The 72,089-nt window shown below is 45.4% G+C and overlaps 1 protein-coding gene across 4 annotated transcripts; it reads right to left on the bottom strand.

Annotated features, from left to right (window-relative positions):
• Positions 1 to 20,047: 20,047 nt before the first annotated feature.
• On the bottom strand, positions 20,048 to 51,984 carry cdc42 (cell division cycle 42). Of its 4 annotated transcripts, none has more exons than XM_038773679.1 (6): positions 51,870 to 51,984; positions 32,759 to 32,918; positions 29,524 to 29,596; positions 28,147 to 28,256; positions 27,017 to 27,214; positions 20,048 to 24,148 (listed from the first exon to the last, which is right to left on the bottom strand). In XM_038773679.1, exons 2-6 carry the CDS (start codon positions 32,861 to 32,863, stop codon positions 24,059 to 24,061), a joined length of 576 nt encoding a protein of 191 aa, XP_038629607.1. In that variant the 5' UTR covers positions 32,864 to 32,918; positions 51,870 to 51,984; the 3' UTR covers positions 20,048 to 24,058. The 4 variants fall into 4 exon arrangements, with proteins under 4 accessions (XP_038629607.1, XP_038629604.1, XP_038629606.1 ...); XM_038773676.1 differs by having other exon boundaries at positions 20,048 to 22,356; XM_038773678.1 differs by lacking the exon at positions 51,870 to 51,984 and adding an exon at positions 51,751 to 51,772 and having other exon boundaries at positions 20,048 to 22,356.
• Between the last annotated feature and the right edge of the window lie 20,105 nt (positions 51,985 to 72,089).

Below are 72,089 nucleotides of genomic sequence, written 5' to 3'. Positions count from 1 at the left end.
AACTCACCCAGGCTCCTTCGGCAGCACCTTCCAAACCCACAACCTCTACCCGCTAGAAGGACAAGGGCAGCAGACACATAGGAACACCACCAAGTCACTCACCACCTTGACTTGGAAGCATATCGCCATTCCTTCACTGTCGCTGGGTCAGAATCCTGGAACTCCCTCCCTAACAGCACAATGGGTGTACCTGCACCACAGGGATTCCAGCGGTTCGATAACCCAGATCACCACCACCTTCTCAATGGCGTCACATCCAGGAAATGATTTTTTTTTAAATAGTTTCAAATATGCTGCAGTCTGCTGGTAGCTGGCAAGGCTGAAGCAATTGTCCCAGTTCTGAGGACTGAAAACTCAATCGTTCTTCAGAAGTAGCCTGACTGGTGTCTGATTGAAGAGCAGCATTGTGCACAGTAATGAAAAAAAGATTCATTTCCGACGCTGCTGAGTATAAGTATTCTCTCAAGCTCAAGAAAACCACAAACACGCAATGAGGCTCATTTCCTTTACTTACGTTCAGTCTTAAACTAGCAAGCAGTCAGTTCAGTATTTTCAACCCAAATATACAGGTTAACACTGGCCCTTAATTTCACAATATTGTATTTCAATAGCCCGGTCCATTTATTTTACCTTCTAAGCTATGTTTGTAGACCATCAAGGAGACTAGATGAACAATCAAAGCATGAACACAGAAGACTGTATAAGTCAACAAGAAGACTATGCATTCATATAGCACTTTTCAATATGACAACCAGACATCTCAACCCACCTTATAGCGAGGACACACTTCTGCGGTAGAAATTGTTATATATTGTATTTTATATTTGTGGCAGTAATGTTATTAAAAATCCCTGGTTTAAAATACACAGAGGCAGTGTGTCGACTAAAGCGGTAATTAAGGTGTCGCAAACATGAGGTCACCATTGCTTCTAACCATTTACTTGTTTACGTATAGAAAATAGAAGCAGGAGGAGGCCGTTTGGCCCTTCAGCTGCTACACTATTCATAATGATAATGGCTGATCATCCAACTCAATAGCCCAATACAGCTTTCCCCCCATATCCTTTGATCCCCTTCACCCTAAGTGCTACAGAAACATAAAAAATATAGGTGGCTAATGGAACGTTGTTTTGATTGCAGGAGATTCCCTTGGGTATAGATTATTTGAGGGGGTCTGTTTAGTCCTAGCTAAGCAGGCCATTGGGATACTGTGTGGGATGCAGGTGATGTAATTAATGGGAGGAGCCAGGTCTGTAGTTTTGCAATCTGTTATAGGATTTTAGGTTGAAAAGCAATTTGCCATAGGATTTGAGTCTGATTTGAGGCTGTTCCTGGAAAGATCTCTCTCTCTCTAAAGGTCTGCACAGATACGCAAGGAGTCCTGATTGCTAACCATATTTATGAGTGGATTTTGAACTGTGTTGGGTTGCTTTGTTGGGATATATATAGTGGTCGGTGTAGATAGTGGGTTAAGGTTTTTTCCTTTGATTTAAGAGCTGTTTAACTATTAATTGTAAACTATTTATTTGATAATGTGGTCAATTCTATGTTCAAATTAAAGGTTGTTTAAACATAAAATATACCTATCGGTCAGAGTCCTGGGGTGAAGTATCCTTTCTTCACAGTTTTACAAATTGCAAATTGTTTGAGGTTTCTCGTCCGGCATCCTAATAAAAGTTGGGGTCTGGTCCATTATCCTAACAAAAATTGTGGGCTTTGTACTGGGATTAAAAAGTATAATTATGATTTTGGCTCAGGATTATTGAATTCAAAGACAGCCAGTGTGAGGGTCTGGTACTTTCTTTCAGTTGTTGAATTCTTTCATTTTAAATAGAGAGTGTAAGGAACCTCCTTTAAATCCTTGTCCAATCCCGGTTTTGCTTTTCAATTCCTACCTTACTGGCTGCTGTTAAACTATAGACTTTGAATGCACTCCCCCCCCCCCCCCCCCCGCTCCCCCCCCCCCCCCCTCCCCCGCTGCAAGGGATTCCCTGACATGCAATGTGCTGTGTGGCAGGGTCCCGTGAATTCATTTTGATGGACTTGGCTAGCAGCCAATCAGCTCCTCTGAAATTCCAGGATTTATCCCAATCCTGATTGTGGTTGGTGGAGCCCTTCAAGCTTCTGGAATGATTCTGGAAAATAAAGCAGTTTCCTTTTTGGCTTTCAGTTTCTGATTGGACCTGGACAGCAGCAGGAGTGGATTTAAACACTCTCTCCATCAGCCAGACCTGTGAATGTAACTTCTGATTGAAAGAGTGCAAGCAGTTAGCAGGCCTCTGAAAGTTTAATCCCCTGTTTGAAAGGTTGGGAACAGCCCAGTCTGATATCTGAGGGGACACGAGAAGTCTTTGGCAGGTAGGATCAAGGAAAACCCAAAAGCTTTCTATAGGTATGTCAGGAATAAAAGAATGACTAGGGTAAGAGTAGGGCCAGTCAAGGACAGTGGTGGGAAGTTGTGTGTGGAGGCTGAGGAGATAAGCGAGATACTAAATGAATACTTTTCGTCAGTATTCACTCAAGAAAAAGATAATATTGTGGAGGAGAATGCTGAGACCCAGGCTATTAGAATAGATGGCATTGAGGTGCGTAGGGAAGAAGTGTTGGCAATTCTGGACAAGGTGAAAATAGATAAGTCCCCGGGGCCGGATGGATTTATCCTAGGATTCTCTGGAAAGCCAGGGAAGAGATTGCTGAGCCTTTGGCTTTGATTTTTAGGTCATCATTGGCTACAGGAATAGTGCCAGAGGACTGGAGGATAGCAAATGTGGTCCCTTTGTTCAAGAAGGGGAGTAGAGATAACCCCGGTAACTATAGGCCGGTGAGCCTAACGTCTGTGGTGGGTAAAGTCTTGGAGAGGATTATAAAAGATACGATTTATAATCATCTAGATAGGAATAATATGATTAGGGACAGTCAGCATGGTTTTGTGAAGGGTAGGTCATGCCTCACAAACCTTATCGAGTTCTTTGAGAAGGTGACTGAACAGGTAGACGAGGGTAGAGCAGTTGATGTGGTGTATATGGATTTCAGTAAAGCGTTTGATAAGGTTCCCCACGGTCGGCTATTGCAGAAAATACGGAGGCTGGGGATTGAGGGTGATTTAGAGATGTGGATCAGAAATTGGCTAGTTGAAAGAAGACAGAGAGTGGTAGTTGATGGGAAATGTTCAGAATGGAGTTCAGTTACGAGTGGCGTACCACAAGGATCTGTTCTGGGGCCGTTGCTGTTTGTCATTTTTATAAATGACCTAGAGGAGGGCGCAGAAGGATGGGTGAGTAAATTTGCAGACAACACTAAAGTCGGTGGAGTTGTAGACAGTGCGGAAGGATGTTGCAGGTTACAGAGGGACATAGATAAGCTGCAGAGCTGGGCTGAGAGGTGGCAAATGGAGTTTCATGTGGAGAAGTGTGAGGTGATTCACTTTGGAAAGAATAACAGAAATGCAGAATATTTGGCTAATGGTAAAATTCTTGGTAGTGTGGATGAGCAGAGGGATCTCGGTGTCCATGTACATAGATCCCTGAAAGTTGCCACCCAGGTTGATAGGGTTGTGAAGAAGGCCTATGATGTGTTGGCCTTTATTGGTAGAGGGATTGAGTTCCGGAGCCATGAGGTCATGTTGCAGTTGTACAAAACTCTAGTACGGCCGCATTTGGAGTATTGCGTACAGTTCTGGTCGCCTCATTATAGGAAGGACGTGGAAGCTTTGGAACGGGTGCAGAGGAGATTTACCAGGATGTTGCCTGGTATGGAGGGAAAATCTTATGAGGAAAGCCTGATGGACTTGAGGTTGTTTTCGTTAGAGAGAAGAAGGTTAAGAGGTGACTTAATAGAGGCATACAAAATGATCAGAGGGTTAGATAGGGTGGACAGCGAGAGCCTTCTCCCGCGGATGGAGGTGGCTAGCACGAGGGGACATAGCCTTAAATTGAGGGGTAATAGATATAGGACAGAGGTCAGAGGTGGGTTTTTTACGCAAAGAGTGGTGAGGCCTTGGAATGCCCTACCTGCAACAGTAGTGAACACGCCAACATTGAGGGCATTTAAAAATTTATTGGATAAGCATATGGATGATAAGGGCATAGTGTAGGTTAGATGGCCTTTAGATTTTTTCCATGTCGGTGCAACATCGAGGGCCGAAGGGCTTGTACTGCGCTGTATCGTTCTATGTTCTATGTTCTATCTCCCCTGAGAATCCTAAAGGGTCCTGAAGACCCAGGTTCTTCTTTCTCTCTCTATACCACATCCAGAAACCCTGCACAAAGACCAGACAAGCTGAAAGGCAGGGTAAATGATGAACCTGTTGAGAATTCTAATCCTATCTCAGTGAGACTGAGAGTCAATCTGGTGGAGGCCTGTACCGGTGAAGGTTACTCTCTGGAGGAATTCCTGCAGCCTGTAGGGTCTAAGTGAAGGCAGACACGAAAATATCAAACCAAACAATGGTTTCAACACCTTGCATTCTGGGAAGATCACCGCCTACAAAGACCGCTACCTCAGCAGCCAAGATTCTCATCTCTCATCCCCTTTGATCCTTCCCCACCGTGTGTCTGACATGTGTGTATGTGGGTGGAGGGTGGGACGATATTAGGGGAGTAATTATATTAGCAGACTGTTGGCCTATTATCGCCGTTATATGTTTCACTCTTCCCTTGTTGTAAATAAACAATTATTTTGTGTTTTACTTACAAATCTGGTGTTTGTAAGTCATTGAAGCAGTCAAGGGTCACATATCTCAGGAAAATATATGAATTGTTGGTTAATTCACTTATTTTGGGACTCTGGGATCTGTGGGACTGGAATTGACCACGTACTCATCCAGGGTGTCATAGGGCTGGCTTGTAATGCCGAATAAGCAGCGCGGGCTCAATTCCTGTACTGGCCTCCCTGAACAGGCGCCGGAATGTGGCGACTAGGGGCTTTTCACAGTAACTTCATTGAAGCCGACTTGTGACAATAAGCGATTATTATTATTATTATTATTTATGAAATTACTATTTCAGTGGCTGAGGTGTGGAAGAGGTCACTCTGGGTGGCTTACAAAGGGTGGTTAAAACAAATCTTTTGGACTGGGCGAAGAAGCTGCAGTTGACTTTACCTGAAGGAATGAGGGAGGTGGAGCTGATTAAAGTAATAGGTCAGTGTTTAAATTTGCCAGAGACACTGTCTAAATCATTGGAATGACCTCAAATTCAATTACAAATGAAACAATTCGAAACGCAGTAAAAAGAAAAAGGGAAAGAAATAGAACTGTAGAAATTAGAACTGTAGAAATTACAATAGCAAGAAAAAGATTAAGAAAGAAAGGCAAAGGAAAAAAGCAAGGATAGAGGAAAAGGAGTGGCAATGGAAGTGGCAAAGGAAAAAGGAAGAGCTCCTCAAAAGGCAATTGAAATGAAGAACCATGAGATGGAAATGGAAAGATTATCAAAGGGAAAAAAAGGATAAGGAGAGAAAGAGAACAGCAACAGAAAATGTTGCCAGCCAAGGCAGAAGTTGAGGAAAGTTTTGAGGGAGGGGCAAAAGCCTAGTGGGGCTATAATTAAATATATTCAAGCACTGCCACAGTTTGATGCAAAACATGTGGAAGCCTTTTTTTAAAAATCTCATTTGAGAAAGTAGCTAAACAATTGAAGTGGCAAAAACCACGTGAGAATTGTTTGTTCAAACAAATTTGGTAGGTAGAGCTAGTGAAGTGTTCGTATCGTTATCAGAGGAGGTATCTCGGGATTATGATGAGTTGAGAAAAGCCATCTTAAGTGCATCTGAACTAGTTCCAGAAGCCTACAGGCGGAAGTTTAGAAATCTAAGGCAAGAACCAGGTCAGATGCATATAGAATTTGAAAGAAACAAGCAAAATAATTTTGATAGGTGGATAAGACCATTAAAAATAGACCTAACGTATGAAGCTCTTTGGGAAACGGTTATTTTGGAGGAATTTAAAGATTCACTTCCCACAGTAGTCAATTTATATCTCTGAAGGATAGAAACTGGGAAAATTAGAAATTCACAGGTGGTCATGGTAAAGGGCGTCTATCTGGAGATATTTAAGAGATTTTGCCTCAGGTTAAAAGGGCAATTTCTGAGGGTGGCAGAGAAATAAGAAATCTAATATGTTTTCATTGTAATAAGGTTGGACGTACAAAGTCGCAGTGTTGGTTGCTTAAGAAAATTGCTGGGAAGATATACACATTAAATCAAGAGGCGGCACGGTGGCACAGTGGTTAGCACTGCTGCCTTACAGCTCCAGGGTCCCAGGTGCAATTCCGGCCTCGGATGACTGTCTGTGTGGAGTTTGCACTTTCTCCCCGTGCCTGCGTGGGTTTCCTCCAGGTGCTCCGGAATCCTCCCATTGACCAAGGATGTGCAGGTTAGGTGGATTGGCCTTGATAAATTGCCCTTAGTGTCCAAAAGGTTAGGTGGTGTTACTGGGTTAAGATGATAGGGTGGTGGCATGGGCTTGGGTAGGGTGCTCTTTCCAAGTGCCGGTGCAGACTCAATGGGCCGAATGGCCTCCTTATGCACTGCACATTCTATAATTCTATGAAGGTAAGCCAGTGGGGTTTATTAAAGTGGGATAACAATGGTTACAACTGGAAGAGGTGCAAAAGTGTGTACAGCTGGTTCAGATGCTGGTTGATAAGAACATGTCAGATCTTTTTAAAGATTTTGGGTGTGATTCTCCGTTTGCGAGACTATGGTCGGGATTCTCCGTTGCCGGACGCCGATTCATACTCGGCGATCAGGCAGAGAATCCCTTTTGACACGGGGTGGCGGCTGGTTTTTGATGCTCCGCCCCGTCCAAAACAGCATCATCGGGGAGTGCGGCACACGCCTCACTACATCACTTGAAGACCCGCTCCCGATGCTCCGCCCCCGATGGGCCGACTTCCCGACGATGCTGGATAGGTGTACTCTGCGTTTTCGGCAATCTTGCATGGCAGCTGCAGACTGTGTCCAGCGCTGCCACAGTCGGGGGAAGGGGGGGGGGGAGCCGTTCTACTGCCCGGGGGTGGGGGGGGCGCCTTCGGCAGGAGCTGGTAGGACTGGCGCGGGGTAAGCGAGGAGGTTACAGGGCCGTACTATCTGGCAGGTCGGGTCCGCACGCGACTGGCGCCATGTTGTATGGCACGACTGTTGCCGTGGGCATACGCGCCCATGGACCCGGCCATTCTCTGGGAGCCGGCAGTTTTACCCAGCACCGCTGCTAACCCCTCACCGGTCCCAGAATGAATGAGGGTTCAGCGCCAGTTTTGGCGTCATAAAAAGCCACTGTTTCCATGCCGGCGTCGGCACTTAGCTGCAAAATCGGAGAATCCAGCCCTTGTTCTCCCACCGGAGCTGAATTGCACAAGTTTTGCGATCCCCTTGCAGTCATAAAGCGGGATACAATTCAGTTCCATGCCATGCAAATTTATGCACGAGGTGGAATACAAGGGATTCCTGGGTGAATCCCCATATCGGGGCCACCATCTTGAGTGATTTTGCCGATCCTGATTTTGCCCCAACACCCAATTCTCTGTTCCATTGGGGAAAGCATTCTGGAGTCTTGGGGATGGATAATCACACCCTTTACTTGTGAGGGCAATGTTTGCTTGTGTACAAGGCGGGGTGGATTCAGAGGTTAAGATCTTACGGGGTACAGGAGCAAGTCAATTTTTAGTGGTAAGAGATAAGATTTGTAATTCAGAAGTAGTATAGCCAGGAAAGGTGGTAATATGTGGGATTACTGGTGAAGTGAGTAATATTCCATTATGTAAGGTAAAATTTGAGAGTCCAGTGAAAAGTGGTGAAGTAGTGGCAGGAGTAATGGAGAAAATACCTTCTTTAGGGGTATTGTTTATCCTGGACAACGATATAGCTGGATCACAGGTGTGAGTGATGTGGTTGAAACACCACTGGAAAATCAAATAATTGAGGTGTTGCAACAAGCATATCCTGGGGGGTTTCCAGATTGTGTGGTAACAGGATCATAAAGCCACAGGTTTAGACAGGAGGAAGAGAAATCGGAGGGTAAAGATAGGGAGGTCGAGATTCAGTTATCAGAAACCATCTTTGACCAGATGGTTAATAAAGAACAAGGCAGTGAAGTATGAAGCGGATATCTTTAGTTCAGGAAAATTGTTAGAATTACAACAGAGGGATTCAGATATAAAGCAGCTGTATCAGAAAGCACACACAGAAATAGAATCTGAGGGTATACCAGAATGTTATTGCATTAGAAATAATGTATAAATGAGCAAGTGGAGACCTTTACATGTTCGGTCAGGTGAGAAGTTCATCAAGTTGTATTGCCAGTGGGCTATAGAAATGAGGGGCGCAATTCTCCGCACTCACGTGCGGAGAATAGCGGGGGTCGTAAATTTTTACGGCCATGCTAGTCTGACGCCCTCCCGCTATTCTCCCCCCCCCCCCACGCCCGACTCCCGACACGAATCGCTGCCGCCGTTTTTTTACGGCGAGCAGCGATTCTCAGCTGGCCGATGGGCCGAAGTCCAAGCCCTTTACGGCCGTTTTTACGAACGGCAAACACACCTGGTCTGGCCGTTCGTAAAAACGGCCGTAAAGTTCGGATCTTGGCAACCATGGCACCGATTGGCGCGGCAGTACCACGGCCGTGCCAAGGGTGCCATGGGCCCGCGATCGGTGGGCACCAATCGCGGGCAGCGGGTCCGATTCCCGCGCACTCTTTGTCCTTCCGCCGCCCCGCTGTATCAATTCGCGGGGCGGCTGAGGGGCATCACGGCCCGCGCATGCGCGGGTTTCGCGCAAATGCGCGATGACGTCATCCGCGCATGCGCGGGTTGGAGTCTTCCAATCCGCGCTTGCGCGGCTGACGTCATGTGACGCGTCGGCCGTCGCAAACTCTGGCAAGCGGGCTTAACGAAATTCGTTAAGCCCGCGATGCCGGAGTTCACGGCCGCGGCATGCTAGCCCCGACCGGGGACCAGAATCGGTTCCCGGTCGGGGAGGGGGAGGCTGGCGTCAAACCCGCCCGTTTTTGACGCCAGCCTTACGATTTCTCCCTGTTTGGGAGAATCGCGCCCGAGGTTTTGCTGGTCAAACACAAGGTTAATTTAAGAGTAAGGAAAACTCAAGCAAAAATACAAAAACATTTTTATTGACCTGGACTGCATTAGGATGTAGTTGAATTTTGTCGTACATGTCACACATGTCAGGCAACAGGAAAACCTCAAGCGGTAATCAATCCAGCACTCCAATACCCATTCTGCCATTTCCAGAACCCTTTACTATGGTCCTAATTACTTGCATAGGACCCCTTCCACAGACAAAAAGTGGGAATCAGAATTTGTTGGCCATAATGGATGTGTCTACTAGATTTACAGAGGTCTTTCCATGACGAAATATTACAGCTAAGAGGGTTGTAGAGGAGTTAACTGATTTTTTTATTACCAGATAAGGACTACCAAAATAAATCCAGTTAGATCAAGAATCCAATTTTATGTCAAAATTGTTTCGGGAAGTTATGCATAACTTAGTCATAAAGCAATTTAAATCAACTCTGTATCATCCAAGTTGAGTGCCTATGGTCAGTATTAACCAGAGAATTGGCATAAAGGAATCCCATTTGTACTCTTTTCAATTAAGGATGCATCTCATGACTCAACTAAATTCAGTCCGTTTAAATTGATTTTTGGTTATGAGGTAAGAGGATCGCCCACATTGATTAAGGAAAAATTGGTGAGTCAGTGTACTGAGACTACCTTGTTGGACCGTGTCAAATTTATGGGAGAGATTAAATAAGGCTGGTGAGTTGGCTAGAAAGCATTTAAATTGTCACAGCATGTGCTAAAACAAGAGGCAGATTAGAAATTTTAAAAATCACAGTTTTGTTATGGGGAAAAGTATTCGTATTATTACCAGTTGCAGGTGAAGCATTAAAAGCAATATTTAGAAGGCCTTAACAAATCAAATGGAAATTGAGTGGGCTGAATAATTTGATATGAATGGCAGATAGAAGGAAAACTCACAGGGCGGGATTCTCCGACCCCCCCCCCCTCCCCGGGTTGGAGAATCACTGAGGGGGGGGGGGGGCGGCCCCCACTCCGCCGCTGGCTGCAGAATTCTCTGGTGCTGGTTTTTGGGTGGGGGCGGTGATCGCATCGTGCCAGTCGGGGGCCGTAGGCAGTGGGACCCCCCCCGGCGAGTCCCGCAGGCATGGATTAGACAAGGTCCGTACTGGCGGGACCTGACTTTGAGGGCGGCTTGCGGAGTCTTCGGGAGGGGAGGGGGGCAGGGGCACGGGGGGATCCGGCCCTGGGGGGAACCCCCACGGTGGCCTGGCCAGCGATTGGGGCCCATCGATCTGTGGGTGGGCCTGTGCAGTGGGGGCACTCTTTCCCTCTGCGCCAGCCTATGTAAGGCACCGCGGTGGCCGGCGCGGGGAAGAAAGCCCCTGCACATGTGCAGGAATCATTGCAGTGGTTCTGCGCATGCGCCAGAACACGCTGGCGCTCCTGCGCATGCCCCAACTCGTGCCAGCCGGCGGAAGTGTGGAGGATTCCGCGCCTTCCGGGCAGGCCAACGCCGGAGTGGTTCACGTCACTCTTTGGCACCGGTACGGCCCGCCCCGCCAATTGCGGGAGAATCCCGTCCAGTGTCTTGTGTTAATATACTCAAAACATATTTTGATAGGGAAGGAAAAAGGAGGATGTGTTAGTAGTTATAACTCAGAGAAGTGATAAATCCGGATCTGAATTTGACATTCCTCCAATTGGATTGAACGGTGAGGAAGTAATAGGAAATTTGGACAAATTACTGAGTTACTTAGCAGAGGAAAATCAGAGTGACATGAAAGATTTATTAGTCACATAGAGCAATACGTGGGGACAAACTAGGAAGTACAAAAATGATTATACTTTTTTTTAAAAGTCTTTTTATTGACTTTTATCATATTTATAAACAGTTGTTATTTATATGCATTACATATTTCTTGCCCGCGCTAATTAGCCTTGCGCAGGAGGAGGGGGAGCTCACCCTGCTCAGTGCTTCGCTCCAGAGTTCCCATCCTACCTCTGCCCCAGTTCATCCTCCCATTTTTGTCTGGTCCCATCCAGTGGTGTTCCGGCTCGGTCCAGTAGCTGTCTGTATATTTCCCCCCCTTTCTTGGTACTTGTGCCTATCAGGTCCTCTAGTAGTGTGCTTCAAAGATGATTATACATGATGCGGATGTAGGAAATTTTATTCTAATTAAGCAACATCCATATAGACTGAATGCACTCAAAGGAGATTGAAAGCATGCTTAAGAATGATATCGTGAAAATGATTTGCAGCGATTGGAGCTCACCTATTGTGATGGTAGCAAAACCAGATGGAACACGAAAATGGTGTGTGGGCTGTAGGAATATCAATGTCGTTACAAAGTCAGATTTGTGTCCTATTCCTCATTGGAAGACTGCATTGAAAAGTTTGAACAAGCAAATTTTATTATCATAACTGATGTACTTAAGGATACTGGCATATACCTTTATCAGAAAGGACAAAGGCAGTTTTGGCTTTTGTAACACCAAATGGACTGTATCAGTTTAAAGTTATGCATTTGGAATGTAGAATGCACCAGTAACATTCCAACAAGGTCATTTCTGGATGAAAGAATCTTGCCGTGTACATAGACGATCTGGTGGTGTTCATTCAAACATGGAAGGAGCATTTGGAACATTTAAAGGAATTGTTTGATCGACTAGAGGAGGCTAGCCTGGTGGTAAACTTGACTAAAAGTGAATTTGCGAAACCCAAGTCACATTCTTAGGCCGTGCTCACTTCCCAATATCATTAATAAGCAGTTCTGAGATTTCTGGGCATGAGTGGATTCTACAGAAAATTTGTGCCAAATTTCAACAGTATGGTTGCTCCCTTGACTGAAATTTTGAAAAGAGAACCATAAATTCAATTGGATGTTAGCATGTCAGGAGGCATTTCACAAACTGAAAACTGTGCTAGCCACCACAACAGTTTTGGCAACACCAAATTATGACAAGCAATTTAGGGTGACCATTGATGCGAGTGATGTGGACATTGGTGCTGTACTGTTACAAGAAGATGACTAAGGTAGAGAAAGATCTGTTGGTTATTTTTCCAGAAAACAAAATACTCATCAAAAGAAATACATGACCACTGAGGAGACATTGTGCTCGGTATTGGCATTGCACCATTTTGATATTGCTAATAATTCATCAGAAACAATTGTTTATATAGGCCATAATCCATTGAAGTTTTTGCATAAGTTTAAATATCAAAATGCAAGACTGTTTAGATGATGTTCATTGCTGCAATCATTTAACTTGAAAATTCTAAATGTAACAGGAAGAGAAAAGGTGATTGCAGATGCTTTATCACAACTTTGAGATGTAAGAAGAATGGAACACCCAAAGTTGGGAAAGAAAGACTGATATGAACTATACTGATGTTTAAATTTGCATGCATACATATGCTGAGATATATATCTTATAGAGTAATATTAGTGCTTAGTACTGAGTAGTGTTTAAAGTTGAAAAGACTTTGGAAAATTAAGCCATATTTTCGTACTGTTGGCTCATTTGTTTAAGAGGTGTGTGTGTGTGGTAAATGTAGAAATTGTTATGTATTTCATCAGTCCATGTATTTTAATGTTGATTGTTGCAGGAGCAGGCAAACTCTGACAGCAATTCCCAGATGTGCACATCTAAATGCAAACGTGCAGTGGTTGAAAGTTGTTGTTTGCTTTACAATTCGGTAACGGTGAATGATATAGTGGAGCTTAAGGAAATTTCAGAGACAATTTTCTAATTGACGGGTATGTCCCAACTGACATTAGGCAGTTAATCAAGCGAGAGGCAGCATGGTTTTGTGAAGGGGAGGTCGTCTCTCACTAACCTGAGTTTTTCCAAAGAGGTCCCAATGATGATTGATGCAGGTAGGGCAGTGGATGTTGTCTATAGGGACTTCAGTAAGGCCTTTGACAAGGTCCTTCATGGTAGACTGGTACAAAAGGTGAAGTCACATGGGATCAGGGGTGAGCTGGCAAGATGGATACAGAACTGGCTACATCATACAAGGCAGAGAATAGCAATGGAAGGGTGCTTTTCTAATGAAATGAAAATGAAAATCGCTTATTGTCACGAGTAGACTTCAACAAAGTTACTGTGAAAAGCCCCTAGTCGCCACATTCCGGCACCTGTCCGGGGAGGCTGGTACGGGAATCGAAACGTGCTGCTGACCTGCTTGGTCTGCTTTAAAAGCCAGCGATTTAGCCGAGTGAGCTAAACCAGCCCCTTGGAGCTGATTGGAGCTAATTGGAGGGCTGTGACAAGTGGTGTTTCGCAGGGATCAGTGCTGGGACCTTTGCTGGTCGTAGTATATATAAATGATTTGGAGGAAAATGTAACTGGTCTGATTAGTAAGTTTGCAGATGACAAAGGTTGGTGGAATTGCAGATAGCGGTGAGGACTGTCAGAGGATACAGCAGGATTTAGATTGTTTGGAAACTTGGGCAGAGAGATGGCAGATGTAGTTTAATCCGGACAAATGTGAGGTAATGCATTTTGGAACGTCTAATGCAGGTAGGGAATATACAGTGAATGATAGAACCCTCAAGAGTATTGAAAGTCAGAGAGATCTAGGTGTACAGGTCCACAGGTCACTGAAAGGGGCAACACAGGTGGAGAAGGTGGTCAAGAAGGCATATGGCATGCTTGCCTTCATTGGCTGGGGCATTAAGTGTAAGAATTGGCAAGTCATGTTGCAGCTGTATAGAACCTGAGTTAAACCACACTTGGAGTAGTGTTCAATTCTGGTCACCACACTACCAGAAGGATGTGGAGGCTTTAGAGAGGGTGCAGAAGAGATTTACCAAGACATTGCCTGGTATGGAGGGTGTTAGCTATGAAGAGCAGTTGAATAAACTCGGTTTGTTCTCACTGGAACTACACAGGTTGAGGGGCGACCAGATAGAGGTCTACAAAATTATGAGGGGCATAGACAGAGTGGATAGTCAGAGGTTTTTTCCCCAGGGTAGAGGGGTCAATTACTAGGGGGCATAGGTTTAAGGTGCGAGGGGCAAGGTGCAGAGATGTACGAGGCAAGTTGTTTTTTTTTTTTGTTTTTTTTTTTACACAGAGGGTAGTGGGTGCCTGGAACTCGCTGCCGGAGGAAGTGGTGGAAGCAGGGACAATAGTGACATTTAAGGGGCATCTTGACAAATACATGAATACGATGGGAATAGAGGGGTACGGACCCAGGAACTGTAGATTTTAGTTTAGATGGGCAGCATAGGCTTGGAGGGCCAAAGGGCCTGTTCCTGTGCTGTACTTTTTTGTTCCATGCTGGTTCCATTCAAGACCAGGATTTATAGACTGAAGTGGAGATCCATAGATAAACTATTCATTTACGGGATGTGGGCATCGCTGGTTGGGCCAACATTTATTGCCCATCCCTAGTTGCCCTTCAGAAGGTGATGGCGAGTTGCCTTCTTAAACCACTGCAGTCCTGGAGGTGTAGGTACACCTACTGTGCTGTAAGGGAGGGAGTTAAAAGATGCTGCCCCAGCGACAATGAAGGAATGGCGATATAATTCAGTGGTGACTGACTTGGAGGAGAACCTCCAAGTGGTGGGGTTCCCAGGTATCTGTTGCTCTGGTCCTCCTAGATGGGAGTGGTTGTGGGTTTGGAAGGTGCTGTGAGGAACCTTGGTGAATTACTGCAATGCATCTTGTTAATAGTAACACGGCTGCCACTGTTCGTCGGTGGTGGAGGGTTTGAATGTTTGTGGAAGGGGTTGCAATCATGCAGGCTGTTTAGTCCTAGATGGTGTTGAGTTTCTTGGGTGTTGTTGGAGCTGCACTCATCCAGGTATTGGAGAGTATTCCATTACACTCCTGACTTATACCTTATAGATAGCGGACAGGCTTTTGCGGTTAAGGAAATGAGTTACTGGCCTTAGGATTCCTAGCCTTTGATCTGTAATGTTTGTAATGCAGATAAACATTCCAAAATACTTTCCAAAAGAAGTTAAACAAAAACACAGCTGTCAAGCAAGCAGGAAAATTGGTCAGTAACCAAAAGTTTGGTCAATGGGTCTTCAGAAGGTTTAAACATTGGAGACATTGAAAGTGGAATTTTCAGAAGTGGATGAAGGATTAGATTTTTTGTTCTTCATTCAAGGGTTTCGTTGGCTGGGCCAGCATTAATTGTCGATCCCCAATTGCCCATGGGAAGGTGATTTTAAGCTGCCTTCAACCTATGCCGTCTCAGAGGTGTAGAAACACCCACAGTGCTGTTAGGGAAGGTATTCCACGTTTTTGACCCAGCGACATTGAAGGATGTTCCCCACAGAATCAGGATGGTAAGTGGCTTACATAGAACATAGTGCAGAAGGAGGCCATTTGGCCCATTGAATCCGCCCCGACCCACTAAAGCCCTCACTTCCACCCTATCCCCATCGCCCCCCCCCCCCCCCCTAACCTTTTTGGTCACTAAGGGTAATTTATCATGGCCAATCCACCTAACCTCCACATCTTTGGACTGTGGGAGGAAACCCACGCAGACACGGGGAGAATGTGAAGACACAGTGACCCAGTGGGGAATTAAACCTGGGACCCTGGTACTGTGAAGCCACAGTGCTATCCACTTGTGCTACCGTGCTGCCCGAAGGGAAACTTCCAGGGGGTGATGCTCCCATGATGTTCCCATGTCCTTCTAGATGGTAGTGGTCATGGGTTTGGAAGGTGCTGTCTATAGTGTTGGTGAGCTCCTGCAGTGCATCATATAGATGATGTGGAGATGTCAGCTTTGGACTGGGGTGGGCACAGCAAGAAGTCTTACACCAGGTTAAAGCCCAACAGGTTTATTTGGAATCACTAGCTTTTGGAGTGCAGCTCCTTAATCAGGTGAAGGTGATATACATGGCTACCATGGTGCGTAGTGGTGGAGGGAGTGAATGTTCATGGTTGGAGTGCCAATTGAGTGGCCTTCTGCTCAAAAGGTGTTGTGTTGTTAGAGCTGCACTCATCCAGACAAGTGGAGAGTATTCCGTCACACACCTGACTTGTACCTTTTAGATAATGGACAGGCTTCGAGGAGATACTCATTGCAGGATTCATAGCCCCTGACTTGATACAAATAATGCAGAGGAGACTTGACAGAGCCAAAGATAAAAGAGTAAAGGATAGTTTTGGCAGAACAAAATGCAAGTAGCTGTGCCGATGGAAGGTAGGCAATAGGAGGCAGGCAAAAAATATTTGGGAGTAATCAAGTCAGAAAACGACAAAAGCATAGCTGAATTATTTAACACCGGAGAGGCTAAAACAGACAAATGTATGAAGGAGCCTTTTTACAAAATGAGGATGGCATATGATGCACAGATCCAGGTTGCACAGATCCTTTCTGCTGTGGTATATTTTTCCTACTTAAAAAGATTTATAAGGGTGAAAACGAAGTCTTGTTTCTTACCATAGGCTAGTTTAAAATGTTCAGCAAGCCCTGTTCAAGATGAATCCAATTACATTGTTAGCCCACCCCCACCTGATCTCACATTGAGTGTTCTACAGTTATCTATAATCTGTAGCATTGCCAAGAATGACCTTAAATCAATAAACCAGCTAGAGGGAGTGCAGGTATGTGAAAAGATTGGTGAAGACAAATGTAGGTCCCTCAACAGTCAGAAACAGGAATCTATAATGGCGAACAAAGAAATGGCTGGCCAACTAAATACACACTAGTTCGGTCTTCACCCAGGAGGCACAAATAACGTACCAGAACTGTTGGGGAACTCCACCTCGCAACACCAGAAACATTACGATGAGGCGTCCTGGCACCAATTCCAGCATCATGTTCCAATCCCTCCCTGCTGGCGAAAACAAAGATTGCACGCGACATCGGCAGGGAAACCAGCATTGGCCATGGCCAAGCTAAATCAGGGACCCACCAGGTGTTAGCACTCACAGAAGCACTGCTCCACTGCAGAGGAAGCAGGGAATCTGCAGACCTCACCTCAACCAGAGAACACCTGCACTGTTGCCATTTAAGCACTCCCTGGTTCTCTTACCCTTAGGGCAGAGATCTCACCAGTGACCCCACCCTTCGGCTCACGCTAGGGAAAAGTATCCCTCCTCTCCTTACCTGGCATGGAGCAGAGTCCACCTCGGACTCCTGACATTTTGGGGCAGGTCGTCTGTAGGCCATCAAGGTGGCCGTAGTGAGTGCATGTAGAGCACTTAAAAACAGCTACTGGGGGGGTTTGGCTTTGGGGGTTATTGTGTTTTTTTTGTTGTTAATACTGTTTTAGTGTTGATATTTTCTGTTTTTGATAGTGAAAATTTCAATACAAATTTTTTTTAAAACACAGCTACAGCTCCCAGACTCTCCGTGGCACCGGCCCTCAGCAGTTAGATCACTTGCTGTGCTGGGAATGGCTCCAAATTTGCAGCAGCAGAGTGCTGGTGCATTTTCATGTCCTGACCCTTACTGAATAGCACCCCAATTGGAACACAAACAACGCATCAACACTCAAGTCTCCCAAGCAGAGAATTCTGCCCAGAGTTAAAGAAATCAGTAAGAAAATGGTGTTGGGGAAATTGATAGGATTGAAGGCCGATAAACCTCCAGGAATTATAGGTCTGACAATGGAGATGCATCCCACCTAGTAAGAAAGTCAAATTCAGTGCATTCCTGGGCCCCAGTTGCATGCAAATCAGGCCACGTAAAAACTTGCCTAACCTGTCCTCTTCTCCCACTTTCCCTCCCCCCACCCCACCCCCAAAAAATGGGCAAATCTAAAAAAAAAAGAGCATGATGCCTCAAATCTCATAGCAAAAGTGATTGCTGAGGGGGGAAACCATTTCAATATTTTTTTTTTTATAAATTTAGATTACCCAATTATTTTTTCCAATTAAGGGGCAATTTAGCGTGGCCAATCCACCTACTCTGCACATTTTTGGGTTGTGGGGGCGAAACCCACGCAGACACGGGGAGAATGTGCAAACTCCACAGACATTGACCCAGAGCCGGGATCGAACCTGGGACTTCAGCGCCGTGAGGCTGTTGTGCTAACCACTAGGCCACCGTGCTGCCCTAACCATTTCAATATTGATGGATTTTAGCCCGAACAGCTCAGATGTTGATGATTCCTTCTGGGAAGACAGTCTTCTTGCAAAAACTTCTAGTTTGTCTATAGTAGACAATACAAGGAGAGTTTAAATAAGTCTATCCATCAGAAGACTAGATTTACCATCCAGATGACCTCGCTACAAAATACTGCAGCCTGTTGCGAAAGTTGTTTTAAATTTCCAATATATGAGATTTTTAAATTTATTGCAAATAACATTTTCACTGCAAAACTGGTACAGTTTAGAAATATAACAAGATTTGTGGTTTTGTCTGCCTGGTTATCGAGAGCTGAATAGGGGGTCAAAGCCTCCTCTAAATCTGGATCTAAAGCCAAGCATAGTTGATATTGGAGCTCAACCACCAACATTTTGCTGAGCTCCAGTCATTAGTGGAGTGGCTGGAGAAGCTGACACCAAGTTGATCCATGGGAGGCTTTAGTATCCGAGGCTGTCAAAACGTGGGCAGATTATCTCAGCCCATCGAGAAGGAAACTTTCAGGGGATTTTTTGGGAAGTTACTGTGGCACCAGAAAAAGCCACCTCATGTTCACCTTCCCCTCACATCGCACTGCCGGAAATCCCTTTAGAACTTTGCTATTTCCTTCCTGTAACTCATTCAACTAACCCAGAGCAAGAAGTTTAGATCCCAGGAGTAGTTAGCAACCCAGGATGGAACAAAAATGCAAAGCAAACTGCTTAGTTTGAGGTAACTGTAGGGAATTCTAGCATTTACCCCTTGGTCAGGAATGATGAAAACATTTATTTCAGATTCAGGATTAAATATGTACTCTTCCAACCAGTGGTAGAGACTCGAGTATTCCTACTGATACATCCAAATCTCCAAACCGGAAACTATTTTTGTGTGCATTTTACTTTATTATGGAAGTATGTGGACCTTAGTTCTCTTCCATAGGAGCAGAAAAACTATCAGGAGACCAGGGACACAGGACAAGCACTGCATTGGATTTTTGTTTATATAAAAAGGGATTCACTAAGCCAAGTATTTGTCAGGCAGAGAGTTTTATAGCACAATACATTTGGCCAATCATATCTACAGCAGCCATCAAGCACCTACCTAAATAGTCACCCAAACAGATCTGGGGCAAAATTTCTTGCCACTAATTTAGATACTTGGGATGCTTCATTTTACATCTCAAAATCAAAAAAAGTCAAGCTATAAGACAGATTTTAGTGATTGGCCAAAGAACCAACAGAAACAAGGAAATGGCTGTTTTGCATGAGTGGGGTAGAGGCTAATTTAATTGTGGTGTGGTTTTAAAAAGGGACTTGGGGCAGGGAAGGTCATCTTGCAGAGCCTGAACAGATGCAACAAGCGGCCTGTGTTGTAACTATTCATGATTCGATTACCATTCACCTATTCAAGCTGCTCAATGACACACGCAGTTATTGCCCAGGCAGTGGCTGGCACTGCTGCCAACAGCACCGAGGACCTGGGTTCCATCCTGGCCCTGGGTCACTGTCCGTATGGAGTTTGCACATTTTCCCTATGTGTTGGTTTCACCACCACAACCCAAAGATGTGGTTAGGTCACACTAAATTGCCCTTTACATTGGAAAAAAAAATATGATTGGGTACTCTTAATTTTTGTTTTATTAAATGCAGTTACTGCCCAGTTTCATTTGGAGATAAATCAGCACAGCAGTTGTGGTTATGGAGATACCATGGGAGCCAGCAGCTCCCCAGCTTGAGGAATTTAATTCTACAACAAAATGTAGGGGGACTACAAGTCCTCAACAACAATGAGATTTCATATTGAGACAAGTAGACCAGTGTCAGTTTTTGTATTGACTTTAGCTACAACTTGAAAGATTAGTTATACTGTTCAAAATATTAGTTAAAATAGCTTTGCATACCTTCCACCTTTTTTGTAACCAAAGAGTAGATTAAATATTCTAAAATCTAGCAATGAAGACAGGAGAAAATTAAAATGTACCATTTTAATGTTTGAGTAGGAAAAAATACATTACTTACATGCTACACAAGACTAGAATTAGCACTAGGCTTCAATACAATGCTTCCATACAGATACTTACAGCTAGAATCTCTACACTATTTCACTAAAGAGCTGCAACAAGATCAGAGTTCCATAAAATCTATTGTGGTGGCTTAAGGGTGAACTTGGAGTCATTCAATATTTTTCAATGCTGGTGTTGCAGGTCCTGATGACAGCATTGGCTGAAGTCCTTTACATGCAAACAACTATGATGTTTGCTGTGATCAAAGCAGAGGAGAACCACATTAAAATTTCATTACAAGTGCAACTCCCAAGATCTATCCATTCTGGTCAAATGTATGGACTGTCATTTGTCAATGATCTGTGGGTCTTCATCCAAATGTATATGTGCAAGGGACATAAATCTGGTATTCAACTCCACTTGCACCAGGTCCTATAGACTAGGGCTGCTGCTGAATAAAATGGAGTACATCGCAAGGCAACTTCCTCGAAAGGCCATTTCAGCTTCTCAAATGTAATTTCCTGCAACCATTGGCATCTATACAGTTTGCTGCATCGTCTCCCTTTAGATCCTTACTCTGCAGTGTATACGACCAGAATATAGATTTCCTATTGTAAATAAAGTCCCTTTCCCAGGGAGTCACCATTGGCATTAAATATTGCATGGCACATGGTTTTATTTGGAAGGTTGACTGATTATTGCAGCACCTAATGTGGTCAATGTGCACTCGCCACTCAGAATAGAGCGCTGTTCCATTTAAATCAAAATGCCAAGTGCAACCGAACTGTTTCAATGTGAAGTCACTATTATTCATGGATTGTAAAGCTGCACTGTTGCCCTAACCTCATCCCACCTATTCCTTTTAAGATATAAAAGGAAGTGCAAGTCTGAACCAGAGCAGTAGGAGTGAACTGAGCATGTTATGAGCTCAGATCTACTTTCAACTTTAAGAATTTCTTGCTTTTTCTAGATTACAATTGTAGCTTTAAAAAATGCATATGTAACTGGGTGAAACTCTGAATTGCCAGTACAAACGCAGGCCATTGATTTGATAAAACCAAAACACGTGATTAAATTTTGCTGCCAATCTCAACTGAACATGACCAGTGTACACAGATGCAGGACAAAGCCAATGTCATTTAATTTACTCAAGTCTTCATACAGTATAGCTTTAACAAATGAATGCTGACAATGAGCCAAGTGGCAATCAATCTCAATACAACTCATCAATAAAGGCCATTAAGGTACAAGTTTAATATTTTGAAAATGCATATACAAAGAACTCAACATGAAATAAAGCTTGTTTTTAAACTAAGTTAAATGGACAAGGTAACATGACACTTCAAAATGGAAAAAACAAATTCAAAAGATTTGGTAAAATTTAACACTGAATTCTACAAGGATTCTTAGCATTATTATTCCCACAGGAATCCAGTCTGCACTTTTACGCACAAGTATCTCCCACGCCACTCCCAAGCACAACAGCCCATCAAAGACCTTTTAATGGCTCAAGCATCTGGCAGATTGCTTGCCAATGCTGAATTCAGATAAAATACCTAGTTTTGTCTAAACTGTCCCTGCACCATCACTGGGACTGCAGTAACTTAATTCCAAAAGTTTCATTTCCAGCTTTGAACTGTGGTTATGGTGAGAAGTTGTCCCGCTGGAGAGAACATTTTACAAGAGCATGTAAAGCACCGGTGGGAGAAATTTGAAGTGAAGTATTATCTAAAAATATTGCCACTAAAAATCAGCGCATACAAAAAACATACATGGGCCCCAATTAAGTCTAGTGATAACAGGACAGCTTGATGACAAACAGAAGGAAGGAAGGTGGAACAGTGGTGCTAGGTTGTTGGATGTGGCACTTGGGAGTGTGGCAACATCATCAAAAGCCATTAGTTGATCATTAAACAGAAGCAATTACTGTGCAAGTCTCATGTTTGTGGTAAGGAATTTTAGAACAGCAGATTAAAACCTAGTTTATGGATAAGTATCCAGTGGAAAAATAAATCAGGAACAAAAAATTCATTGACTACTAAATGTTACATTAGAAGGGGGAAAATTTACCATTGGCTATTCTATTCCTCCCATCATCGCACTCGTGGTTTGTGCAGGGTGTTATTGCAAGATGATTTTTTTTTTTAAAACAATGCTTCAATATGTCAGCCTGCAGACACTGCTCATAACAGTGAACAAGGGCGCCTTTTCTTCTTGGGTTCTGGTGGCTCCAGGGCTGCCAATATCGCTTCGTCAAATACATTCTTTAGTCCTTTCTGGAAAGTGGGAGAGAAAGGTGGGGTCTCATTGTTACAGATTCAAAATAAAAACAAGAACCAAACCAAAAAAACATTTGGGAAATCAACCTCGTTGACAATACTGCACAGTTGCAACAGAAGGTAACTCTACAAAAAGTAATATCAATTAAAAGTTAAACATCTCTATAGGATTACAACCACAAAAGGATTCAAGTATGTGCCTTGCCACGGTCACCATCTTGGTTTGTTTCTTCCCATCTAACAAACCTCTTTAAACACATCCAACAGTGTAGAGTTGTTGTCCTCACTCCTCCAGCTCATTTGATATCACTTCCAAGTTCTATCAACATTACACCAACTATTGAGGTAACGCAAAAGTTAGTTATACTAAATCTACTTTCAGCAAGGAAATAGTTTGCCATAAAATGTCCAAGCTCCACCAGGACATGCCATCACCTTGCATGTTTTGTTTAAACTGTCCCTGCACCATCACTGGGACTGCAGTAACTTAATTCCAAAAGTTTCATTTCCAGCTTTGAACCCAGTACCCTCCAACCTTCAAAATAGCGTGCTAGAATGAATCACCTAGAAACGTGCATTTCCCTCTTGTGCATACAATTGACGAAATACATCCAATTTTAAAGCTTGTATCCGAGATGTTGGCACCATAACATGCTGATATTTACTGTACACAAATTTACTATGCATAACAGCTACCATTAACCTTGGCTCTCTGGCCAATAAGTTCTCTAGCTAAATTCTGCCTTGAATCAAAAGACGACAACTTTCATGGGAGGAGATTTAAGACTGCTATTGGCAAGTTGTTGGGACATGGCAGTATCTAGAACATTAATTTCTTACATCTTGCTGATAGCAAGACCAAAAAGGAATAAACACAACATTTATACAAAAGGCTAGCACAATGCACTATACTCAAAATTTATTCCATTTACACAGTAGCCGGAATGGTGCAATGGTGCTCATCTAGCAAATATTAGCTGCAGCTCAGTTAGAGTAAAGCACAACTGCTGCAATATTGCTTAAAGAACTGTCTCCATGTGAGAATCTCTATTAGCTTTGCCAGCTACACCGATTAAACAACTTAAATCTTCAGCACTAAACTTACATCTGCAGTAAAGAGTGTGGAGGTACTAAACCAGCAATAGTCCAAACAGAAGAAGAAAGCACTGAGAATTTAAAGGAAGGTTTATGCTACAACTATTGCTATGGGACTAAGAAAGTAGCTAAAGGTCTGCTGTTAAAGCTCAGGCACAGAAATCACAGTAGAGGCAGGGGCAGTAACGCAATGTAGCCACACAGCACTACTCAGTTGAAATTTAGCCAACTTGATAACAGCTACAAAGATGATGGACACCCCTCTGTGCCACATAGGTGAAGGATAGAGAAAGCAAGACATCAAAAATCCATATAGAATGCCCAGCTCCATTTACACAGGTCTCCAATATGGTGAGCCAGAGAACTCATTTGAACCAACTTTATTTCAACCAAATAAACAGCAACATACCCACAAAAAGGTGCAACTGTACAATACCCAAGAGTACATCACAATTACAGGAGTAGAAATTTGGAAAAAAGGCCCAAAATGGCACCCAGCAACTTTTACATATCCATGTGAAGGGGAGGAGAATGAACAGTTTAAAAAGGATGCATTTACACAGCATTTCTATAGGATTGGATACAGAGAAAGATGGAGGGACACTTAGAATATACAGCATTTCCGTTTCCTTTGAGTTTCCGGTGGCTCGAGGGCAGCTAGGATAGCCTCATCAAAAACATTCTTCAGACCTCTCTACAAGAGAAGGTTTTGGGTGGGGGGGTGGAAGAGGAGAGACAAAAGAGAGAAGAGAAAAAAGAGGGGGATGGGAGTGGAAAAACAGCATGAAGTTAGAGGAGAGAATCAGGTTAGAAGCAAGACAGTTTTAAGAGCACCCTACATACAACAAAATCAGTATTGGTGCCAGAAATGGGCAAGTTGGTTAAGGCAAGACCATTCTCAAGAGGAACCCCACTAAAAAACAACTTGCTACTTCAATTCCAACTGACTCACTTTATTCCAAACTCTGGCATTAAGAAATTCTGTTATCCTCAACATTCAAAGTTACTTGCAACCCAGAGTGGGGAGAAAGCTTCACTTCCCGAGGATGGACCCAAATGTATGCAACCGATCATGCCAACCTGACATTCCTACATGAGACAGCAGTCCCAATTTGCTGGTTGGCAGATATCCCAATTACTGCTCTTCTAAACAAGAAAGGTGGTCGCAGTGAGGGCTTTCAGCTTCTGGAAAAAGGGACAGGACCATGTTGGCATTTCAGCAGAATATTCTGCATAATGCCTCAGGGTCATAGCTCAAATTTATATTTTAGGCACTGAAAAGCTATAGATCTTCAGCATCTTGTCTGTTTCAATGGAAATTATGATTATATCATGGCAGCAAAATTTTATACTGCTTTAAAAGGCACTCAAATATTTCATATTTAAACAGTCAGGGTTCAGGTTTTAGAGTTCCAATCTCAAATTCTGAAAGAATTTGTTCTAGACTTGAATAAAAATTATGTTGCTTAGTTCACAGCTCCTGGTTCATAAAAGTTGTTTAAGCAGATAAGACTTACAATACCAGGACCAAATTGGTTTAGTCTTGGGGGAGTGGGAGCAGTGCTGAGCACAAAATGCAATAGAACAATTGAAGATATCACAATGTTAGCAGCTTTGCAAACCAAGTCACAGGTTTAATTCTCAACTGGTCAAAAAATGCTCGTTCATCTGCATAGGTGTGAAACCAATTGATTATTTTATTTTAAAGTTGATGCAGCCCCCACTGAATTGGTGCAGCAACCCCCACCTGTTCAAAATAATAGAATTAACTACCAGTTCTAGCCTCATGAGCAGCCACCTGGGCAAGAAAAAACTACAAGCATTACAGGAGCTTTGCTGGGGAGGACGTGGATGAAAGCTAGAAAAAAATAAAATTAGGACCAGACAAGTGTAATGCCAGTTTTATCAGCAACCATTATAAACCCCACCCCAAAATGAGAGATGGGGTGCAAGAAAAACAGGTCCATCTCAACTCCCCGACCCCAAACATTTCTTTCAATAACCAAGCTTTTTTCCAATCAGGAAAATCAGATTTATCCATTGCAAAGTAAAGTAAATTTCTTTAACAACATGAGATCATCTCACCTCTTGTTCTCTCCTCTTTCTCTCCCCCCCCCCCCCCCCAATAATGCATGGACAAGTCCCCATTACAGGTGCATTTTGAGACCCGAAATTAAAACCAGGGCCACCTTAGTCTCTACAGGGTAGAGAATAAATCTCAATCCACTGTTATTTTGGTGAAAGCGGGCATTGACAAATGCAAAAATTCCACTACACCTATTCCCAAATAATTGACATTTTTTTTTTTTTTTTTTTTTATAAATTTAGATTAGCCAATTATTTTTTCCAATTAAGGGGCAATTTAGCTCGGCCAATCCACCTACTCTGCACATTTTTGGGTTGTGGGTGCGAAACCCACGCAGACACGGGGAGAACGTGCAAACTCCACACGGACAGTGACCCAGAGCCGGGATCGAACCTGGGACCTCAGCGCCGTGAGGCGGTTATGCTAACCACTAGGCCACCGTGCTGCCCTAATAATTGACATTTATACTCCATATCTAAGCGAGACAGCCTAAAAACCAGGTCAAATGTTCAGAGGACATGTGGATGTGATCACATGTCCCTTCCAAGTTTGTTTTATACATTGCAAGGTGGTGCAGCTAGCTCCAGTTAAATATTTTGCAACTTTGTCTGCGCTATTAGTATTTTACACTGCCAGTCTAGAATAGATCAACAATTTTCACCAGATATCAAACCAGGTGAGTAATGCTCATTCTGCAGCCAATACGAGTCCCCATTGATACCAGTATCAGCAATTCATGAGATTATGTACAAAATCAAGGTTAAAAATAAAAACTAGGGGGAAAATGGTCAGACAGAAGCCAAGTTCTGATATTCATACTCGGAAAGTACTTAGTCTACACAATCGGTGGCCCGATCGGTTTCCAACATTTGCCGCATTTTACTGGTGATTAAAGCAATTATTTCTTTATTCTTTCATGGCAAATCTAGCATTTTGTTGCCCGAGTGGCTTACTTGACCATTTGAGTAAACCAAATTACCGTGGATTTGGAGTACATGTAGGCCAGACCAAGGATAGCAGATTTCCTTCCCTTCCGGTGAGCCAAATGATAGTTATTACTGAGACTAGCTTTATATTCCAGATTTATTCAATTATAATGCCACCAGCTGCCATAGTTGAATCAGTTTTCTAGAGCACTATCCTGGGCCTCTGGATTACTCCAGAGTAATCACATTCAACCTAAAAGTCATGTTTGGGCAGCATACTTTTCAACTAGCATCTTAATGAGGGAGTCATGTAGGAGATTGGTTAAACATTGCTGAAGTGCACAACTAGGCAGATGTTAGGTCACCACCAGCACAAATTATGCAGCAATGTAAATGTTGAGACTGACACTCCAGGAAATCCGCATGCCAGGTGATGCAGACCACAATGACAGCAGGACAATCCAGATGTGCCATTCATAATGTGCAATCAAGTCTCTTCTGGAATGTCACCCAACAGTCTAGAGCTCTAGAAGAATAGTCAAGCACTTACTTGTGTCAGAGCAGAACACTCCACATACTTGACTGCTTTCAGGTCCTTGGCCAGTTTTTCAGCATTATCCAGGATGATGGGCTTCTGTTTGTTCTTGGCAAGTTTCTCAATGGTAGAGGAGTCATCCCTTAGATCAATTTGAGTCCCAACCAGCAGGAATGGAGTCTTTGGACAGTGGTGAGTAATCTCAGGTACCCACTATACAGAGGATCAGAGAAAAGGATTGGAACATTTTCAACTTCCAGGTAGCACCTCAATACTACATTTGACCAAAACATGGAGTGAGTGACATCGGTTTAGGATTAGTTTATTAAAAAAGGCAACAAACTCAATGCCTTACATACCAGCTCATTTTTAAATTAAATGAGACACTATTACAATGGTCTACTTGGGTCCGATCTGTCTTGTAGCTACAATCCAAAATAACAACATGACCAGTTGCTCAACAAAGCCATGTAATCCTCCACAGGAGGAAAAGACTAGTTTAAAACTTTGTAGAGGCTTTTTTGCAACTCAGATGCCGGACTGGTACTTCTCACCCTGCAGCTGCCTTGGAATCCCATTGGTTAACATGTTGTAGCTGAGCAGGCAACAATTAAAGTCCCAGAAACATGTGGAACAAGTCTGCAAATTATAGCTAAAGCCAAGAGTAACAGTTGCTAGAGCAGTGAGCTACTGGACAGACGATCCAAGGAATGCAAATTTAAACCCCATGCATTAAGTGAATTGGGAAATCAAAGGTTGGGATCAGTAAAATTGGTCAGATCACGAGACTCAACTGGTACACGGATACCCTTTTAGGGAAAGTAGCCCATAGTCCTTACTCAATTGGAGACTCCAGTCTCACACCAATGTGTAACTCGGGTGTGGATGAGCAAACTACAACAAATGCTGCAGCAGTTGGTAGTAGCCAGGTCACCCAATTTGGACAGTCAGGTCTAGCTGGCAGCACCAACATCACTGAAAGCGTCATGAGGGAGAGAAAAGTAGTTGGATTTCTAGCCCTCTCATATGGTCTTTTCTTGGAGAACCAGAGGGCTGTCTTCTCTACTAGGTGGATCAGGCAGAGCTGAATCATTGAGCCCACTTCGAGGAAGAGTGCAGATTTTAGCGAGGACCGAAGTACAAACCTTTTCTTTCACATTTTCAAATGAAGATGGTGACACAACAGAAAAGCACACAAGGAAAACATCAGTCTGTGGATAGCTCAGTGGTCGTAATCGATCGTAGTCTTCCTGACCTGAAGACAAATTGAAGTTAGTGTCAGATTGTTTACTACTGCAGAAAAACTGACTGCAGCCCCCAGTGCGCGTATACAAGATTTAGATAAAACTGTCCAAAGTTACCTACCAGCTAAAAAGTGTCAAAGTTTCACCCTTTGAACAATTATAAAAGCTGACGTTACCTCCAACCACCAAGATATACTGCAACTTAACCAGATCAATATCTTAAAGGAAAGGTATTCAGTCTTTCAAATAAAAAGATTCTTCTACCATAAAGTGTTAGCACCCAGTTACTCCCATCTCCAACAAGATTAGACTAGAGGATCTAATACCCAAGATAAAAGAAAAAAAAATCTAATCTACTCTCCAATATAGTCAATGACCCAGGCTTCCACTGTTCTTAGGGTATTCCAAAGACACGAGCCCGAGAGAAGAACTTCCCGGTCACCTTAATCTCAAAAATGAGACCATTTTTCAAACTTTACCTAGTTCTGGAATCTCCCAGAAGGGAGAAGTATTCTCTCAACATTTCAGCAAAGGCAAGTTCAAGACAAGACTTGTAGATGTGCATGGAAAAATGTTTAAATTGCTTAAAGATCTGTATCATTTGTGACCTTGAGCCCTTTGACAATGCACTTTCTTGCACAAGCAGACTACTCACTTTATTTGGTTGTTTCACTTTAGCATCCAGTTGATGAAGCCATATTATTGGCAGCAGTGGGTAAAATTCTTCAATTCGAGGAAGGAGAATGCTCCAAGAAAGTCACATGCAGCCGAATATAGCATTAATCAAATGACTAGATGGTTTTGTGGTACAAAATGGCCTTTAGTTGGAGTCAACCCAGATTGATGACAATGCAATTTAAATACCACATACCCCAATAAAATAGGAGCTAGCAAGGACCAAACTAGAACCCTCAGTCACTTCAGAATGAAAGTAATACAACTAGAAATCAATTTACATCCTCCACCTTTTAATAGGCGGGGGGAAAATGGACCAATTCACGATTCTTCTCAACCCAAGTGCTCAGAAAACATCACTTGCAATCAAGGTATGTAAAGACTGGTACCTCCACCTGGAATCCTTATAGTTTTGAGAAATCCTGCTGAAGGCAGGATTATTCCTAGAATATACAATCTGGCTGCATTAGAAATAAGTTCCAAATCCCACTAATAGCACATCCTAGTGTACCTAATCAATTACAGATTAGCTATGACAAGAAGAGCCATGGGAAATCATAAACCTGACCATTACTCAAAAAGTTATTAGACAACGCTTCTTACCTGCAGTATCAAACAGCCCTAAGGTATATGGTTCACCTCCGATCATAACAGTTACAGCATAGTTATCAAATACCTACAAAAAACAGAACGTCTTATTGTAATTCCAATCAGTACCTAGAATAAAAAGATTAATGTTGCTAAACTATTCAGATAGAGTACACCAAGTGAAATTTGAGACCGAGTCACCAATGTTTAAAATATTCCAATAACTCCAGTAACTAGTCACAACTTGTGTTGAGAGGTTAATCAAAATGAAAAAGGAATTAAGACAGAGCATCTGCTGGAAACACACAGCTTAATTGCAAGTTGAATGCCATTGTACTTTCAATTTGATGTTTTGCCCTGTATAATGCAATTAGGAGTGAAACATACTGTATGGAGAATTGTATTTACTAATCTTCAAGTTAGAATATTTGCAGTAATGTACCTTAAACCTTTTGGGAAAATAGGCTTAGATTACAAGACAAACCATCTGCATATCCAGCCCGGCCCGACTAATCAAACGTGTCAACAGCACCCACCAACTGTTGGATTTTACTGCACCAGTGACCCAACAACAAAGAAAAGTACAGCACAGGAATAGGCCCTTCAGCCCTCGAAGCCTGCACTGATCATGCTGCCCCACTAAACTAAAATCTTCTACACTTCCAGGGTCTGTATCCCTTGATTTCCATCCTATTCATGTATCCTAGAACCAAGTTCATATAAGCATGTTATATCAAAGCCAAGGTGTTTATTTAAAAAATGTAAGCTAATTAATCCTGTATTAAAACACCCAAGCTGGTGGGTGGCAGTTCCTGAACCTTCCATGCTTCCTAGTTATCAAAGCAACAAAGTTTGAATGTCTTGCAACTTAAATCCCTTGGCCAATTACACTGAACCACCCACAATCCAGTAAAGTCAGACACCTAATGAAGTTTGATCTTACACAAGGCACTAACATTCACCTCCTTCCTCACAACATTCCACTCGCTGCACTTTTGCAGTTTCACACATTCTACACAATCCTGTTTGGGGGCAAAACGGAGTGCAGTAAAAACATCTCCATGTCATAAATAAACAGAAAACTCCCAAGCCCAAAATTAAATTTGGATACTACCATCCTACTAAAGCATATACTCACCTGCACTCATTTCCTTCCAGGTCCAATTCAATAAATGGCCAAAGACAGCACTTTGTTGACCACATCCAATTTGTAGAATTTTACAGCACAAGCACACTATGTGGCCAATGCTCTGCATTGCATCCTTCCTCACTACTTGTAACCTGCCATTTCTTTCTCCCTCATTTACTTATTCAGTATCCCCCTATACTGTCCAGGTTTGTGTGGCAATTTACATACAGCTTTATTAGTATACCTGGTAAATAAATCTTTCAACAAGTATTTACACAGCACCTTCCCCAAGGAACTTAATCAGGTGGCATTAGGGCCAAATAATCCAAGAGGCATCAGAAAAGCATGAAGCAGGGGCACTTGAGGGAGGGAATCGGCCACGGTAGCTGCAATTACAGCTTATGATGGAGCATTGAGAGAGGATATTGAAAAGACAAATTCCAGAAGCATAGATATTGAAGGGCTGTGGATTAGAGACAAGGGCATGGTGGAATCTGAATACAAGGGTCAGTATTTTTTTTTTTATAATTTAGAGTACCCAATTCATTTCCCCCCCCAATTATGGGGCAATTTAGTGCAGCCAATCCACCTATCCTGCACATTTTTGGGTTGTGGTGACGAAACCCACACAAACACAGGGAGAATGTGCAAACTCCACATGGACGTCAAGTGTCCCAGAGCCAGGATCGAACCTGGGACCTCAGCGCCGTGAGGCTGCAGTGCTAACTACTTGCGCCACTGCTGCCCACAAATAGTCAGAATTTTAAAGAACTGAAACTGTTTAAGATACGGCACCTCAAAATTTAAAGTAGGATAGAGGTTACTAATTAATGTCAAAAATCAAGAAACCCATTAACCACTGTGGGAGGTTTGGTAAAAACAAACTAGTTAAAACATAACCACACATAATCTACGTGTAGTTTGAACACCAAGACAATTATGTATTATTAAGTTTGCATTGGGAAATGTACAGATACAATGCATGACTAAATGAGAAACAGCTTCATCACAAAATTGGAATTCAAATGATATAACCAGCTGGGATCTTTAAAAAAGGATTTAATTTGATTCTCCAGACCTACTTGATGACATAAATTACAGGTGCTAAGCACAGGCGTCAACGAATGGTTTGCCCAGGCATGGGAATTGGACTTATTGGCTTCACAAAAAAGTTTCCATCCAAGGTTTAATTGCTAAAGAAAATAGAAAAGGCAAATATCTTCCATTGAGGTTTAGCAGTGTTGATAGCCAATTTCCTCATCAGAGTGGGTATTGGACTAAGTGAACAGGACTAAGTGAGAATCCCCTTGCACTCTGGATGGGCTTTGTCCAAGTCATAGTAATGCCACCCACATGACTCAAAAAAGGTAACAGCAGGAAATGTATACAAGAATTTAATCTAATCAAGGGTATCCAAATTTATTCTGAACTACATGGCTACAAACTGCTTTGCTACTGTGATTCACATATATTAAATCATTGCAGATTAAATTTCAGTGCACTCTCACTGGAACTAGGAGCAGAAGTAGGCAATTCAGCCCTTCGGGTCTGTTCCGCTATTCAATCAGATCATGGCTTTCTGGTCTCAAATCCACCTCCCTACCTGTTCCCCATATCCCTTTGTATCTTGTATACCTCGATCAGATCCCCTCATCCTTCTAAATCCCAGCGAGCACAAGCATAAACTGTTCATCTCTCCTTCTGAATTGCCTCCATATCTTTCCTCAAATTAGGAGACCAAAACTGGACATAACCCTCCTCTACTTTTATACTCCAGTCACTAACATTCCATTTGCCTTTTTAATTACATGCTGTACTGCCCAGAGACATTTTGAATATGCTTTCCATTTAGAAAGTAATTGGCCTTTATTTTTTCATTCAAGTGATCCTACTCTGGATCCCTGCATGACAAGTTATTAGTGACCAGTTTCTATACAAGAGCCACTTTTCTGAAACAGAAGCATTAGAAACACCACAAGGGAGGGTTACAGCTACAAATCTAAACACCAGCCACTGACAACTGGACTACAAGATCTCGTTTAGGCTTCATTATGCCAATTGTTAGTTTCAGGTTAGCAATTGAAATTCAATTTGTGTTTACATAACAGGCATTTCACTTACCGTGGGAACATACTCTGATGGAAATTTGTTTGTTGTATAGGAGATTAAGAGACATGTTTTACCAACAGCACCATCACCAACTACAACACATTTAATAGTCTGCATAGTTGTATGTCACTGGAATCTCCACCTTCACACTTTGTCCAATATATTAAAGTATCTGGAAAAGAGACCAAATAAGAATCGTCAGAATCCCAGAGCTCAGCACATGTCCCACCTTACTGATTGACCCCTGTTGCAATTCTAAAGTTGAAAATTTTGCTCTTCATTTATGGACGACACGGATGGGCCAGTGACAAAGTACAGGCAGTGGTAGTAGGGGGCCATTCTCCAGGTTATGCAGGTGGTAGTAGTACAAATATACTGAGGGGAAGACTGAATCACAGCAGCTGTGAAAAAGTCCAAGTCAAATGCAGATCAGGTTCCTCCCAGAATGTAAACAATGTCACTTAACTTTGTATTCGCTCAAGCCATTCTGTTGAAGAAAACCTACCTGCACCTTTGCTACAATACCTGTTGCCTCAAAGGAACACTTGGCAATCAAGCTCTGCTCGCTTTAGGGATTCAAAAAAGGCCCACAACATGATATCTAGATATTTAAATGACTAACAAACTTGAACTATCTGAATTAGTTTTACATGAAACTAAAGATCCAAAGTATTGGGTAGGGCACAAGTAGTTTCAGACAGTAGATACATTGCACAGTTGCAATGTTACTCATCCAAGGGAGAAGCTCACCATCCTACACAGGACACTAGCTCCAGCAGAAACCTCATTTACACACATCTAACAACCTCAGTGTTGGAGCCATAGCATTACAGGCAAATAATCAAATGTAAAAGCTACACAAGTGTGCTCATCAAGGAATGGACCCAAGCTGGTTGTAAATAAAGAATGACATTTTTTGCTTACTTCAAATTCCTTAGTACACTGCATTCATTGAGTGCAGTTGAACTAAGCGTTGCTTGTTGTTCACAAGATATCTGCTCTAAAGTGGCAAAATGTAACTAAATTGCCCAAGTGTCTATCTGGAACCAGTGGTGGGCAACCTGCAGCCCATCTGGGTTCAGAGTATGACCCACAAGGCATTTGTTGACTGTTGCCCACACGCAGGATTGCCACATTCTGCTTATTTCTGTCTGTATAGTATTTTCCTGCCAGTAAGACTGAAGTGATGAGGTGCATGCCAACTGCACAGAGCCGTGCACTCCATCTGTGTCCAAAGTGTCAGTCCTTTTGAAGTTGATCGCAGTTCCATTAATGTATAAATGATCAAGCATTTTTTACATGTTCTGAAATATTCATGTATTAAATGTATTTAGTTTTAATCATGGGGCATGGTTAGGACCGTGGAGGGCCACTTATGCAGTCCACTCACCAGCCTAGATTGACCATGCACTGATTTGGGATATTAAAAGGTTTTTTTTACTAATATGTTAAATGCTAGGGAGTTAAATTCAACATCCACATTTGTTGGTTTTAATCACATCAAGATAGATATCTGCTTGTCTCAATTTTGAAATTGAGAAATGTAACAATACAGGAGCCAAATCCAAATGGCTGGAGTGATATCATCTTTCATGTAAACACCCTAATTCTGGTACAAACTTGGGAGACAAGATATACAAAAACATTAAGGGGAAAGGGAAGAGTTCAGTAGCCATATAAGAGGGAGGGCCGATCGTTTAAAGTACCCAATTTTTTTTCAAACAATTAAGGGACAATTTAGTATGGCCAATCCACCTGCATATCATTGGGTGGGGGTGATACCCACGCAGACACTGGGAGAACATGCAAACTCCACACAAACAGTGACCCATCATCCTTGTAAAGCTTGGTATATCAATTTATTTTTGCTTCTGTAGACCAGAACTGAACACCAGGTCCAAGTGTGCTAGAACCAAACCCTACACAAGCTCATCTTTTCCTACTCCAGAAATAAACCGCAGCCCTTATATTCTTGGCCTGTCCTAGTATGTATTCAAATTTCCTGAAGACAGGCAGGTAGTGGTCAAGAGGACACAAGGTTGCAAAAGGGACATCGGTGGAATGGGCACAAATCTGGCACAGTGAAAGTTTAGGATTGTATCCACTAGAATTAAGAGCACGAGATGACTTGATTGAAACATTCAGAGGTACTGACAGAGTGGATGTGAAGGGGATGTTTCTTCTTGGGAGAATCTAGAACTAAGGGTCACTTTAAAAAGTAATGTGGTTTCATATTTAAGAAATGAGAATGAGGGCTGAGTGACTAGAATTTCTTCCTCCAAAAAAAAAGGTAGTGGAAGCACCATTTTAAAGGCAGAACAACAGATTCTGATTAACAAGGGTGAAAGGCCAGGGGTAAGCAGGAATGTGGTTTGAAGATAGATCAGCCATGATTTTGTTGAATGGCAGAGCAGGCTTGAGGGGCAGAGTGCCTAGATAGATAGAGCGGGCGCGAGAGCAAGCGAGCGAGAGCAAGCGAAAGTTAACAATTGCAGAACTGTGATCACAGCCACTGAAGGTACAGGAGGGTGAGACTATTGAGGAAGCAAAGACGGAGAATTTTAAAATCAAGGTAGTGCTCGACTGGAAGCAAAGTAGGTTAACAGGTTTTTTTAAAAATCAATAATTTATGGGATGTGGGCACTGGTTAGGCCAGCATTTGATTGTGCAGCCCGAGTTGCCTTCTTGAACTCGCTGCAGTCCTAGAGGTGTTATTAAGGAGGGAGTTCCAGAAGGAACAACTATATATTTCCAAGTCAGGGTGGTGAGTGACTTGGGAGGGTAACCTCCGAAGTATTGCTGCTCATCCTTCTAGTGGTCATAGGTTTGGAAGGTGCTGTCTGAGGAACCTTGTGAGTTCCTGCAGTGCATCTTGTATTTGGCCGGGGGGGGGGGGGGGGGGGGGGGGGGGGTCCAGGAGGAGAGTTCCTCACCACAAGATTCTTAGCTTCTGACCTGCCATGGTAGCCACAGTATTAATGTGGCTATTCCAGGCATGTGCCTCAATGACTACCGTCCGGTGGCCCTGACTTCAGTCGTAGTGAAGTGCTGAGAGGTTGGTCATTGAAGTGCATCACCTCCATACTCCCAGAACACCTTGATCCACTGCAATTCGCATACCGCTGCAACTGGTCACAGCAGAAGCCATTTCCCTGGTCCTACACTCATCCCTAGAGCATTGACAACAAGGACTCCTACATCAGACTCCTATTCATTGACTACAGCTCCACCTTCAGCACCATAATCCCAGCCAATATCAAAGCTCCAAAACCTAAGACTTGGCTCCCCACTTCCAACTGCATCCTAGACTTCAGACCAGTAAGATTGAACAAAACCTTCTCCAAAGTCCTCAATACCAGCCCCCTACTCTACTCCTGTAGGACTGCTTGGCAAAATTTAGTTCCAACTCCATCTACAAGTTTGCAGACGATACGACCATAGTGGGTCGGATCTCGAATAACAATGAGTTAGAATACAGGGGGGGGGGGGGGGGGAAAGAGAAAGAGAGAGAGAGAACCGAGGAATGGAGTGGTGCAGTGACAACAATCTCTCCCTCAATGCCATCAAAACTAAAGAGCTGGTCATTGACTTCAGGAAGCAAAGTACTGTACACAACCTTGTCAGCATCAACAGGGCCAAGGAGGAGATGGTTAGCAGTTTCAAATTCCTAGGGGTGCACATCTCCACCCTGGTCCACCTACATCGGGCAATCTGTCCTGGTCCACCTACATCGACACCACCACCACCAAGAAAGCACAACAGCGCCTATACTTCCTCAGGAAATTCAGCACGAATTCTTACCAACTTTTACAGATGCACCATAGAAAGCATCCTATCTGGCTGCATCACAGCCTGGTATGACAGCTGCTCAGCCCAGGACCGCAAGAAACAGCCCAGTCCATCATATGAACCTGCCTCCATCCACTGACTCCATCTACATCTCCCACTGCCTGGGGAAAGCGGGCAGCATAATCAAAGACCCCTGCCACCCAGCTTACTCACTCTTCCAACGTCTTCTTGGGCAGAAGATCAGAAATTTGAGAACATAACAGACTCAAAAACAGTTTCTTCCCTGCTGTTACCAGACTCCTAAATGACCCTCTTATGGACAGACTTCATGAACACTACACCCTTGTATGCTTCATCTGATGCCAGTGCTTATGCAGTTACATTGTATACCTAGTGTTACCCTATTACGTATTTTCTTTTATTCCCTTTTCTTTTCATGTACCTAATGATCTGTTGAGCTGCTTGCAGAAAAACACTTTTCACTGTACCTTGGTACACGTGACAACAAATCCAATCCAGTTTGATCATAGGTAACCCCAGTGAGGGGGAAATTCAGCAATGGCACAGAATACCATGGAGGGAGGGGTTAGATCCTCTTGTAGTAGATGGTCATTGCCTGGCACTGGTGGCACAAAATGCAACTTGCCACTCATCAGCCCAAGCTAGTCCTGTGTTGTAGCTTCACCAGGTTGACATTTTTAAAATATGCCTGATGTTGCTCCTAGCATGCTCTCCTGCACTCTTCATTGAACCAGAGTTGATCCCCTGGCTTGATGGTAATGGTAGAGTGGGGGGGGGGGGGGGGGGGGGGGGGGGGGATATGCCAGGCCATGGAGGTGGCTGAATACAATTCTGCTATTGATGGCCCACAATGCCTTGTGGATGCCCAGTCTCGAGTTGCTAGATCGGTTTGAAGTCTATCCCATTTAGCAGTGGTAGTGCCACTCAACGTGGAGGGTATCTCAATGGTGAAGTTGGGACTTTGCGGTGGTCACTGCAGCAGCCAGATTGGAGGGCGAGATCAAACATTTTTTTGCCTCACCATCTGCTGCAGTCCTACTCTAGCAGCATGTTCAGGACCCAGCCCGCTCAGTCTTGTGGTGGTACCAATGAGCCACTAATCCCCTACCCTCAAGTGCTTCCTCCAAGTGGTGTTCAACATGGAGGACTGATTCATCAGCGGATGGTGGCTGGTACATGGTAAATCAGCAGGAGGTTTCCTTGCCCATGTTTAACCTAAAGCCATGAGACTTCATGGGATCCAGAATCAATGTTGAGGACTCCTAGGGCAACTCTCCAGACTGTATACCACTGTGCTGCCACCTCTGCTGGGTCGGTCCTGCCAGAGAGACAGGACATACCCAGGAATTGAGATAGTGTGTCTGGGACATTGTACAGTATGGTATGATTCTGCAAGTATGACTATGTCAGGCTGTTGCTCAAGTGGTCTGAGAGACAGCTCTCCCAGATGTTAGTAAGAGGACTTTGCAGGGTCAGCAGGGCTGGGTTTGCCATCATGCCATAGTTTCATTTATTTGTGTTTTTGTAGCAGTTGAATACAACCGAGTGGCTTGCTAGGCCATTTAGGAGTTAACCACAATGCTGTGGGTCTGGAGTCATGTGTAGGTCAGACCAGGCAAGAGTGACAGATTTCCATCCCTAAAGGAAATTAGTGAACCAGATGGTTGTTTACCATAATCAATGGTTTCATGGTCATTACAGATATTTTATGGAGTTTAAATTCCATCATCTGCTGTGGTGGGATTTGAACCCGGTTCCTCAGATTACTAGTCCAGCGACAATACTACTATGCCACTGCCTCCCCAATGGGAATAATGGTGATAGATGAACAACAAGACAAACAGCAGTGATTTGGATGACCAGATAGGAGGGTAGACTGTGGGATGCTGGTCAAGAAAATAGAGGGAGAGTTAATGACAAAGCAAAGCTGGTGTCATCAGCCGACAAGTGTCATCACCCCCCCGCCACCCCCCAGACATTGATAGTGGGGAATTCAGAGAGCATGCAGTGATGGCTAAATTCTCTCATTGGAAATGGTCATTCCCTGAAACTAATGACAATGTTGTTGCCCACCTTACCACCCGAGTGGGCAGCATAGTGGTTAGCACAATTGCTTCACAGCTCCCAAGGTCCCAGGTTCGATTCCTGTCTCTGCAGAGTCTGCACGTTCTCCCAGTGCACACGCGTGGGTTACCTACGATGGATACGATCAATGATGAAGCAGCTGTAGATGGTTGGGCGTAGGACACTACCCTGAGGAACTCTGAAATTGTGCCGGGACTGAGCTGACTGACCAACAACCACCCACCATTTTTTGTGCGCTAGGTCAGGCTGTAACTAGTCGAGTTCCAAGAAAGATTGACAATTGGAAAGGTTAGAGAGATAAGATCAACATGATTAGATAGGTGACAACACAAGGATTTGGATGGGAGAGCAAGTCTGGAGATGGGGCAAGGATAGCAGGGTTAAGGGTTGGAGAAGGGCAATAGTCAGGGATGTAAAGAGACAATACATAAACTGTAATATAGGGACCAGGAATGGTTGGCTGTTAGCATGAACAGGATCAAGAGGTGGGTTATGAAAATTATATTATTATTATTGTGTCACAAGTAGGCTTACATTAACACTGCAAAAGTTACTGTGAAAATCCCCTAGTTGCCACACTCTGGCACCTGTTCAGGCACACTGAGGGAGAATTCAGAATGTTCAAATCACCCAACAGCATGTCTTTTGAGAGGAAACCCATGCAGACAAGGGGAGAACGTGCTGACTCCGCACAGTCACCCAAGCTGGGAATCGAACCTGGCACTGTGAAGCAAGAGTGCTATCCACTGCTGTACCACCCTAAAGAGCTTAGTGTGATGAGAAAAAAAGTGCCCGAATAGGGAATGGGGAAAATTTGGTCTGATGGTGAGGGGGAAAGAAAACAGTGGCAAAGGCAGCTGTCCGGATGGTGTCATTGATCACAGATTAGTATGAACTACCAAATTTATTTGAAAATTGTACAATTGTTGGAAACGCCATTTGTCTTGTATATTCATTCTGGGTCAATATCAACTGATCGGATCCCCTTCATCATAGAATTTACAGCGCAGGAGGCCATTCGGCCCACAGAGTCTGCACCGGCCCTTGGAAAGAGCACCTACCCACAGTCAACACCTCCACCTTATCCCCATAACCCAGTAACCCCACCCAACACTAAGGACAATTTTGGACACTAAGGGCTATTTATCATGACCAATCCACCTAACCTGCACATCTTTGGACCCTTCTTCCACATGCTCTCATCATCAGGATAACGGACTGAGCAAGTACAATTTCTACGTTACCTACATTTAGAACATTACAGTGCAGTACAGGCCCTTTGGCCCTCAATGTTGCGCCGACCTGCGAAACCACTCTAAAGCCCATCTACACTATTCCCTTATCATCCATATATCCAATGACCATTTAAATGCCCTTAATGCTGGCAAGTCCACTGTTGCAGGCAGCGAATTCCACGCCCTTACTACTCCGAGTAAAGAACCTACCTCCGACATCTGTCCCATAGTTATCACCATCTGAGGAAAAAGGCTCACCCTATCTAATCCTCCGATCATCTTGTTTGCCTCAATTAAGTCACCTCTTATCTTCTCCAACAAAAACTGCCTCATGTCCCTCAGCCTTTCCTCACAAGATCTTCCCTCCATACGAGGCAACATCCTGGTAAATCTGTGTGACTGCAAAATAACTGGTCAGATATTCACTACTGTTAATTTATGCAGATTATAATTTTCAGTTACAAGCACTTGGCAATGAAAGGGGGGGTGGGGGTGAGGGGAGAAACAGAGGGTCTACAGACCATAAAACCAATAAAGTCCTTGAAACTGCAAGAACAAATGTGGCATCAAGAGAAGAAAATGTCAGTATTTCACCTGTTGGATCAGAACACTTCTATAGTTTAGGGGCAGTTGAAAGAGGGATCGACTGTGGCATGGTTGAATGATGGCAGATTACAGCAGTTGTGCACGAGCTACTGCAGATGTACAATGGTGGCACAAGACAGATCTCCTGGTAGTAGACACAAGCAGTAGCAATTCAATGTCAACTTGGGCAATGACTGCTGCTGTTGCAGAGTATGAAAGATGGAGGCTGGGTTTTTAAGTTGCATGTTTTCATTGACCACTGCTGGAAAGTGCAGCAATTATAATATCCTCCAGAGTCACAGCCCCTTGGATACCCTAGCTAGAGATTGACAGGTGAAGCAAGAGTCAAGGGATTATGGATCAATACTAGGTAAACAGTCAAGATACAGATCAGTTCCATTGCACAATTTTCTTGTAGCACAATATCAATTTTGGAAAAGGACCTGTCAGGTCTCAAGCAGAAATTTAATGAAGGGTTCAAGTGTGAACCTGCTCATGCGCATCTAACAGCTGACCAGCACAGCTGCACCAGAAAGCATTTCATTAAACACTGAAGAATAAGTAACCTTTTGTACACTGACCAGTTAAGTCTTAACATTAGGCATCCATATATTTAGCAGACAGAAGCGTTGACATAGAATAGGCTTATATACAGGCTTTAAAAATGAAGTGAGGCTGAAATGGAGAATATGCAGACCATGACAAATTAGCCAATTAGCTTATGTCAGTTCATAATGCACAAGTGTTTAAGTAACAGAAAAATAACTGGGTGTGTCTGAACACAGCAAGGCATGCTGTCATTGCATTTCTCAAACACCAGGGGTAGAAACGTAATCCAACATAACCTCCATCTGACCACAGCAGCCAAGGCAAATAAACAAGGGTTAAGTTGCCAAGTAATCCATTCTGCTGGAATTTCAGCTAGCTTATTGCCATCTCAACCATGTTAAGCTGCAAAGTGTTTTCAGTACAAGTCTGGTATTTCAATCTCCAGCCTTCCTGCTGGATGATTCTTGCTACCAGTACCTCAAGCAATAGGCAGGCTGGCGAAACAACACACTTGCCCAAGATGTGCCCAGAATTCTGTCCAAAAGTACCAGAAATCCTAGAGCTGATCTAGATATTCCCCCACCCCAAACAGTAATATTTTCTTTTTCCTGCATTAAAATCAGCACATCAATAGCACAATTACATCTCAGTTAGAATTGTTCTCAAGTATTATGGATATAAACCAAAGACTCCCTGCTTTTGCTGATCAAGCACCAATATCCAGAATTAGAGGAAAGCAGAAACACAAGGGCTGTAGGACTGGAGGAAGTCAGAGTGAGGGGCAAAGCCAATAAATGTAAACAAGGATGAATTTTTTTTTAAAAAAAGGATCAGACTGTAAGCCAAGATAAGTCAGCAAGCACAGGATTTAGTACAGGCAAAGTACTTCAGTTATTCAGCCCACGAGTTCCTTCTTGGGCAAACGTGGTTTTTTTTTTTTTTAAGAACAGTACAGCACAGAACAGGCCCTTCGGCCCTCGATGTTGTGCCGAGCAATGATCACCCTACTCAAACCCACGTATCCACCCTATACCCGTAACCCAACAACCTTACTTTTTTAGGACACTACGGGCAATTTAGCATGGCCAATCCACCTAACCTGCACATCTTTGGACTGTGGGAGGAAACCGGAGCACCCGGAGGAAACCCACGCACACACGGGGAGGACGTGCAGACTCCGCACAGACAGTGACCCAGCCGGGAACTGAACCTGGGACCCTGGAGCTGTGAAGCATTGACGCTAACCACCATGCTTTATAGTGGATTTATTGTACTACTACAATTTGCTGCACAAATTAAAACATAGCATAGTGATCTGACCATTAAAGTAACAGTTGTATTTAAGTGACTGAAAGAACAGCTGCATCTCAAAGTCACTATCTGACCCAAATTTGCAGTTAGCACAGCGTCAAACCACAGCAAAAAGAAACAGCACCTTTCCAGACCACACTCTCCTAAAACACTTCACGACCCATGAAATATTCTTGCAATATATGCATTTCTCAACATTGCAATTCAGCACCATGACCACCATAAACCAGAACACTCGTAGATCTATTGGCTAGTATACTACAGCTCAGACTGGTTAGGCACACTTGTACAAATCCTTACTGCATCAGATGTTCAGAGGTTGAGGGAACAATAGCATGGTGGCCATTACTTGATCCCATCAGGGCAACAAGAATTTAAAGAATCTCAAATTTTAAAATAAGCGAAACTACCATATCGTTGTTTAAAATCCAACTGGCTCGGTATGTCCTTGGGGGAGGAAAGCTGCTGCATTCACCTGGCCTGTTAATCCAGACCCACAGAACTGTGGTTGAGAATCAACTGCCCTCCCAAGGTTGAGCAAGCCACTTCCAAGTTGTGTTTTTAAAAACAAACTCCCCAACCCCTGTAGGCACTAAATGCCAGAGCATCCGGTGAATCATTTAAAAAGATCACATAGCTCAGAATTAAAGTCTCCTGTGAAACACCTTCACTACATTAATGAGGAGGGGTTGTGATTCACAGATCACTTGGTGACTGAAGCATATTTTGCTTCTATTCCAGTCCTTCACAAGTGTTAATTTTAACTGAATCCCTCAAATGTATTTAAAAGCAACTTAAACCAGCTACTCAAGTGTTAGAAAGCCAATTAGTATCAGATTGTGTAGCGCCAAGTGATTCTACAGTCAGGGGAGTATCAGAACAGTGCTGCATTCAGACCAGCAAGCAAAGGCTTTGCTAGCTTGTGCAGGCAGTCTTGGACTACATGGCTGACACATTGTGATCTCAGTGGAGTGAGCCATCTCAGAATCCATCAAACCTATGTATGTCAGCTAAAGGGGGGAGGCCACAGTTATTATTACAAAGATGCTTACCTGTAAATATATATGTTAATTTTTAAGTGTTCTTTTTTTTTCTCTCTAACAATTTGTAATTTGTTCAATATAAAACATGAAAACTGAATTAAAAACATTTATAAAAGTAAACCAGAGCAAACGCAAGTCATCCTCAATCTCAATGGACTTGATGCATAGGAACAAACCATGAAGGCTTGAGGGAATGGTTGTCATCAAGTGTTTAAATGCTGGATCTACTGATCCAAGCACTTTATTAACAGCATCTAGAAAATTTACATTCCAAAATATAGTAGTCTGGTTGTAACAGAATAAGTAGCTTATATTAATAATTCATGAACAATAGTAAAGGGTTTTAAACAAGCCACAAAACTTAGTAGAATGAGCTTTTGTCTGGTTAGTGGGATGTAAATTTCATCAGCTGTTGTGGGTCTCCTGCAACCAAGAAAAAGGATTGGGACAGATCCCAAGCTGGCTGCCAGGACGACCTTTTTTTAAAAGTCAACTTTCAAAAAAAGGGTTAGCTGATGTGTACAAAATTTATTGCTGCCGAGTGTCAGTGGCCTACACTGAAAGCCAACATCCTGAGAAAACTGCTGAGGAGACATGTTGCTGGAGCATTCATCTTGGACTCATCAGGAGGAAAACACAGGAATGGCAAATTTCTAACAATTGCAATAATTTTTAAAAGGTGCTGATCGGTCAGCAAGGCATTGCTAGCCACTATTAACCCAGCCCCCTGGGCAATTCAACCAAGGCAGATCATAAAAATGTATGCAAGCATAAACAAGCTATGTCACAAGCTCAACGGATTCTTAAAACATGGATTGTTCAACAATTGCTGCTAGATGCGACTGTGATTGGACAGCACAAATCAAAGTACAAGTGAAAAGAACTTTTAATGCCCAACTAGTGGGAACACAACAGAAAATTTAGTGCAAGAACACACTTTACAGCACCTGGTCTGTCAGACAAATTGAGCATGTGGATTCCCAAAGTTGAAAATCAACAATTTGACTTAGCCCATGTTCAACTCAGCATTAAATGGTTCCCTTGCACCATTACTCGGAAATTATACAAGGCAATTAAAAGCAGGGTTCAAACTGGCCACATTGAAGTAATTTGACTGTCATAATCTCATCTGTTACTACTTTTAAAACATCTCCAGGCAAAGCAGTGATATTACCAGCAGTGTGAATTAATGCGATCACCTGCATTGAACACAACAGATATGGCCCATGGACATCAGAAGCTTCCCAGCAGTGTAATGCAGCAGCATGAACAATGTGATGGATGGTTGCAAAAAAAGATGTAGTCAGCTCTTGCTCTACCTGCAGGATAAGGGAAACTGGGGACCAAGAATACTTTGAGCAGTTCACCCTAATTTATTGGAACATGTAAAACTGCAAATAATATATCAATCCTTTGGTCCTGAATATGGATACAGACACAATATAATAATAATGACCAGCTGTAAGGAAGGAGCTTGTATGAATGGTTATTGTTGCCTTTCCCGTTCTGGACCAAGAGCAAAACCACTAGATTTTTCATTGGCTGTGTACAATGGCATTTAATAAATTTGTTCAGCTAAAATCAAATTCCCAGAAATCCCATGTTTGCATGGGTATTTACAGGTAGTCATCATTAGGGCTGCCATATCAATACAGGATGAGTGCATTTCAAAATACCAATTTGGTAAACATTTTACTGATCTTTCAAGTAGCACATTTACCACATAAGTTACAGGAGGCAACCCATAACCATACGTTCTTGGTATGAAATTAGAGCTTCAACATTGTTATCATTGAATAGCTGCCTTTCCCCATGTTAACTCGGTTACTTCTTGATCTTCATTGAACAATGACAAGAATCAAAATGCTTTGCCAATTATAACCATTCTCTGTACAAAACTGATGTAAATGGGGCTTGGGTCTCACTCCAAGAAAAACTTGGGATCAGCAGGACATAAAGTGTTTGAGGTAGTAAACTAGAGTTCATTTCCCATATCTATTGCAGTGAGTGGGGTTGACACTAAACATACTGGATTCCAAATGCAGAAATTTCTGCCCAAGTTCAGCCAAAATCAAAATAGCACTTTGTTAAGTGCAAAATCATAGTTATGAGATAGTTTGTTAGGTGGCTCATCAATACTTCCTCAGTAAATGGTTAAATGCTCAAGATAAACCACTTGATCAGAGGACTCAGGTTTGGCTACCAATCTTCAGTAAGCATCATTTAACTGGCTTTAATCCCCTTTATAATTGCTTTAATTCCCTGCTAGTTGGAAAAGGCAATCACTCTACCCCAATCTCGCATGTACAGGAAGTGCTCGTGATCAAGCTTATGCAAGGTCAAAACTAAGTGATGATTCCTTTCCCAAAGCATTGAGGACCCATGGAACACAAAACCACAGACACAGGAGCAGAATTAGGCCATTCAGCCCATGAGTCTGCTCCTCCATCATCTTATCATGGAGGCTATGTTTCACATCCTCCTGCCTGCTCCCCATTAAATCAATAACCTATCATGTTCGATTTGCTATTCATTCAAGCAAGAGCTGAATGAGACAGATCACATCATACAATAGGAAGGCATCATGATATAAAGTGAAGCAATGGCTCATTTTGATCACCCAAAAAAGCAGAAGAATTTCAGTACTCCCTCTTAAAAACTCACCTAAAACTCCCAAGAAGTCATGGCTTCCAGTCGGTGGAGAATCCAACCACTGTGCGTCAACAAATGTGGCAAAGGATAGATAAACCCGGTGGTGCTTTCAAGCTCATTTCTGTATGCCGAGAGAATCAATTGACAAAACTGGCAAAATCTTAATGAGATTATGAAGGAGGCCAGTTCCCACTACATGCCAGCTTCAAATTGGTCATTAACTGTGGATCCCCATTTAGCAGTTACAAAATCTACTTGTGAAGATGAGAAATTCACAAATAGGAAGCCTATACAAGGTATTTGCAAGATCCATTTGAAATGGGCACAAGTGAAGGAAACAACTAATCCTGGGTGCGATGACCCACAATTTTGAACCAGAAGCAGCCACATAACATGACCCATTACAGTTCCTGCTCAACAGACAACCTTGCCTTGAAGACCCACAGAACCCATTCATGGGGTGGCACAGCAGCTTCACAGCTCCAGGGTCCCAGGTTCAAATCCCGGCTTGGGTCACATCTATGTGGAGTCTGCAAGTTCAGTGTCCGCGCGAGTTTCCTCTGGATGCTCCGGTTTCCTCCCACAGTCCAAAGATGTGCAGGTTAGGTGGATTGGCTATGCTAAATTGCCCTTAGGTTAGGTGGGGTTATTAGGATAAATTGCCCTTGGGTTAGGTGGGGTTGAGGTGTGAGCTTGGGTAGGGTGCTCTTTCTAGAGAGCCAGTGCAGACTTGATGGGCCTCCTTCTGCACTGTTGATTCTATGAAGACCCAAAGAACCGATCCACAAAATTTGGATCAAAACAGGAAAACAATATAATTTTGCAAGAGCAAAGCACACACACACTACAGCATATGCACAGCAGGCCAAATCTAAATCAGAATAGGCAACTGAACAAGGACTAGATAAAAATCAATTCTGCTTTACTGAGTGGGTCGCAGCCGACCAATATGTATCTCAAGCACCAGTGGAGAAATAATAGTATTAGCAAAGTTAAAGTTACAGAACACAATGCCAATTTAAAGACCAAATTGTTAGGTTTCAGCTGTAAAAGTCTTTAGCCAGTCATGCAACAAATGATACATCATTTAGATTAGCACATATGAAAACTGCAAATAGTCTCGGAAGCATTTAATTTGAGGTAGGCAAGCTCCCATTAGTTGAGGGATCAGGGCAAAATTCACCAATGATACCCTGTGCTAAAGGCTCAAGAAACTGCAAATGCTCAAAATGCAAAGATGACAGGATGTCCAGCCCAGAATAGCAGCAGTCAAAATCTAGGTCAGCAACTGTACAGGTTGAAACAGGAAGATATGAACAGAAAACCCCATCTGAAAAAGAATCTGTAAAATTAAAATTTAATTTTTGAAAGATGCTCCACAAAATTTAAAAATATTTGAATTTAAAGATGCTCAACCATCGACTAATTCCTATTCACAATTCTCACACTGGAATTGGAAAAGAGGCAACACCAACCCGCCTTTTTTCATCGTCAGCAAAAGCATTGTGGACTAGCGCAGCTTTGGTGCCAACACAGCATCAAAAGCTTGTTATTTCTGCTTCACTCATTTCACAAAGGCAGATAAAACAATTGTTATTTTTTATTCACTAAGCGAATTGGTGGTGTAGTTGTTTATCCCCGAATCATTCTTGCGAATTATCTCTACTCTTCAATGCCTTCACATCCCTCAAGTATGGTCCCCAGAACTGGGCAGAGTACTCCAGATGAGGCTTAACTAGTGTCTTATACAAATTCAACATGACCACCTTGCTCATACTCAATGCCTGCATTAACAAAACCTAGGGTACCAAATGCTTTAACTGCTCTCAACGTGCCTGCCACCTTCAGCGATTTGTACACCCAAGGTTCCAGTGTTCCTACACCTTCAGAGTTTGCCCCTTTAAATAGTGTCTTTCCATATTCTTCCTGCTGAAATGGATCACCTCACTTCTCTGCATTGAACGAGCATCACTTGTCTGGCCAATCCATCAATGTCTGTCCTTTTGAAGTTCAAATTGACATCATGCCCTGTACACACAGTCTAGGTTATCGGGAAGAGTTCCCATCAGTGACCCCTGGGAAACACTACTTTCACTGTGCGTTTCATCATTTCCTGTCACTCAGTCAATTTCTTAGCCAAGTGTCTACTTTCCCTTTCATTCCACGAGCTAGAATTTTGTTCATATACCTACAATGTGGCACTGCATCAAATGCCTTTTGAAAAATCCATGTACATCACCAAGAGTCTTCCCCTAGTCAACCTCAAAAAACTCCCATCTGTCTTGCATCCCCATTCTACCAACAGGGGAGATTCCAGCCTATTAACCTTCACATTGCATCAAATCTCAAATCATTGAAAAAGCTTACAATTAAAATATGGAAGCACAGGAGCAGGACTTTCAAGCTCCCATCTGAGTTTAAACATTTAACCTGATTCTGCCCATTTAGGATCAGTTCCTTGTACAGTATTAGAAACTAGAAATAACTGTTATTACATCATTACTTTCCAATAATAAATGGGCTAGAACACAAACTGCAAACTTGAAAGTAGGCAAAAGACACTGCACTGGCCCTGCTGACAATGACAAGAAATAAAGATGCAACTTCAGAACCAGATACCAAAAACTCAACCACAGGTACAAAGCAAATTTCCTCACAGGAAGCAAGACTTGAAAGACAAAGGCAAGATTTCATTTTTGCTTTCACAATTGTAGAGGCAGCATCATACAGTCTCATCTTCTCAGATTGTGCAATTACCATCTCCATTTTAAGTAGGAGATCCATTCTCAATTTTAGCAAGTTGGCCCAGAAGCAAGTTTTCTGCACCAAGATCTTTCTTTCAGAGTCTGTACCCTCTGAAAAAAGGGACATTTGGTCAAGACCGCTACAATCTTTTAGCTACACAAACCAAATTTAAAATCCTTTTCACAACTAAAAGTGAATCGATAAATATTCCAACAGATGGAAATATGCAGGGCAATTTGAAGGGGTTTGGGACTGTCAATAGGTCAGACAAAAAGAGGCAATATTAACAATAGTCTGAATGGTGTAGCATGCATAATGACCATTGAAGGTTAAGCAATAGACAGTTTCTCAAAGATGCTTTTCACATTTGTCAACTCATTGAAGACTATATTTGTTCCATTTATCCTATTATACACAATTGTCACCAAATCTTGCATTTTTAAAAAATTATTAATTCATGGGAGGTGGGAGTCACTAGCTGTGCCATCATTTGTCATGCATCCTAATTGCTCTTGAATTTGCTAGGTTATTTCAGAGAGCATTTAAGAATCAACCACACAGCTGTAGGTTAGGGTTCACATGTAGGCCAAACAGGACAAGGATGGCAGATTTCCTTCCTGAAGGACATTTAAAACCCTTGGTTCCCAAATGACCAGCGTACCATAAAACCAATGAACTGTTAATTGCATGATTCTTATTGAATTCAGATTTCATAGTGATGTTTGAATCCAGGTCCCCAGAGCTTAGGACCATAGGAATTAGGAGAAGTAGGCAATTCAGCATTGAGCCTGCTCAGCCATTCAATCAGATGTTGGTCGATCTCTTCCTGGTCTCAATAATAATTAGTAGTGTCACAAGTAGGATTACATTAACACTTAGTGAAGTTTCTGTGAAAATCCCGTAGTCACCACACTGCAGCACCTGTTTGGGTACACTGAGAATTCAGAATGGCCAATTCACCTAACAAGCAAGTCTTTCAGGACTTGTGGAAAGAAACCCACACAGACAAGGAGAACATGATGACTCAACACAGAGTGGCCCAAGCCAGGAATCAAACCCAGGTCCCTGATGCGGTAAAGCAACAATAGTAACTACTGTGCTACCATGCCACCATACCTGCTCCCCATATCCTTTTAACCAGTTTTGTATCAGAAGTATATTGATCTTCTTCTTGAAACCATTTTAATGACTCAGATTCCACCGCACTATAGGGCTAGCTAGTTCCACCCTCAGCAAGTAGTTCCTCATCATTTCAGTTCGAAACCTCCAACCACTCAAACCTAGATGTGACCCCTTGTTCTAGATTGCCCTACAAGGGGGATTATTAGTCTAGTGACAATACCACTAGGCCACCATCATCTTGCTAGTTAAGCTTTGCAAGGATAAATTCCCTGCCGAGGACACGCAAATAAAATTGAAGTCACTTAAAGTAAAATACAGCAGAAACCTGAAGAGAAAAATGCTGGTAATACTCAGCAAATCAGGCAGCAAAAGGAGATAATGCTGCAGGTCAATGACCTGATCAGATAAAAAGTCAATTAATCTAAAACTCATTGCTGTCACCCAGTACTATTGCTGCCTGACCTGCTGACTATTTCCAGCCTTTTCTGTCCCCATTTGAAACAACAGCACTGATTTAAACTAATCACAACAGCACAGATTTAAGCTAATCACAATGCTATAGAATACTAAATCACAGGATAACAAAACACTAAACAGCATAAAATTAAACCCAGCCTTTTTTTAAAAAAAAGATTTACTCGATTGCACCAGATTAGCCAACTTCCTGTCACTGCAACTCATCACCATTTTTATAAAAAAACAACACCTACCAGACACTTGGCTATCAGGCCTATGAACAGAATTCCAAACCCCAGAAGCAATATCTATAACAGTCAAAGATAGAAATGAAGTACAGTAAGAAATGACAGATGATTTTTCTTAGCACAATTTCACAACCTCAAGGGTGATTCACTTCTGAATCATAAAAAGAGGAAACCTACAGCTTCATGGTGACATTGAGGACTCCAGCTGCTCAAAATATTGTACATTACAACTGCTCAGACATTTCTGCAGCAGAGGCACCATGCCCATCATGAGCATCACAGATTCACATTTTGACCAAGCAGGTCCCATCATGGACAGAAATGATCAGAACACCAGCCACCAGGTGCAACCAGTCTATGCAGAAAATTGGTCTAGTGGCCCAGTGTACCCTCCTGTCATCAGCAGTAACGCAGTTTCTCTGCAGTCCTCACTGCAGTGAAATGCTCAAAGCAGCTGACAGAACACTTTTCCTGTACCTTCACCAAACCATCTCACTCAAGAGATCCAAGCCCTCCCCAGATTGAGACTGCAACCAACGTTTCATTTAAACATAACATTCACGAGAAAACAAATCTGCTCGTTTATTCTGCAGGTTCTCTCTACCACACCCCCCAAACATTGATTTCATTCCACCCCCACCCCATATTGATTTCATTCCAAAAAACAAGTCTGAAAAAGAGAAAATGAGCATCATTTGGATATCACACCCTCCTAACTTCCTCTTTGGTGCCTGGTGTCACTGGTAACCTTAGGACAGGAAACCAAATTCTCAGCTGAGAATTTATTTTTAAAGGAAAGTATTTCCAATCCCTCTAAAAAGGCAGGGATGCTGTTAAATGTCAGGTCGTTGCTGGAATTCAGTGCAAGGAAACCGCCTACAAACTGCGGCATTTGGTGGGATCAGAATAAATGCAGCAAAATCCCCTCCCTCCCCGAGAGGCTGCATCCTCCCCGGCCGGGGTAGGAAGGAGGCACTACCCCACCCCGGCCTGCCCGAGCGAACATCCCTCTCCAAGCCGGGAAGGCGCTGCACCAACGCCAACTAACGGATCGCGCCGCTCCCGCGCTCCAACAGCCGGCCTCCCCTGGAGAGGAAGGGAGGGGAAACAAGGCCTCAGGCGCCGGATTAAACCCGCTTCCCTTTCCCCAGCCCCGCTCTCACCGCCAATCCCCGGGCCCGGTGTCACAAACCGACCCCCACCCTCCGGCAGCTTCCCTCGCGAAGACCGGAGGTGGGTTAGATCGCCCAGCCCGGCTCCCCCCAACCGCCCGTTCACTCACCGCCTCCCCCCGACAGGCGCCGTCTCCACCGGGCGTTGGCAACTACACGGGGTTTCCTGCTCCGCTTTCAACCGCGGCAGGGGCATGGCGTCATCGCGCCATCCCCGCCCCCAGCGTCAGCCTCAGGCAATGGAGTGGATCAGAGTAAGAGTGAGGGAGTAGAGAGTGAGTGATCAGGGAGGGAGTGAGTGAGTGAGGGAGCAGAGTGAGGGAGCAGAGTGTGAGTGATCAGGGAGGGAGTGAGGGACAGAATGAGTGAGGCATCAGGGAGCGAGTGAGGGATCAGAGTGAGTGAGTGATCAGGGAGGGAGTGAGGGACAGAGTGAGTGAGGCATCAGGGAGGGAGCAGAGTGAGTGAGTGATCAGGGAGGGACTGAGGGATCAGAGTGAGTGAGTGATCAGGGAGGGAGTGAGGGACAGAGAGAGTGAGGCATCAGGGAGGGAGGGAGGCATCAGGGAGTGAGAGAGAGCACAGAGTGAGGGATCAGAGTGAGTGAATGATCAGGGAGTGAGTGAGGGAGCAGAGAGTGTGAGGGATCAGAGTGGACCAGAGTAAGAGTGAGGGATCAGAAAATGAGTGATGGGTCAGAGTGAGTGAGTGATCAGGGAGGGGGAGGGGGAAAGAGAGTGAGTGAGGGATCAGAGTGGACCAGAGTAAGAGTGAGGGATCAGAGAGTGAGTGAGGGATCAGAGTGAGTAAGTGATCAGGGAGTGAGTGAGGGAGCAGAGAGCATGAGGGATCAGAGTGCACCAGAGTAAGAGTGAGGGATTAAAGAGTGAATGAGTGATCAGGGAGTGAGTGAGGGAATAGAGAGTGAGTGAGGGATCAGAGTGGACCAGAGTAAAAGTGAGGGATCAGAGAGCGAGTGAGAGATCATGATAGATCTGGGAAAGTGTGAGGGGTCAGAGAGTGAGTGAGGGACCATGATGGATCAGGGAGAGAGAGAGGGATTAGAGAGTGAGTGAGGGATCAGAGCGTTCAGAGAGCAAGTGAGGGATCAGAGTTTTCAGAGAGTGAGTTAGGGAAATGAGTGCATCAGAGATTGTGACAGTGAATCAGGAGAGGGGATCAGGGATCAGAGAGTGAGTGAGGGATTAGAGATTAGAAAAGTGGATCTGGAGAGTGGACCAAAGATCAGGGAATGGATCAGGGATCAGAGTGGATCTGGGACCGGAGTGGATCAGAGATCGGAGAATGAATCAGAGGTCAGAGTGGATCAGAGATCAGGAGAATGGATCAGAGATTGTGGAATGGGTGAGGGATCAGAGTGGATCAGGCATCAGTAGAGTGGATCGGGGGGGGGGGGGGGGGGGGGAGCGTGGAAATCAGAGATCGGGGAATGGATCAGGGATCAAGAAAGTGGATCAGAGCTCAGGAGAGTGGATCAAGGATTGGGAGAGTAGATCTGAGATCAATAGGTTGTCTCAGGGAGAGCATCAGAGATCAATGAGTAGATCAGGGATCAGGACAGTGAATCAGAGATCAGGGAATGCCCGGGGATCAGAATGGGTCAGGGAACAGGTGAGTGGATCCAAGATCAGGTGAGTGGATCAGAGATCAGATGAGTGGATTGGGAATCAGAGAGTGGATCAGAGAGAGGATCGTAGATCAGAGAATGGATCAGAGATCAAGGAGTGGATAAGAGTAGACCAGAGTTTAAAGAGAGTGGAACAGGGATCAAGAGAGAGGATCAAGGATCAGCAGCATGTATCAGATATCAGTAGAATGTATCAGGGATCAGGAGAGTGGATCTGATTAGAAATACTATTACTTCAGTGTGAGGGAGGATATAATGAGGGGAAAGCATCCAGTGGAGATCATACGGGTGGAACTTTTATGGATCTAAATCTGTAATGGGTGTTGTGTATTGATCCCCTGGTACCAGCTCTGAGGTGCTAGATTGTATAAAGGCAGAAATTAGGCAAGTGGTAGCAAAGGCAGAGTAGTATTAATGGGGGATTTTAACTTACACAAAGATTGGGAGAGGCAAACAAGCACCTATTGGAAAGGTAGTGAATTCCTGGAATGTGTCCAGAATAATTCCTGCAGCAATATGTTCTAGATGCAACAACGGGGAGGCAGGATTAGATTTAATTAAGAGTAATGAGCCCAATTTATTTAGTAGCCTAACTTGCGCGAACGTGATGATGTGGAGATGCCGGCGTTGGACAGGGATGAGAACAGTAAGAAGTCTTACAACACCAGGTAAAAGTCCAACAGGTTTGTTTCAAATCACTAGCTTTCGGAAGGAGCAGTGCTCCGAAAGCTAGTGATTTGAAACAAACCTGTTGGACTTTAACCTGGTGTTGTCAGAACATTTATCAAATACTGATCACAACATTGAATTCAGTATCACGCTTGAAAGTGAAAAGTATGTTTCAGACTAGAATTTTAGACTTGGGTATGAGACAGAGACTGTCCACCATAAACTGGGAAGATCTGTTCATGGGTCAAAAGACTGAAGATCGTTTGGAGAATATTTAAAGAAACATTTAACGAGATACAGAGCAAGAATATACCCCTGAGAGGAAAAGGTCCACTTCACCAAAAGACAGCCAAGGACAACTAAAGAGGTTAGGTACAGCACAAAACTAAAAGAAAGGGCTTACAAAAATGTAAAACATAGCACAGATCCGAATGAATGGGTTAGGTACAAAGACCAGCACAGGGTCACAAAGCAGCTTATAAGAGCTACTAAAAGGGATTATGAAAGGAAACTTGCAAGGGACATTGTTGTAACTTTCATGAGAGTGTGGACTGTCAGGTTTGCCCTGAACTCGGATGAATACGAACTTCCCTGTTAAGAGAGGCGGAGCTTTCCCTGAACAAGCGAAGCCTACCGGGCATGAAAAACCCAACCCGGATGTTGGTCGGGACGGGAGACCCTTCGGGGAGTGGAGTTGTATATCATCGTTTATTGTGTAATTAAAACTTTCATTACTTTCATCATCGTTTCCTTGTGGTCGTTCTCTCTGGATCTTACACTGGCAACAAGGATTAAAGTGGGGCTGCCGACGGTGCCATCTTCTCAGAACGCGGGCCATTTTTCATACGCTTCAGGAGGCCGCCTTAGCGACGGCGGACAGGCCACACATCGGAAAGTTGGAGATTCCTGATGTAGGTACGGTGACTGGTCACAATATCATAGAATTCACATGTTAGGAAGGAGGCCATTCAGCCCATCGAGTCTGCACTGGTCCCTGGAAAGAACACCCTACACAAGCCCATACCTCCACTCCATCCCAGTAATCCCGCCCAACCTTTTTGGACACGAAGGGGCAATTTAGCATGGCCAATCCGCCTAACTTGCACATCTTTGGACTGTGGGAGGAAACCGGAGCACCCGGATGAAACCCACAAAGACATGGGGAGAATGTGCAGACTCCGCACAGACAGTGACCCAAGATGGTAATCGAACCTGGAACCCTGGAGCTGTGAAGAAACAGTGCTAACCACTGTGCTACCGTGCCACCCATGGAGAGAGTGCAATATATTTTTTTCACTTCAATGCCGTCCTTGGGGCTGAGTGCCACTCAGTTTACTCCTCACAGCTTGTGAAGCTGCCGCGTACAGCCTGACATACCCCGATGCACCGGACACGGTCATTAATGGGCTCAGTCGCATTGGTGGGTGAACATTTCAACCCAGGCCACCCATTATCATTCAGCGCTTCCGTTTCCACACTGCCGCCCAGGCACTGGGGGAATGCGTGAAGGAATTTTTGGCCTGCCTGCAGAAGCTTGCAGAGTTCTGCGAATTCAGAACATCACTGTCCGAAACGCTGCAAGACAGGCTGGTTTGTGGTATCCGCAACGCGGCAAATCAGAGAAAACTATTAGCTAAACCACGACTGGACCTGAAAAGGGCAATCAAAATAGCTCGATCCTGCAAGAGCAAGGCATGCAGGAGTTACAGGGCATGGAGGGCCTCAGTCTAGGCGTTCAATCACCCACAGAGGACCGGCTTCTCGGTCAGGTAATCCCAACCCCACCCTGGGGGGGGAAGGGGGTAACTGCCGAGAGCCGGACCTACATCGGAGGGGCTTGGATTCTAGAAGGACGTTTTCCCCCCGACTCGGACCACCGAAACGGAAACACATATGGCCAACGGAACCATGGTGAGAGGTGCTTGAGAGATGGTGTGCCCTCTCACTGCCCTGCCAGGTATGACCGCTCTTCCCAAGCTCAAACATTTTTTGTGGACAAGACCGCATACAACTGCCAACAGCTGATTGCATTGCTGCACCATGGGTAGCACTAATATGAGTCACGCTCCTCATAAATGGCCTCCCGATCTTGATTAGTACTGAGCTACAGTTTCCATTGTCAACCACTGCACTTTCAATTTGATCCAATCGGGGATCCATGCAGGGCAGACACTTGGATTAGCCACCTATACCTGTGAACCATTGGCAATTGCCGGATCCTTGGTGGTTGCCGTCGGTTACTGCGTGGACCGAAGCGGCCTTCACCCCGTCAAAATCAAGGTGCGGGTAATTTGACAGGCCCCTGTTCCAGACGGCCCGACAAAACTCTGTTCATTCCTCGGTTTCATAAACGAATCCGGGAAGTTCATCCCGAACTTCACGACCCTGTTGGCCCCCTGCAACGTTTGCTGAAGAAGGGTCAGACATGAACATGGGGTTCACCACAGCTGGCAGCAGTTACCGAGATAAAGAAACAGCTCTCTTTTTCACTGCTCACGCACTTCGACCTTGCCTAACCGTGGATAGTCACCTGTGACGCTGTTATGGCGTCGGAGCAATCTTGGCTCACTGAATGGACGACGGAACGGACCATCACATTTGCATCTCAGACTCTTACTGCAGCTAAGTGAAGTTACGTCCAAATCGAGAAGGAAGATTTGCCCATGGTGTTTGCAGTTAAAAAGTTCCATTGAGACATTTACGGGAATGCGTTCACAGTATTGACGGATTTACTGGGGTTGTTCAAAGAGGATTGGGCAGTCCTTCCTGTCATGTCCGCACGGATTCAGCGATGGGTTTTACTGTTGGCAGCTTATGAGTATGTGTTGGTACACCGACCCTGGACGAAGATCCCTCAGGCAGAAGCCCTGAGTCAGCTACCCCAGCCGATGAAGGGTCGCGACCCCATTTTGCAGGACCTCCATGACGGTCACCCGGGGGTATCTAAAAGGAAAATTCTAGCCCACAGCTACGTATGGTGGTCAGACATCGACACCAATATTGAGAAGCTCGGCCAGCAGCGCAGGCCTTGCCAGGAACACCAGAAGCTTCCGCCAGCAGTACCACTCCACCCTTGGGAATGGCCAGGGAGACCTTGGTCTCGGTTTCACATCAATTTTGCCGGCCCTTTCCAGGGCTCGATGTTCCTGATCCTGGTGAATGCCCACTCGAAATGGACGAACGTTCACCGAATGCTACCGACGACCTCCAAGGCCACGATTGAGCGGCCCCGACAGACGTTTAGCACGCACGGCATATCACATGTCCTTGTCTCAGACAACAGGATGGCGTTCACCAGCGCAGAATTTGTGACCTTTTCATGGACGAACAGGATTTGCAACGTCCGCACCAGACTGTACCACCCAACATCGAACGGTCCAGACATTCAAGCGGGTGATGCAGAAACAGGCTACAGGTTCCCTCGAGACACGTCCGAACTGTTTCCTTTTCTATCACAGACTACGCATGCCATCAGAGTGGTGCCATCAGAGTTGCTCATGGGGCAGCTCCTACGCACACGTCTGAGTCTCGAATTGCCAGACATTGGCAGCAATAATCGTGGGCAGGAATCGTCCAAATTGGACTCAGGCAGGCATTCGCCCTTTTGCCGTTTTTCATCCGGCGACGCGGTGCAGATCCAAAATTTCGGTTACGGAGTCATGTGGGTTCCAGGCATTGTACTTCAAGAGACAGGGACTGTGTCAGACATGGCACAGGTGCAGGGGCGAGATTGAATCGACATGTGGATCACCTCCGCAGCCATGCTCCAGTATTACCGACCAGCGCTCGGAAGAACTGGCACCGTTGTTGCCATCTCCTCCACCTTTGGCACCAGAACCGCCACCACAGATCCAAGAACCCCATACGCTGATATGTTAGATGCGGAAGACTCGGATTCCGACTCCGATAAGGAGACACAACCACTTGTGGCAGCCGAGGACCAGGGCACGGATACCAGTTCAGCGGAAGCGCCGCTGCTATCGAAAACGACAGTCTTCCCTGTGCTACATGCCGCCTGGACCCGCACAGATGCCACCAGAATGTCAACCCAGGGCAAAAATGATATGGGGCCCTGCCCGACAACCTGTCACAGCGGGCACCGTTCTGGACATGGGGGCAAGAAGAGTATTATAACCCTCACGGGAGTCATGTGATGTGGACTGTTAGGTTCCCCGTGACCTCAGCTTCCCCGTTAAGGAGGCTGGGCTTTCCCTTAACCAGAGCCAACCGGGCATAAAAACCCTGATCCGGATGTGGGTCAGGGCAAGAGACCCTTCAGGGAGTAGACGTGTATATTGTACAACTCACCGGCCACCCATAACCCCCACCGACTGCCATGGCCTCTGACTGCGCAGCTGAAGGCTATTGCTGATAGGGAATTGGCAATCGTGGTTAAGTGAGCACTGCACACAACCCAAGTGGATTCCCGTGGGTGGGCGGGCCATGTATAATAATAATCTTTATTGTCACAAGTAGGCTTACATTAACACTGCAATGAAGTTACTGTGAATGGCCCATAGTCACCACATTCCGGCGCTTGTTCGGGTACACAGAGGGAGAATTCAGAATGTCCAAATTACCTAACAGCACGTCTTTCGAGACTTGTTGGAGGAAACCAGGGCACCCGGAGGAAACCCACACAGACACAGGGAAAACGTGTAGACTCCACACAGACAGTGATCCAAGCCAGAAATCGAACCTGGGACCCTGGTGCTGTGAAGCAACAGTGCCAACCACTGTGCTGCCATGCCGCCTAGCAAGTGGGAGTCATTGCGCAGCATCTGAATCAGACTGTGATGCCTGGACAGTGTACCTGAACACTGTGGGAGGCAACGCTACACATGCAGCAGCCAACATCCAAACACCCAGCGGATGGGGCACAGCTCTGGGGGACATGTCCACGTCCGGAGGGTGGGTGAGTGCCACGGGAAGGGGACCAGCGCACGGTCCGGTTGACATGAGCGGTATCGTGGGCCGGTGAGGGGGAGCCTGCTGCGACCGGGTGTGCATGGGCAGGGCGTTCCGGGTATGGGGGGCGGGGGAGGTGAGGAGGGGGATCAGTGGGGAAATGGAGGGTCCCACCCAATACTGTCTGCCAGTCTAACACCTTTTCCCAATGCGTACAGATATTGAACGCTATGACATAGATGTTGGACACAGATGTTGCTCTGGTGGTGCTGGTGCTACACGTTGCTGTCAGATGGTGGAAAAGGCAGCAGCAGCAGCGTCTGCAGATACTCGAGGCAGCGGCCTATGTGCCAGACCCCGCCCCACATCATGAGGACCTAGCCGTCTATCAGGCCAGGGAGGGATCCAGAGGGGGAGTCCCGTGACAACCCAGGGTGTACAGGCACAATGGTCATTCAAACTAATGACGGACAGCGCGTGCCGCAGGAGGCACCAGCTCAACAAGGAGACGGTGCGGGGCCTATGCTATATACTCGTGGACTTGGCACCACATGGAGGAGGAAAACACCCGCTCCTGGTGGCCGTCAAGGTAACTGCAGCTCTGAACCTATACGCATCGCGATCATTCCAGGGCTCGAGCGGGGACCTGTGTGGTATCTCACAGGCCGCAGGTGCATCCGGCAGGTTTATCCGCTATTGCCAGGATACCCCAGGTCCAGGGGATAATAGATGCCATGCATGTTGCCCTGCATTCACCGGGCCATCTGGGAATGCCCTATGTTAACTAAAAGGGGTTCCATTCCCTGAATATACAGCTCGTGTGCGACCACCAGATGAAGATAATGCACATGTGTGCCCACTTCCCTGGGAGAGAGCACGACAGCTACATCCTGGGGCAGTCGGTCACCCCACCCTCTTCGAAGAGCACCCCAGGATGGGTTGCTGGCTCTTGGAGGATAAGGGGTATCCGCTGAGGACCTGGCTAATGATGCTAGTACGGAGTCCTGCGACGAAGCGGAGACCCGATACAACGAGGTCCATGCAGTCACCCAGGCTGTGATGGAGCGGTGCATCAGACTCGGTTACGATGCCTTGACTGCTCTGGTGGTACACTCCAGTACACCGCTCGGAGGTTAGCCCGCTTTGTGGTGGTCTGCTGTGCTCTCCTCAACGTCGCACAGCAGCGGGACAACGTGCTGGAGGTTGATGATGAGAAACATGTGGCCAACTCTGAGGACAAGGACGATGAGGTGGCATCGGACCAGCAGGAACTGGAGGACATGGTCAGGGAGGAACCTGAGGTCCAGCTGGAGGCTGCAGGACAGACGACAGTGGTGAGGATCCGGCAAGCCCGGAGGGCCAGGGAGGCCCTCATACACGCCCGATTTACTTAGATGTGGCCTAGCCCGTCAACGCAACCTTACCCACTCCCCACCCCCATTTCCCACCCTCCCAGGATATGTGTCACATCACTCCAGGGTGCTGGGACTGTGTCGGCACTGTCAGCGGGTCACTGTCGAAAGCAAGGGGGTGATAATAACCCGCAGAGAGCTGAGCACCAGTGCTCCTCAATCTATACCATAGTCTGACTGCTGCCTGAGTGCTCACTCACACCATCACCTGCACGTGGTGATGTATTGCAGAACTGACAGATACATCTTACAGGATGTGTACAAGGATGTTTAATGTTCAATATTGGTCCCCACTCTCCCAATGGTGCCATTCCCCCCCTCCACACCCCCCACTCACCCCGTACCTACCCACCCCCACCCTGTTCCCCCTCCCCCGTTGCCGTCAGTGATCCTCGATGTGCTTTGCCCTCTTAGCTCTACCACTAGGTGTTTCCCCAGGATGCACATCAGTGGTGGAGACTGCCAGCTGCCTATCACGTCCCGTGGCCTTTGATGCCCTTGGCGGCCGTCCTCTGGGGGCCCCGGTTCACTTGTCGGCGGCACATGCACAGCCGTGCCACCCTGTCCCGTGTGCTGACTGCGAGATGCGGTCTCATCAGAGGGATGGAACTAGGGGGTGGGGGAGGGGGGGGCTGCTGGTGGCCACCATCAGCGCCCCAGGAAGGGTCCAGTTAGATATCGAGCGCCCCCTCCTCCCGGTCGGTGCCCATAGGGTCCTGGGGACTGCCTTAGGACAGAGGGGCAGCTGGTTTGAGCCCTGGCTGCATCTGCATCATCTGGCTCTGCCAGCCCTGGAGGTTCCCATGGTCTGCACCATTGTGTCGACGCACTCAGCGATGCTCGTCAGTGACTGGGTCATGCTCTGCAGTGCCTCGGAAGTACCCATCTGTGACTGGGACAAATTCCGCGGCACCTCGGCCATGCCCATCTGAGAGCGGGACATGTCCTGCAGAACCTCATTAAGATCACCCTGATACTGGGTGACATCCCCAGGGAGGCAGGCATTCTTTCGAGACTCGCTGGCTATGGTCATCGCTGACTGAACGACACATTGGACACCTTCACTAATGGTGCTGACGTCGTGCACCAGGCTCTCCACTGTGGTCTCACCCAAGCAGTGTTGGCCTCGGTGCCATTCATTGCCGGCGCCATCACCTGTCCCCGTAGCTTCTTGGACACCTCCAATCGGATGTGGATCTACTGGAGTGACGCTGGCATCTCCCTCTGAATATCCCGGACGCTCCCTATTGTCTTCATCAGCTCCTGGGTTACCCTGTTCCAGAGGCTCAACATCAGGCTGGGATCCAGCTGAGTCTTGGGACCCAGAGGCCTCTGACTGCTGTCTCACCTGGGGTTTCCTGCCTCCACCTGATGTGCATTATCAGCAGTGTGGCGTTCACTAGATTGTGCCCCAGATGCCTATCCACCAACATTTCCCACCGAGGTGTGTGTATCTGCACTGGTGGAGGGAGGTGATGTCAGCTGTGCCGTGACTATAACGATTGCGTCCTCGGAGCTCTCCTCCGAGGTGTTCTCCTCGGAGTCAGGAGAGGGGGCTGCCCAGGATGGGCGGTGCCGTCGGCTGGAGGACCTGCGGGAGAATGGACACGTGGTCAGTGGGAGGTATGGGTCAGTCAGTCAATAAGGCAATAACAATGTACGTTTGACAGGTCCTCCGGGTGGAGCCCAATGGTTTCTCACCTCTGCGGTGTCCGCCAGCCTCCACATGGGTGACCAATCTGTCCACGACCACCACAGTCACCTCCAAGGCACGCTCCTCAAAGGAGGTGAGGATTCTCACGTCCGGTACCCCATCGCCAGTCTGGGTCTTCTTCCGCCAATTGTGGGAGAGCTTTTCCTGTGGAGACATAGAGAGGGCTTCGTTAGCCACATGTGTTGTTCACAGTTGTAGGGGGGGGGGGTTGAAGGGGGGGTGGAGGGAGGGTGGAGGGGCATGGAGGTGGATGGAGGGTTGAGGGTCGCCTGCGGGGTTGGGGGGGGGGGGGTTGGATGCTCCCTTGAAAGGGGATGGGGGTGGCGTTGGTGTCTAGTCACTCGTGCTGTCCAGTGTAGGTCACTGACCTTTTTCCGGCACTAGAGGCCAGTCCTCCCGGTCACACTCCCTGAGGTAACAGCCACCGCCACCCCATCCCAGGCAGCACTAGCAGCCTTGCAGATCACCCTCCGGTACCCCCCTGGAAACAGGCCTCCACTGCGTCCAGGAGCCTCCTAAGATCAGCTGGCTGGGGTTGGCTGAGCAAGTGTTGTTTAAGTGCTGCTGGAATTTGTTAGCGGGGAGGGCTGGCAAGCACGGTCCTGGCGAATCAGCTGGTGAGCCTTCATTTGCAGCGAGAAGCCCTTGGGGCCTCGTTAAATGGACCAGTTAATGTTGAATTACATTGCTGGCCTCACTGGGTCGAGCGCCGGCAAGCTCCCACCAATTCCCGCTCGCTACCACACTTTTGTCCGGAGAAGTGCGCCCTGAAAGTACAACATCACTAACTGGGAAATTAATGGAACTACAGAGTGACAAATCCCCAGGACCTGACTGTTTCCATCCAAGGGTGTTCAAGGAAGTAGGGGAGCACATTGTAGATGCCCGAACTATAATCTTCCAGCGTTCCCTGGATTCAGGAGTAGTCCCCCTAAATTGGAAAATTGCACATGTCACTCCACTTTTTAAGAAGGGTGAAAGGGGGAAACCAGGGAATTACAGACCAGTTAGCCTAACATCAGTAGTGGGGAAATTGCTGGAGCCTATAATCAGGGATGGAGTAACTGAGCACCTTGAAAGATTTTGGTCGATCAGGGAGAACCAGCATGGATTCGTGAAGGGAAGGTCATGCCTGACCAATCTTATTGAATTATTTGAAGAGGTGATTAAGGTAATGGATAGGGGATTGTCCATGGATGGACTACGGGAAGACATTTAATAAAGTCCCACATAAGAGACTGTTAACTTAGGTGGAAGCCCATGGAGTTGAGGGCAAATTATTGACATGGTTAGGAGATTGGTTGAGTGGCAAGCGGCAGAGCGTGGGGACAATTATTCAGAATATCCATTAATGACTTGGATGATGACAGAAAGTCATATATCCAAATTTGCTGATGTTAGGTGGCATTGTGGACCATCTAGATGTTTGCAAGCTAACACAGTTCTATGACAGCCTAAAATTGTAAGGAGATATTGACAGATCCATTGATGTGATCCATCGGCCGCTCCCTGGAGCGTGGTGAGGCCGGAGAATGTTGGGAGAGCCCTCTCACGAGCGTCTTGGCGCCTCAGATTCATCCAGGTTGCGGGAAGCGCCAGAATTTCGAACACGGCAACAAGGGGCGTGACCAAACGGCACGCGTCAAAGCCAGTTTTAAACCAGCTTATGCAAACTTGCCCAGTATCCACCGGCATCACAGGATGCACCGGCCTCCCCAGCGAGGCCGCAGCCCGCACCATTCAGCACAGGTCCACACAGGTGGTCAGGGTAAGTGCAGGGTGGACCGCTGCCCGTCCCCCTGGAATGTGGGCACCTTGGCACTGCCACCCTGGCACTGCCAGGGTGCCCGGATGGCACTGCCAAGCTGGCAGGAACACTGCCGGGGGCCAAGGTGGCAGTGCAATGGTGCCCATGCCAGGGTGGCACTGCAAAGGGCCAGGGGATGAATGGAGCCATGCCCCCATGAAAGGAGGATGGAGGGTGGCTTGAAGAGTAGGTGTGAGCAGGGCAGGTAAGTAGGGGTCTCTGGGAGGTTATGGGGTGATGCGTGGGGGTCCTGGAAGGGAGGAGATGCTGTAAGGGGGCTTGGGGGGAGGCCTGAAGTGGAGGGGGGGGTCCCCAGAGACGCCAAAGCAGGGTGTCCTCACTTGGGGGGAGTAGGGTAGTGTCCATGTGTGTGTCGGGGGTGTGGGGGTGACATTGCCCTTGGGTGGGGGTTGTGAGAGACCCACAAGCTCACTTAGAGATCGGGGCACCCTTTCAAAATAGCGGCCCGATCTCTGAGTTCAGCTCCCCAATGATGATAACAATTCTACGGGCGGAGAATCCCGCCTGAGGTCAATGGATTTTTCGATTGTCAGTGCCTTGCCCATGGCGTCCTTGTGGCGGACCTGGGCGGAAGAATCCAGTCCAAAGTGTGGGCGAAACCGGTGAGAAACTCCCCAGGGCCCAAAAAAGTGACTGCGTGTCATTGAATAGCGGTGAGGAACTTACTGGCAGAGTTGGCGGGAAACTCCCTAAAAAGCCCGCCACAAATTAACCTCAATATATTTTGGGAGAATTGTGCTCGAGGTGAATGGGCAACATTGTGGCAGAGTACTTTCTAAGTGGAAAGAGGTTAGGTGCAGTGGATGTCCAAAGAAACTTAGGGGTTTGGGGGTCAGGTGTCTAGAGCCCTAAAATGCCAGGAACAAGTGCAGAAAATACTCAAAAAGGCTAATTGAATGCTAGCGTTTATATCTAGAGGATTGGAGTATAAAGACACAGAAGTTGTGCTGCAGCCATATGAACCCCTGGTTAGACCCTACTTGGAGTATTGTGAGCAGTTCAGGGCACCATTGGAAGGATATTTTGGCCTTGGAAGGAATGCAACGTAGGTTTATCAAAATGATACGTGGATTACAGGGAGTGAGTTATGAGGAGAGATTACTCAAATTAGACCTGTTTCGCTAGAATTTAGAAGGTTAAGGGTGATAGGATCAAAGTATTCAAGATATTAACAGGGAAAGACAGGGTAGATAAAGATAAATATTTCCACTAGTTGGAGATTCTAAAACTAGGGGATATAGTCCAAAAATCAGGGATAGACCATTCAGGAGAGATGTTCGGAAAAACGCCTTCACTCACAGGGTGATAGAGGTTTGGAACTCTCTCCCACAAGCAGCAGTTGAAGCTCAATCAGTTGTTAATTTTAAATGGGAGATAGACAGGCATTTTGATAAGCAAAGATATTAAGGGATATGGGCCAATTGCAGGTGTATGAAGTTAGGTCACAGATCAGTCATGATCTCATTGAATGGTGGGATAGTATTGAGGGGCTGAATGGCCTACTGATTTTCCTATGTTCCTATCAAGTATATGGAGATTTGATCAAGGGAGTGTATCCGCGATAAGGCTCATTTCCCTCTCTCCCCCTTATCCCCTTCTGAAGATGCTGGCTCTTGTTGGGATGGATATTCCCCCACCAGGCCTAGGTTCTGACAGTCACAAAGAGTGAAGTACCTGTCCCCACCAGGCATAGTCCACCTCTGCACCTATGTTGCTTTAAACCAGAGGGCACTTTCTTTATTAAGATTCATTGATTCTCAGTGCGTAAACAGCACTTAATACCCATTCCTAGTCCTGAAAAGCAGGTTTTGAGACTTCTTCTTGAACCACTGTGACTTGTGATTTAATGCAATTGAGTGAGTTGAGAGCGAGTTTATGTGTCTGGAGTTGTCGTGGGACTACAGTTACAGCTAGGTCAGATGCAAGAACATCAGGCTTCCTTCCCTGAAGGACATGAACAATGCCAACCACCTCAGCCTCCTCATCTTAGAAATCTGGCCAAATAAATCAGCGAAAAAAAATCATTGAGTTATTTCCTCCCCCGTTGTCCTTTCCCAACTTTATCCTGTCCTATGTTGAAGGCAGTGATTTGGCTCCTTAATATTCAAGTAGCCATCTTCCACCTTCTTCAGTAACAATGGCCAAAGAAGAGGAGGTTGGCGACCATGGATTTCCATTGGATTGGTTCACAATTATGCTCGGCAAAGCACTGCAGTGGTTGGCTGTTGACTTCCACAGTATGGCCCACCAGGAAACTCGACAAGTTGCCTTATCTCATGTGTTGATCCACACCAGCCCATCGGGAACTGCAAAAAACAGTTTCACGGGCACTTTTCAGAACTTCCATGTATCGTCAGTGTTGAAACTTAGAAAAAACTAAATTTTTCAAAAGCAAAATCAGTCAATCTGAAATGTTTCTCTCTCCCTTTGCAGACACCTGACCTGCTGAGGAGTTCAAGCAGCGTTCTGTTTGTAATTTAATGTCCACTTTTTGACAGCTTAATTTTTGCCCATGTGCTGATCAGTCCACCTGCTGGGGCTACCCTCATGCTAGAAACTATTTAGCTATGAATTGAGGAAATTATTCTCGAGTTGGTCTGATCATGACTAAATTCTTCCAGCTCCTGTTCAAAACCTAGCGCCCATCTGCAAAAATGGCAAGAGTTGCTTGGGCAGTCTGTGGGCAGGTAATTTCAAACTGGGATGTTCTTAATTAATACAGCTCGGTACCACAATAGTGATTCCAGCTCAAAAAGAAAACTGACTATTTGCTGCTCTGTATCTAACATCCCTTTCCTCTTCAATATTTCTGAGCATGTCACTGCCCACCAGCTCCATGCCCATGTATGCCTAAGCTCCCCCTGCTGGAATTCCCCCACCTGCGCCTCAGTCACATCCCCAGACGAAAGTTTGAATCACGTCCTTTGTGCTGGTGGTGAATTATCCCTTTTGTCCTCATTGACGTAGCCACACTATTCAAAGCATTTGACTATTTCATCTTCCTCCAACACCTCTCCATTATTGGGCCCCGTGAAATGACTTGAATAAATCCACTCCGACCAATCTGAAGGCAGCCAGTGCGTTTCCCTCAAAGGCCTTTTTTTCCCTCCTGTTGTAAACCGCACAAGACCCATGGGGACGACCCGATTGATCTCCCCATGGGGCTTGCTGAATATGAACTCTCCCGCTAAGGGGTGGAGGACCAACAGGGAGACTTGTTAATTTCACCCGATAAAAGCCAGCAACTTCAGACGGTCCCGACTGAGACTAGTTATGCTCTCCACCACTTTGCTAACAAATGAAACTATTTTTTCTAACCTTTTCAGGAATCCTCGTGACTACAATACCTTCCTTCTATTCTCACCTCCAAATTTTCCTGAGTGAAGAACAATTTTTTCCCCCCTCCTCCTCCTCTTATGTACCTGCACAATGCTCCTTACAACACCATTTGCAGGCATGGGTCAACTATCATGCCCAGCCGTACCTATTCTCCAACCCTTCCCTGGCTCCCTCCATGCCGTTTAACATCAGCTCCTGAGTGAGTCACACCTTCTTCCAGCTTAACAGCTGGAAAACTGATTAATTTCAGTCACTGCCACGGACCCCACTCCCTTGCTTCTGATGCACTCTACCTCCTCAGCCAATCCCTCATGTTGACCTAAATTGATCAGCACCTTGCTTCAATCCTAAACTAAGCTTTGAAACCCATCTCCCATCCACCTCATTCCCAATTCTACAGTACTGACCACCTCCACAACGGCCTTGGCCCCTCTGTTGCTGAAAGATATTCATTAATTTGTCACCTCGAAATTTAACTCCCCTCATGCTTTTCTTGCTGGTCCATCATCCGTCAATCCAATGTATCAAAGATTGCACCGCATGCATTTTTTAACAACATTCTTGTGGGATGTGGACATCGTTGGCAAGGCCAGCATTTGCTGGCCATCCCTAATTCCCCGTTAAATGAGTGGCTTTCCATTGCACTTCAGAGTCAACTACATTGCTGTGCGTCTGGAAACTACATGTAGGCCAGACCAGGTAAGCCAGGTAAGACCAGGTAAGGGGCCAGGTAACATGTAGGCCAGACCAGGTAAGGACAGATTTCCTTCCCTCAAGGTCATTAGTGAACCAGATGGGCTTTTAACAACAATCAATCATAGTTTTGTGGCCACCATTATTGAGACTACCTTTCAATTCCAGGATTTTATGATTCCATTGAAATTATTAATTAATTAATTGAATTTAAATTCCACCAGTTGCTATGGTGGGGTTTGAATCTACTTCTCCAGAGCACTTCTAACTGCCAGTTTGCAATTAGCTGCCAAACTGAATACCAGTATAATGTTTCAAATATTAATCGTCAGGAATGAGCCCTGAGTCAAGCAAATACTGCAGGCCAAGTGGGAACAATTGCAAAATATGTTTGATGTCGTTATATTGCCTTTTGAAGGTGCATTATTGATTTTTTTTTTTAATTCGTAGATTAGTTGGACGAATTAATTTTAAAAAGTAATCAGATGGATTGATTTTTGAATTGAAATTGCGAGCTGAAAGTGGTTTATAGAATTTTAGATCTGTACTAGGAGGCAGAGCTATTGCATTTTATTGGGAAGTGTGGGTGTACAAAAGGATCTGGGAGCCCTTGTGCACCATTCAATGAAAGTGGAGAGGTAAGAGCAGCAAGCAATTAGGATGGCAAATGGAAAGATGGCCTTCACTGCAAGAGGATTTGAGTTCAGAAGTTGGTATGCCTTACTGCAGTTATACAGGGCTTTGGTGAGGCCACACCTGGAGTATTGCGTGCAGTTTTGGTCTCCCTACCTAAGAAAGGATATACTTGTCCGAGAGGGAGTGCAGCGGAGGTTCACTAGACTGACATCGAGGTTGTCAGGACTGTCCTATGAGGAGAGATTGGTTCAATTGGGCCGGTATTCATTACAGTTTAGAAGGATGAGAGGAGATCTGGGGCGAAACCCGGCGGGGCGGGAGGTCCCGGTGTAGCGGAGTGGCGCAACCACTCCTGCGTCGGGCCTCCCCAAAGGTGCGGAATTCTCCGCACCTTTAGGGGCCAAGCCCTCACACTGAGGGGCTAGGCCTGCGCCGGAGTGGTTGGCGGGATGCCAACTGGCGCCAAAACCGGCGGCAATGGGTGTTAACGGCCACCGGCTGGCATCTGGGCTGGCCGAAAGGCCTTCGCCGGTTCGCGCATGCGCGGTGCGTCAGCTGCCGCTGACGTCACCACCAGCGCATGCGTGGTAGGGGGATTCTCTTCCGCCTCCGCCATGGTGGAGGCCGTGTCAGCGGCGGAGGAAAATGACTGCCCCACGGCACTGGCCCGCCGGCCAATCGGTGGGCCCCGATCGCGGGCCTGGCCACCATGGGGGCACCCCCCGGGGTCTGATCGCCCTGTACCCCCCCCCAGGGGCCCGCTCACGCCGCCAATCCCGCCGCCACCAGAGGTGGTTGAAACCACGGCGGCGGGAGAGGCCTCTCAGCAGCGGGACTTCGGCCCATCGCGGGCCGGAGAATCGCCGCAGGAGGCTTGCCGATCGACGCGGCGTGATTCCCGCCCCCGCCAATTCCCGGGTGGCGGAGAATTCCGGCCACGGCGGGGGCGGGATTTTCACCGGTCCCGGGCGATTCTCCGACCCTGCGGGGGGTCGGAGAATTTCGCCCCTGATTGAAACATGTAAAATTCTACCAGGGCTGGACAGGCTAGGTGCAGGGCGGATGTTTTCCCTGGTTGGGGAGACCAGAACCAGGGGACACACTCTCAGGATATGGGTGGACCATTTAGGACTGAGATGAGGCAAAATCAACTTAATCAAAGGGTAGTGATCCTGTGGAATTCTCCAGCACAGAAGGCTGTGGAGGCCAAGTCACTGAATGTATTCAAGAAAGAGATAAGTTTTTCGATTTTAATGGGATCAAGATGAATGGGGAGAAAGTGGGAATACGGCACTAAGATGGAGGATCAGGTATGATCTTATTGAATGGCGGAGCAGGCTTGAAGGGCCGAATGGCCTAATCCTGTTCCTAGTTTTTATGTTTCTAGATGGCAGTCACAAAAGTTCATGGAAAAAGACATGCCAACAGGAAGGTGGAATTGTGGTGTGTTGCTCGTTATGCTTTCCCTTAATTTGCTCTGTTTTAAAATACCTTTGCTCAAGAGTCGCCAGGTATCTTTCTGATACCACCACAGGGTTCAAAGCCAAGTACTGATCAATGACTCAATACACCAGTTAGTAAGTTTGAAATCAATACACATTTATTTACACACACAGTCAATTATTACTCATGCATAAACTCTATTCGCTAAACTACAACTACTACTAAAAGCCTATACTTAGCTTCGAGTGGCCCACCCAGTCAGAGGAACAATGGCCGTTGTCCGGTTCTGATACTGCTGGCTTCGCACTGGGATAGGATAGTAGCTAGGAGCGTCTATCTCGTAGCATGCGTTGACCTTAGACTTACTTGGTTGGTGCTTGACGGGCCTCTCGTCGCTGAGAGCCAAAAGCCAAGGTGAAGGTGAAGAGATCTTCCACGAGCTTCCAAGAGAGCGAACTGAACTTGGGGACGCTATCTTATAGTCCCCAGGGGTTTCGCGTCCTTCTGGGCGGACCCTGGACTTGGTCCCAATTAATTGGATCATGTCCCAATCGTTCGTATTGGTTTTTTCCAATACCGGAGGTGTTCCCTGATCGTTGGGCGGGCCCTATGTGGCCGTCGGCCTGCCTTTGCTTTAGCTCCCACTGGCGCCGGGGAGTCTGTCCTGGTCTCGATTGTTTCAATGTTTCCTTTTTGTCCCCGGAGATAGCTCATTAATATGTTAATGGCTATTGGTTTCAGTTCTGTCTGGGTTCTGCAAATTTTAATACACAGGAAACCTTGCACCTGCTTGTTTTCTCTAGTGTTGTCCGTTTTTCCCTGCACTCCTTCCAAGTGTCCATTTTGGAATCGGGACGTGGCCACCCCAGCTGGCTACAGGTGCTTACATTGCAAGATTCCATTGTAAATATGGATACAGGAATTTATAATGGATAGGAAAATAAGGGCAGACAGTACAACTTTCAAAATGAGCCTGAAGTAAATCTTTCTGCCCAGTTGTCTCCCACCCACTGTCTAACCCTGCTTTACCTGATCTTCACGTCTGCAACTGCAATGCTACAGTATGTCATGATATGCAAACATGCAGCTAATGAATACATAGAACAGGACACGACCAATGAGCAGTCAGGACACTCAGGGGTGGTATCTCACTATAAAAGGGATGAGGCACTCACACCCCGCCTCTTTCCACAGACCAACATGTACAGAGTGATACAGGGTGTATCCTCAGCATCACACCCCGGCACGTGGCTTAGAGCAAGGCTGGTTCAGTTAGACTGAGTTACTAGATTTAGATTGATGATGTGGAGATGCCGGCATTGGACTGGGATGAGCACAGTAAGAAGTCTTACAACACCAGGTTGAAGTCCAACAGGTTTGTTTCAAACACGAGCTTTCGGAGCACTGCTCCTTCCTCAGATTCGCCTGAGGAAGGAGCAGTGCTCCAAAAGCTCGTGTTTGAAACAAACCTGTTGGACTTTAACCTGGTGCTGTAAGACTTCTTACTGTACATTTAGATTAGCAGAGAGTCAAACTCATTGGGAACTGTGCTAATAGTTCAATAAAACACGTTGAATTCACTTCAAAGTCTGGAGCATCTTTTACTCAAAACTGCATCAAGTGGCAGCTTGTGTTATTCCAAATTACATAACACAACACAGTAGAATAACCAGAATGTGTTAAATGGCTACTCGTCAGACTCTCTGGGGCTGCAGTCGAGCGCGGAGGCCAATGTCCTGGCTTTCCCCTCGCTGATTGCCCGGAAGCGAGTACTGATGGGGTGAAGGTCAACTTTTCCACCCAGCGCCTCAGTGTGGCTGGGAGATCTGATGGAATTCCTACACCACGAGAAAGACAAGCACACTGTGAGGGGAGCAATCGAGGGGTTTTACTGACGATGGCAGCTGTTTATTTTGTATTTCAAAGAGCTGATCACCGTCAGTTGTTATACGGGAGGGGGTGTAGCTGTTTTTGGTGGGATGGGGCTAGGGTCTGGGGGGCTGGTAGGGGGGGTGTTGCTATTCTGATTGGTTGTCTTTG

This window comes from Scyliorhinus canicula, chromosome 16 (assembly GCF_902713615.1).
Source record: "Scyliorhinus canicula chromosome 16, sScyCan1.1, whole genome shotgun sequence".
NCBI classification, from domain to species: Eukaryota; Metazoa; Chordata; class Chondrichthyes; order Carcharhiniformes; family Scyliorhinidae; genus Scyliorhinus; species Scyliorhinus canicula.
This window is presented reverse-complemented; position numbering and strand designations above follow the sequence as displayed.

Excerpts from the sequence above, each read along its gene's own strand:
- cdc42 (XM_038773676.1), bottom strand. The coding sequence starts at position 32,863 with ATGCAGACTATTAAATGTGTTGTAGTTGGTGATGGTGCTGTTGGTAAA. Across the intron at positions 29,597-32,758 it reads CATCAGAGTATGTTCCCACG|GTATTTGATAACTATGCTGT; the intron begins GTAAGTGAAATG and ends TGTTTTTTGTAG. Across the intron at positions 27,215-28,146 it reads TTGAAAATGTGAAAGAAAAG|TGGGTACCTGAGATTACTCA; the intron begins GTTTGTACTTCG and ends TCCTCTGTATAG.